Consider the following 72089-nt stretch of genomic DNA (forward strand, 5'->3'; position numbering starts at 1 on the left):
TCTTTAGTGCACCTCACTATGTAACGTTGGATTATTAATGTCCTGAGGTTTTCTTTTGTGTGTGTGTGTGTGTGTAAAAGTGTACACAACTCAAAGTGATTCTTAAAAGGGATGGGAAGGCAGGGGAGAGGTGGAGCAAAGAAATGAGACTTTTGTGTGGGCTTGTACTCAGTATACTGAGGTTTGAACAAAGCAGGTATTATTATCAGTGTCCCTTTAAGAACCTGTGAGGTTACTAATGGATATAGGTCATGGTGACGGCCTTAAATAAACCTCCAGTAATAAACAAATCATGTTGAGTTTTCATCAGATTACCATCATCTCATGCCTGCTCCAATAGGGCAAGGCACACAGGAAGGAAATGAACATGATGGATCATATCCATCACGCTGTCATGACCAAGAGTGAGACAAACACTGTCTCAAGGAGACTCACAGCAGCTTCTGATAGAAGCCAACAAGGATGTGAGTTAGACGGACTTTGTACTTTATAGTAAACTACTGACTCGCCTGCATCATGCTGTGCTTTTCACACACACACACACACACACACACACACACACAACTATGGAATAAAAAAGAATTCAGTAGACACTAGGCATTTGCTCTAGGGGTTTGGAATTAAATACTAAGAGGGCTAATCAAATGTCAAAAGGTGGAGTGGAATTAATAAAATGAGTCAAATGAGTTGTCTAACTCAAAATTATATATGTATGTCACCTCTGCTTTGGGTCCATATCACAAGACCCCACATAAATTAAATTTATAGCTTGACCCCTTAAAAACAACTCTCTTTTGCTGTTGAGATCTTTTAAGGTCAAGTTCACGAAGTGTCAGCACCATGATGATTTACCATTTTGCGTTTCTTTGCTGAATATTTTCTCTACCGTTGGTGTCTGTTTCTGCTCGTTCCCATTTGCACCAGAGCAAATGGATGGGCTGTGTATTTAGAACATTCAGTGTCTGGTGAGAATATGACAAACATCCGCATGGTTTTTCATTTTTCACATGGCATCAGCATGTTTGAGGTGATATACTAAATACGTTCGTATGAAGTTATCTGAGTTACAATAACACTCCGCTCGAAGTAATCTGATTCTAATGTTCATATTCTAAAATATGATCTTGTTTCGTGGTGAATCGACCCCTCTGTGATAAGGTATGGTAGGCAATCAAGAGAATATTTTCATGGCATAATAGAAAAGATCCTGATGTCTTTCCTAGCTGGATGGTCCTTGAGATGAATGTGGTGTAAAAATATGATTCGTTTCACAGCTATAGAAGCTGCTCAGAAATCTTTACATGTATTGATGGACTAACAGCTGCAAACACAAGGTGACATCTTTAAAGATAATGACACGGAGGTATTGATTGGACAAATCTGTTTGGCAAGGCAGCAGTGATGTATAGATAGTGGAGCGGGGTGCTGGGAGAAATCTCTGAATGCATATATTTGAAAATGCCACGCACAATTCACAGATAATGATAGTTACAACAAAGGCTCTGCCAGTGGCTTAAGAACCCAAGAAGTATGACTTGATCGCTAACGTTTCACTTCATTTTATCTTGTAATTTTATTTATTTATTTTTGGCTGTGCTGGATCTTTGTTGCTGCCTGGGCTTCTCTTTAGTTGTAGTTTGAGGGCTTCTCACTGTGACTTCTCTTGTTGCGGAGCAGTGACTGGCTCTAGGGCACTCAGGCTTTGTTGCAGGAGTTGCAGCTCCTGGGATCGAGAGCACAGGCTCAAGAGTTGTGGCGCATGGGCTTCGTTGCTCCATGGCAGGCGGGATCTTCCTGCACCAGGGATCGAACTCATGTCCCCTGCATTGGCAGACTGCTTCTTTACCACTGAACCACCAGGGAAGCCCAGCACTTCACATTAAAGAGAGATTAATTAATGCTGGATCATACAGTAATTCTTAGGAAAGTCCTATACATATGACATTAAGATTTATACCAAATGAATTTATCCCCAGTGGGATAACTGTGAACAACTGTCAGTAAGTTAATAACAACAAGACATTTAGGATTCCAGGCTTTAAAGTAGTGAAGGTAGCAAATTCCTGGCCACTCTGAGGTGTCAGCTGGTGTCAAGATCAATTCTGGCCTTTTAAAAAAATGTCTTTCTTTTTAATTGGAGGATAATTGCTTTACAATATTGTGTTGGTTTCTGCCTCCCTGACCTTCCAATGTGAGTTCCCCAGGTTCCAGACTTCTCTGCTGGCCACTTTGCCTCAGTTGGGCCAAATATGCTGAGAGTGATGTCTTGGTTCCTTAGCTCTTCTAAGGATGCTGGTAGCTAAGGAATCTCCTAAGTGTCACTTAGGAGATCAGCATCAAAGAAATGCTGATGAACTGAAAAGCCCATCACTGGATCCTAGTTAACAAAGAATTGGTGAAGTTTTGAGAACTGAGGGTTCTGTTCTTTGGTTGGTCTTTCTGATCCTCCCTGTCTGCTACCCAAGCTGATTGCATCCTGGAGCTTGCCCTGGCCTTCAACGGTGTCTAGTAGCAACCTCTCCCCCTGCTCGGGCTCATGATGAGTCTCAGAGACCTGGAGGGACTTCCCCAGGGGCACACATCTGTAAATCCCCAGCCCAGGTTCTTCTTTCTGGCCTCTGGCAGGGCACCTTGACCAACAGTGAACTGGTGTCAAATGGGGAAAATGAGAAAGTGTCTATTATACCAGAGGCCCCGTTTGAGAAACGATGAGATCAGAGAGTAGCCGAGAAATCAGAGATTTCACGGAAGGCGTTAATTTTCTGCCCTAGAAGAAGGGCTCTTGATTAGAGCTCTGGATTTTCAAGGTCTGCAAATAATTTAGACTCATTCCTGCTTTGCAAAAAGCAAAGACCTGAGGCTTCTTGCAGCTGGTTCTTTATAAATTCACTTGATAATCCTTGAGTTCATGAGAAGAACAAAAATGAAATCTAAATATCAATTATTAATAGGTTCACCTTTCTCGTGGCATCTAAGCAGGACCCTTTCTGAGAAGCCAAGAGAGTTTAAATTTCTTTGCATAAGAAAAGACCAGGAAGGGAGAAAACCTCCCCAGAGAGGCAGGGGGAAAGGAAAGGAATTCGGAGCAGCTGCAATGGTGGCACTAGTGGTAAAGAACCCTCCTTGCAATGCAGGAGACATAAGAGACCCGAGTTCAATCTCTGCATTGAGAAGATCCCCTGAGAAGGGAATGGAAACCCACTCCAGTATTCTTGCCTGGAGAATTCCATGGACAGAGGAGCCTGGCAGGCTATAGTCCATGGGGTTGCAAAGAGTCAGACATGACTGAAGTGACTGATCACGAATGCACTGTGCTAGCATCTAGCGCAGGGATAAAAAAGTGACTAAGACCCCTGGACTTCCATAATTAACTTTTAAATTAATGGCCGTTTCTCCCAGCGGACTGTCATTTTATGGAGGCAACACCCAAATCTGTTTTGTTCAATGCTCAGAGGGTAATAGCTCAATAGCTGTTGTTGTTTAGTTGCTGAGTCGTGTCTGACTCTTTTGCAACCCCATGGATTGTATGTGGCCTGCCAGGCTCCTCTGTCCATGCGATTCTCCAGGCAAGAATACTGGAGTGGGTTGCCATTTCCTTCTCCAGGGGATCTTCCCAGCCCAGGGATCAAATCCACATCTCCTGCATTGCAGGTGGATTCTTTACTGCAGAGCCACTAGGAAAGCCCAATCCATGCTCAGTATTTGTCAAATGCAGGAGGGTTGTACTAATAACAAGGGCTGCTGGAACAAGCCCCCACAAACTAGGTGGTTTAAAACAACCGCTCTGGAGGCTGTGTCTGCGGGCTTCTTCCTGCTGGGGGGCTGGAGGGAGAATCTCCTCATCGCTCCACCCCCAGTGACTGGCCGTGTCCATCAGTGCTTTGCAGCCTGAGGTTGCAGGGGAGCACTGTAATCTCTGCGGCTCTGGTCAAATGATCATCCTCCTCCGTCTTCCCTCGGCATTTCCCGCTCTGTGGGTGTCTGTCCTTATGTCTCTTCCTATGAGAACATCAGTCACATTGGATTAAGGGCCCACCTGACTCCAGTGTGACCTCAACTTACATGTGGAAGGATGTGATTTTCTGTGAAGGTCACCTTCAACTGTGCCAGGGGTTAGGATGTCAACATATCCATTTTGGGGAGTGGGTCACAGTTTAACCTGAAACATCTGGGGAATAGCAGCATGTTTCTGAGATGAGCACTTGGGAGAATCATGACCCAGAACCTAGTGTGGACAAGGACAGTTTCTAAGACCTGTTGTCCGTCCTCTGAGAAGTGGACATGGGTCGGGCCGGGGGATGTCTAGGGCCTGTGTTAACACTCTCAGGTCCTCCCTGCTTCCTCGGCTCCTTGATCAGGCCCCCCGCCAGCCTCCACCTACTGCCTATGGCTCTCACTTCCTCCACTTGCCCCCTCCCTGACCAGTTATCCCCTACATCCTTCCCTGCTGCGTCCTTCCCTTCCTGTGTCTGTTTCTGCTTCAGCTCTTCCTACAGCTGCATGGACCCCGAGGAGGCTGAAGAAGGGACAAGGTGCCCACCTCTCTCTCCAGCTCTTTTTTTTTTTAATTTATCTATTTATTTATTTACTTTTGTCTGCGATGGGTCTTCATTGCTGTGTGTGGGCTTTCTCTCTAGTTGCGGGGGCTTCTCTCTAGTTGTGGTGTGTGGGCTTCTCATTGCTACGGCTTCTCTTGTTGAGGAGCACAGGCTCTACCTTTGTGGGCTTCAGTAGATGAGGCACATGGGCTTAGCTGCTCCACGGCATGTGGGATCTTCCTAGACCAGGGATCGAACCCGTGTCCCCTGCATTGGCAGGCAGATTCTTAACCACTGGACCACCAGGGAAGCCCCCGCTCCTGATTCTAAGCGTGCCTCGCAGAGGGCTCCAATGGCCCCGAGTAAATATCACCGGCTCTGGGGACTTCACTTTGGCCTCTGCAGTTTGCCTAGGAGACCTCAGCCAACGTGATGGCTCTCACTTCAGCATTTGACACGACCCAGAGGGAGTGCTGAACGCTTGATGTGCATCCAGAGTCCCAAGCTAAGTAACTGGCTCCAGGTTAACTCGTGTGTGGGAGGGGAGTTGGGATTTAGCCCGGGTTTATCTGTCACCAACGGTTGACTCCTCAACCCAGACTTTCTGACTTTGAGGCTCCACCTGGCTCCAGTGAGGGTGTGGTCTCCCTGTGAGTGTCTGCCTCCCTGCAAGGCCCCTGCAGCCGCCCCAGGAAACTGGGTCAGTGGTGGGGAGAGGATGGAGGAGGGTAGGCGGGGCCGGGAGAGCAGCCACTGGAACGTGAGTGGAAGTGAAACTTGTCACTTCTGGGCTGAGGTTTTTAAGAATCAATGATGACTTTACCGCTGTCGTTCCCCCGTCGGTCAGGAGACAGAAGCATCATGAGATGAACCAGTCCAGCCTACAGTGAGCCTTTGGGTTGGACTCTTACTAGGTGAGAAATGCATTTTGATCATGTTAAGCCACAGAAATGCTGGTACTTATGTTTTCCTTTAACTAACATAGGGTGTAAATCAGGGCAGGTCAGGGTGATTTCAGTTAGCACGTGGCTCAGTCTGACTGTCCAACTCCTACAAGTCATGCTAGGATCTGTGACAGAAGGCCCTCTGACACCTCTCCCCTGTGTTGGAAAATACATTTGCATCTAAGATCTCCTTAGTAATCAGAGAAACCATTGGAAAGCTCAGTAAATCTCTGACTCTGCCTGGTCTCTGGGGGCCCCATGGACTGCCCATTTGATGACAGGTGAGCCCTGCCCTGGGCAGCCCCGGGCCAACCACATGAGACTCATGCATCTGCCTCCAACTGGGACTTGCTACTAACAGTACCATGGTCTCTAAACACTTCATTCAGAAATAAAATTTTGGTCTTAGAGAAGAAATGTTCTTCTCCCCGAAACTTAGATTATCATGAGGAAGAAGGAAATGAGAGGGCATGAGAAGCAAAGTATGAATTGACTAAGTATTTACCTAAAATGGGCTGAAAAAAATCTCGAATTGACTAAATTATCATCAGTTAGTAAGGGTAAGTTTTCCAACATCAGTGGAATGGGGAGCTCCAGAGATAGCAGGTTTGGTTTTGGAGAAATGAAGGTACAATGTCTTTGCACAGATAAGGGCGCTTTATTTTTTTAAAAAAGATATTTTTACTTATTTGGCCATGCCAGGTCTTTGTTGTGACATGTGGGATTTTTAGTGGCTGCACTTGGGATCTAGTTCCCTGACTGGGGATCGAACCCATGCTCACTGTACTGGGAGCAAGGGATCTTAGCCACTGGACCTCCAGGGAAATCCTGACAGGGGATCTTCACACACTTCACACTCATCTTCTCACAGATGTAGCCTCTGGAAACGCTGGGCCGAGGTCTGCTCTCCTCCCAGGCTCTCGGAATATCCTGACAAAGCAACCCTGGGGGAGGATTCTGCCCAGAGATGGAGAAGGTGGCTGCCAACAAGTCGCTCCTTCGTTGGTCCAACAATCACTGAACGCAAACTGTGTGCTGGGCTGCACTTTCTCCAACGTGCTGGGGAAGCCTCTGCCTGGGAGGGTGGCTCCTTCTCTCCCGAAAGTCTCCACATCCCTGAGCTGCACTGGCCTGGAGACTTGGCCGAGGGTGGCTGCCGTGAATGCGGGGTGATGAGCCGTAGAAAGATGTCAAGTTAGGGGCCAGGCTGCCCTTAGGGTTTCTGTCTCTTTCCCTGTAAAAGGAAGATGCTAATAATGCCTACTTCATTGCAGGGCCTCTCTGAGGATTAAGTGAGATCATTTCTGTAAGCTCCAGTATATGTTTGCTTCAAGTCTGCCAAGTTCTGAGCAACCCAGTAAACTGTAGCTAGTAGGGTAGATAGAAAGGACAGAAAAGTTCTTCCAGAAGAACAGAGCTGGATGGAATGGCAGCTCTTTGGGGTGGGTGGGGGGACAGAGGACTGGGATGGGTGGGTTGTGGGCAGGAGGGTCACAGGAAGGGAAAGAAGGTGCACGTTTGCTTTGGCTCTCTGGACCTGCTGCCCAGCGGTCACTGGGACAAACATTGGTGTTTGCTTGGCTCATAGCAGTGGCTTCTGCGACCATCTTCCCAGGGGTGAACTCTTCCTCACCAGGTGCAACCCACCTCCTGCATCCCCCCTCCTCCTCCATCCATCTCCACGCTAGGTTCAACTGAAGCCAAATGCTAACAGGGCAACATCTGTGGTTCTTTCAGAGCAAAAGGCACTAGAATAATTGTGTCCCAGTTATTCTAGAAATGTCCCCATTTCTCTCTGTGCCTTTTAAGAGAAGTCATCATCTTCTGCCTTTGGGTTTCACATTGTTACTCCCTCGTTAGTCTGCGTTTGGAGTAGTAAATGAACACAGAAATGCACAGCAGATGAAATAAACGAAACAAATCACAAAGTTCATGGCCATTGCCTGCTTCCTGCTAAGTTGCTTCATTCATATCTGACTCTTTGTGACCCGGTGGACTGTAGCCCACCGGGCTTCTCTGTCCATGGCATTCTCTAGGCAAGAATACTGGGGTGCGTTGCCATTTCCTTCTCCAGGGGATCTGCCCGACCCAGGGATAGAACTTGTGTCTCTTGCGTCTCCTGCATGGACAGGCAGTTTCTTTACAATTAGCACCATCTGGGAAGCGTTCCTCAAGGCTCCTGATGAACTTGAAATCTAGCAGCGTGAGTGGCGTCGATAATTCAATGCAGAACGGGGACAAGGTGCTGAATGGCTTTTCTTGATGTAGGACAGGCGGGGTTTCAGGAGGAGCTGAAGCAGGAAAACATGAATTGGCGTCTGTTCTAAATGAAACAAGAAAATGGGGGGAGAGATACAAAATTAAGATTTTATAACCAAGAAGAAGACTGAAGATCTTCTGGACTTGCGTGGAATGATTCAAGGAAACAAAACAAGATAAAATCAGGGGGCAGTGCAGTGGGTTAATTTCAGACAAGTATACCTGATCTTCGCAGATGTTCAGAGGCATTGTGTGTTAAGATTAGGGTAAGGGCGGCAGGTGTGCAACCAGCTGGAAAGAGGTGGCCCAGAAAGAGTCTGGACCTAGGGAGTGTGTGCAGCGTTGAGGATGACAAAACTGTGCTGTGGGTAAGACCTGCTTCCATCCTGAGGGATGAGACTATGACCTCGGGGGTGGGAAGGACATCACGGGGCTGAGTCGTGTGTTGAATCATACCTGCCTCATGTTCTTCATCATTTGAGCACCTACTGGTGCTCTGTTTTCTCAGACCAAGTGGAAGCCAGGATTCTGTAACGGGCTGCCGCTTCTCCAGCGTTTGGTTATCTTGACTTCCGCCACCTCCATGTGTCAAAGTCTCTTTTTGAACCAGCTTTCTGTCACCCGCTGTGAGTAACACATGTGATGCAAGCCTGGCAATAGAACAGTGGCTGGCCAAGGCTCTGACAACCATCAACAGGAGATGTCAGTGACCAGTTAGCTCTCGAGGGGTCCAGCCCCCTCCCCCAAGATCGCAGGCCTTTCGGTTGTAAAAAAAAAACACACAAAACAAAACAGGACATTGAATGAAGGAGTCAGGGAATTGCTCCCCTAGGCAGCAGCACTTCCTCCACTGGCGGGCCTGGGCGTGTGAGACTTGGGGAAGGGGCCCACAGGAAAGGCTGAGAATAAGGGAAAAGCTACACTTCCTTCTTCCCCGCGCCTTCTGGCTCCAAGGGCTCTTCTGTCCTCAAGCAAAGTTGCAGCGCAGAAGTCAGTGCTGACCCCAGTGGGGAAACCTAACAGGGTGTATTCGTTAGCCGTGGCTTCGAAATATCGGGTTGGCCAAAAAGTTTCTTTGGGTTTTCCCTATCTTACAGGAAAATCCAGATGAACTTTTTGGCCAACCCGATACTATGGAACAAAATTTCCCCAAACTTAGTGCTGAAAGCTGCAGCCTTTCATTGGCTCTTGCAAATCTGAGGGCTGGGACTCCAGCTGGAGAGGGTTCTGACCGTGGGGTCTTCACCAGTTCCGCTGCTGGGTCAGCTCCCCCAGGTCCTCTTGTTCATCCCCAAGTTCAAGGGCAGAGGTCAGAGCCAGGGTCGCATCAGGGTTTACCCCAGGCCCACAGCTCAAGGGTCAGAAACCAACAGTTCCTGACTCAGAGCTGAGGAACCAGGAATGACCCTCCCACATGTGGGACACCCAGGAGTCGTTGATTAAGTTTTACCAATTTTATGACCATTGCTCTCTCTTTTGCCATTTTGGGAGCTTCTTTGTCGAGGCTATTGCCAGTCAGATATGAAAGTGAAAGTGTTAGTTCCTCAGTCGTGTCCAACTTTTTGCGACCCCATGGACTGTAGCCTGCCAGGCTCCTCTGTCCATGGAATTCTCCAGGCAAGAATACTAGAGTGAGGTGCCATTTCCTACTCCAGGGAATCTTTCAGACCCAGGGATCAGACCCAGGTCTCCCGCATTGCAAGCAGATTCTTTACCATCTGAGCCACCAGGGAATCCCCCATTCAGGTATAACTTTGAGTAAAACTTTTTCAGTGTAATTTAATTTTTTTACCTGCAATTATTCTCTGAGGAAGTTGTATTCAGTGGTTCCTGAAAGAACTCAATACAGTGGTTGCAAAAAAGTAGCAGAGGTCTTAGAAAAAGAGAGATAAACGTAGGAGGTCCCCAAACCCAAGATATATCCAATAAATGTTCAATAAAACACAATTTGTTTTGAATTTCCAGATGTTTTAGATAATAGAATCTACTTTTTCAGGCTAATAATTGGACATAATGCTTTAAATTTAGAGCTACTTCATCAGAAAAGGAGTCTGGATGCTGAAGATAAGTATTGAGCATATTATTTGAAAGTGTATCTATGTATTTTTTTCATTTAAATGATATTTATTTTCCTTTTTCATTAAAGTATAATTGATACACAGCATTATATATGTTTCAGGTGTAAAACATAATGTTTAGTCTAGTTAGCATCTGTTACCATACATAGTTATAGGGTATTTTTTTCTTGTGATGAAACTTTTAAAGTCTTCTCTTTTAGCAGCTTTCAAATGTATAATACAGCATTATTAACTATGATCAGAGGCTGTATGTTGTATCTCCATGCCTTACTTATTTTATAACTGGAAGTTTGTACTTTTTGGCTGCTTTTACCCATTTCAACCAGCCCCCACCACCTGCCTCTGGCAAGCATTATCTGTTCTCTGTATCTACGAACTTGTGTGTTTGTCTGTCTGTTTGACAATTAGTGAGACTGGATAGCATTTGTTTTTTTCTGTCTGACTTATTCTACTTAGCATAATGCCCTCAAGGTTCACCCATGCTGTCCAAAATGGCCAGATTTCATTTTTTTTTAATGGCTGAATAATATTCAATTGTGTAAATATACCACATTCCTTTTATCTATTCATCTATGAGTCGGACACGATTGAAGTGACTTAGCAGCAGCAGCATGGGTGAATACTGACGTTGCCTCTATATCTTGGCTATTATAAATAATGCTGCAATGAACTTGGGGATACACATAGACTTTTGTGAAAATGTGTATTTTAGAAAACTTAGTTTCTGATTTTTTTTTGAATACCCTGAAATTTATTTTTAAGGTTAAAATCTTAAGGATGCAAATTGCATCAAGAAAAAACCCTGAAATTCTTGGTCTTTAGTCTTTTCTTTTGAGGAGAGCGGCAGGTTTCCTATCCTGACCTCACACTAGGATGATGAAGTGCATGGGGGAGGGGAGAGTCTGAAATTCCTCCTTCACCAAAACTGACCTGTTTTTCAGAGTTCAAAAATCAGAGTGTCATTTCCTACTATTGTTTGCATTTTCCAGTCTGAAGTTCTGTTTTTTGTTTTATTCTTTACAAAGTAGACTGATAAAATAAGGGCAAGACATCCAAGAGTAGTTTTGTGTTTTCTCAGGCTCACCACCAGGAGAGAAATTGCCAGCACTTTGAATATGATCCTAAAGAATAGTTGTGCGTGGCCGTGGCTCCTGTGATTGGCCCCAGGGATCTGACCTGTCTTACCATTACTGACAGTAGGTCTGCACCTTCAAGGGATGGCCAGAATTCTGCGAGGAGAATAAGGAAGGTCTGCTCAGTGTAATCTCTAACATGAGCTTGGAGATGCAGGTGTCTGCCCAGAGTAACACAGGGGCCAGTTCTCTAAGGCACAGGAGGCCTTCCACAGACTCGTTTAAAGAATAAAGACCAGGCAGACACCCCAGCATTGATGATAAGTGACTTCTCAAGGAGAAGAGAGTGCTAGTAAACACAGACTGGGGCTTCCTTGGTAGCTCAGACGGTAAAGAATCTGCCTGCAACGCAAGAGACCTGGGTTCGATCCCTGGGTTGGGAAGATCCCCCAGGGGCAGGCATGGTAACCCGCTCCAGTATCCTGGCCTGGAGAATCTCATGGACAGAGGAGCCTGGTGGGCTACTGTTTGTGGGGTCACACAGAGTTGGACACAACTGAAGTGACTTAGTGTGCATGCATGCACAAACGCAGGCCACAAATCCTTTTCCCTCAAATTCTTTTCTTTTTTAAAAAATTGCTGCTTATAAATACTATCTTATGTGTGTGCTAAGTCACTTCAGTCATGTCCAATTCTTTGCAACCCTATGTACTGTAGAGCCCACCAGGCTCCTCTGCTCATGGGATTCTCCAGGCAAGAATACTCGAAAGAGGTGCCATTTCCTTCTCCAGGGGATCTTCCCAACTCAGGGATCAAACCCAGGTCTCTTATATCTGCTGTATTGGCAGGTAGGTTCTGTACTTCTAGCACCACCTGGGAAACCCCATCTTATATATAAACTGGTTTAACTTGGCAACGATAGTAAAAACATGTGTTAGAATAAATTTTAATTCAATGACACTTTTGGGTGCACCTGATGAATTTTTTTGTGTGTAGATTGGTTTCTTTAGACCTAGTGTCATGGACTTTCTTGGACTTTCCTGGTCAGGCTCCTCACTCTGTGATTTCCCACTCATTCCCATCCTGCTCCTGCCCCTTCCCCACCATCCCCACCCTCCACACCATCCCTACCCTCCACACCACGCCATTGAGGTCGTGGGTCTTCACAGAGGATATTGATGTCTTATCACTTTAAGTGCACTTTGGAAGGTCCCTTAGGAGATGGTGGCCCAGAGCAAAGGGGGGTGGTAGGGTTGACTTTGTTCGCCTGCTGGCCTGAGGAGGGGAAAGAATGACCGGAGGAAATGAGGTCTTTTGAAACTCCAAGATGGGGGTTTGAGAACAATGCAGCCTCCTGGAAATCTGGAGCGTTTTAAGGGAAGTTACCTCTGTTACAGGAAGAGTGAGCAAGGCGCTGGGTGTTGTGGGACCTCTGGCCTGGGCTCTCAGGGCAGCTGCAGGGGGTCGGCATCCTGGGAAACAAGAGGCTTCGTTTGGTGAGACTCGAACTGGAGGACACACAGAAGCCCCACTCTGCATTGTTCATACTAGAATGTAGCGTTAAATTGGACCACAGAGTTGATTATGACTTGGCTTGTAAATTTTAAAAAGCTGAGCTAGAAGGTTCTTTCCTTTCCCATCCCTCCCCCCTCTCCCCCTCCCCCGCTTCCTTCCTATCTTTCTTTCTTGAAGAGAAAGAACCAGTAGAACTTTCGGTCCGTAGACGGGCTCTGACTTGTCCCAGCTCCTGCTCTGTCATCTTCTCATCACCTGCTCTTGGGCACGGTCCTTCTCTCTCTTTGCTCCAGTGATCTTTCCTGTAAAATGTGACTGATAAAAATGGCCAACTTGTAAATGTTAAAATGAGGATTGTGATTTCTTTTGAATCTTTGGGAATAAAATACTTCTTTCAGAAATAAATAGCACCATACAATTTTGAATTTTGCCTTTCTGATTCAAGATTACCCTCAAATTTGATTAAAGATATCCATCACTGGGGACTTTCCTGGTGGTCCAGTAGTTAAGACTCTGAACTTCTAATGAAAGGGGCACAGGTTCAACTCCTGGTCAGAACTAAGATCCCACTTGCTGCATGGCTTGCCCCCCACTCCCTCCCCTGAATTCCATCATTTATATACCTTTCTTTAGAAAAGGGAATGAAGTGATTTGAGAATATAAGGTGTCATAACTACCAAAGTGTAGGATATGAATTCTAGTTTCCATAACATACTTTTGAACAACTTTTTGTCATGGACATCCTTTTTTAAATCTATCCACTTATCTGTCCACCCATACATCCCATCAGACCTCCAGCCAGCCATACGGTGAGTATTTCTAAACTCCTGTCATGTGTCTGACACAGAGCTAGACTCTGGGCCTCTCCGCCTAGGAAGGGGAGAGATGAAACCTCCACTGAAATCACAGCCAGAATACACAACTTGCATGCAATAGGAGACTGACATTTTCAGTACTTCTTCCCCCTATAGCTCAGTTGGTAAAGAATCTGCCTGCAGTCCAGGAGACCTGGGTCTGATTCCTCGGTTGGGAAGATTCCCTGGAGAAGGAAATACAACCCACTCCAGTATTCTTGCCTGGAAAATCCCATGGACAGAGGAGCCAGGTGGGCTACAGTCCATGGGGTCATGAGTCAGACACTACTTAGTGAAACCACACCATTTATATAAAGTATGCCCTATACTGCCATGACACCAAAATCATGCATTTGAGTAGTAATACCCTCCAATACGTTGGCCACCTGATGCAAAGAGCTGACTCACTGGAAAAGAACCTGATGCTGGGAAAGACTGAAGGCAAAAGAAGGGAGCAGCAGAGGATGAGATGGTTAGAGAGCATCACTGACTCGATAGACATGAATCTGAGCAAACTGAAAGTGAAGGACAGGGAAGCCTGATGTGCTGTAGTCCATGGTATCACAAAGAGTCAGACACAAATGGCAGTGACTGAAAAACAACAAAAGCCCTTAATATTTTAAAATATTTTCTAATTTTATTTTTTATTTTGTAATAAAATACCCATAACATAAACCTTACCACTGTCACTATTTTTAAGTACGCAGTTCCATGGCATTAAGTATATTTACACTTTTGTGCAACTATGATCATCCATCTCCAGAAATTTTTCACCTTTCCCAGGCTGAAAAAGTGAAAGTGAAAGTCGCTCAGTCGTGTCTGACTCTTTGAGACCTCATGGACTATACAGTCCATGGAATTCTCCAGGCCAGAATACTAGAGTGGGTAGCCTATCCTTTCTCCAGTGGATCTTCCCGACCTAGGAATCGAACCGGGGTCTCCTGTATTGCAGGTGGAGAAGCTCTGTATCAATTAAACATTAGACCCATTTCTTCCTCCCCCTAGCCCCTGGTAACAAGCATTTTCCTTTCTGTCTATGAAGGTGGTGCTAGTGGTAAAGAACCCTCTTGCCAACACAGGAGATAGAGGAGATGAAGGCTTGATCCCTAGGTTGGGAAGATCCCCTGGAGCAGGAAATGGCAACCACTCCAATATTCTTGCCTGGAGAATCCCATGGACAGAGGAGTCTGGTGGACTACAGTCCACTGGGTCACAAGGACTCAGACAGGATTCAAAGGACTTAACCTTCATAGAATAGCATGCTCTATGAATTTGGCTACCCCAGGTACTTCATATTAAGTAGGATTCTACAGCCTTTGTCCTTTTATGATGGCCTTATTTCACTTAACATAATCTCTTTAAGGTTTCTTTCCTTCCCTGGTGGTCCAATGGTTAAGACTCTTCACTCCCAATGCAGGGTGCCCTGGTTCAATCCCTGTTCAGGGAACTAGATCCCACATGACACAACTAAGATCTTGAATGCCACATCTGAAGAATTGGTGCAGCTAAAAGTTCCTGGGCCAAAATGTCAGAATTTTAAACACCTCGGTTCCCAGAAGTGAGTTTCTCAAATAGACTTGTTGAGGAAACTGGGACAGCCCTCCAGGTTGGGGGGCCCGTAGGCAATGACTGACTGATAAAAGGGTATGAAAGGCAGGATCTTTTGCATCAGGGTTAGGGGGATGACTCTGCAGTTCTGTCCATGCCCTGGGGCTCCCCCTATCACACCGTGGATCAGGCGGTACTGGGCTTCTCCCACGACAGCAGCCTCGCTCAGCTCTTCCCTCTCCCTTCCATGCTTCACTCCCTTGCTTCCTCACCAGTTTTCCTTGTGAGGTACCCCCTCAACGAATCCTGAGCATCTGAACCTTTTGACCAAAACTTTGAGCTTTTCCCTCCATAAGTCCTTTTACCTGGGGAGAAGGCACTCTGTTCATTACCCCGTGAACAAAAATAAGAACCTTGGGGAGTGAAACTTCTAATGGCAGAGTTTTTAGAACTGAAAAGTGCCAGAGGGCAAAATGTATTAAAGACCACCTCTTATTTTTACTTTTTAAATTTAAAATTTTTTAAATGAAGTATAATTAAATTGCAATGTTGTATTGCAATGTTGTAAGTATACAGGAAAGTGATTCTATATGTATTTTTTTCAGATTATTTTCCTTTATAGGTTATTACAAGATATTGAGTATAAATCTTTGTGGTTCACAGTAGGTCCTTGTTTATCTGTTTTATATAGACTATCCAAATTTCTAATTTAGCCCTTCTCCCCACCCCGGCTATCCCCTTTGGTAGCCATAACTTTGTTTTCTATGTCTGTGAGTCTCTTTCTGTTTTATAAATGGGTTCATTTGTATCATTGTTTTAGATTCCGCAAATAAATGATTTAATATATTTTTCTTTGTTTAATTTACTTCACTTGATAATCTCTATATCCATCTATGTTCCTGCAAATGGCATTATTTGATTCTTCTTTCATGGTCGAGTAATATTCCATTGTAAGGGCTTCCCAAGTGGCTCAATGGTAAAGAATACAGCTGCCAATGCTGGAGACATGGGAGATGTGGGTTTGATCCCTGGGTCAGGAAGATCCCCTGGAGAAGGAAATGGCAACCCACTCTGGTATTCTTGCCTGGAAATCCCGTGAATGGAGGAGCTCGCAGAGCTACGGTTCATGAGGTCGCAAAGAGTCAGACAGTTGGTGACTAAAGAACAACAAGAACAATGTTCCACTGTGTGTATATTATTTTTATGTTTTTTTTTAATGGAAGCATAATGCACGTACAGAAGAGCACACTGAAATATACACCTTGCTGAATTTTCCCAAGAACACTGCAGAAAGAAGAGGAAGGGTATAAGGTGTCACAGAATCTTTTGTAACTCAGCCTAGAAACTGCCATCGCTTCCACTGTCAAGTCTAGGCTAAAACTTGGGACACGACCCATCTGTAAGTGAAGGGGAGAGCTGGGTATGGATAAGAATAGGAATTTCTATAACAATGAGCACAAATCTGGCAAAGTCATTTTTTTTCCCCACTGAGTTTTCTTGGGTGTATCAATTTCTCTTCTTTCCTTCAGTTTTGGTGTCTGGCTCAAACCATCCCAACCCAACACAGAGAAGTTGAGAGATTTCGCCTTTATTATATTCTTTCCAATTATGAAATCCAAAGCACTTGATTGATTTGTGTTAAATATCACTAAACGATGGAAAAATCGCCTTGACTACAATTTGAGGTTCAATGTGAAACAAAATGGTAGCTAATAAACATTCTACTAGGCATATCTTCTGTAATTTTTAATGGCTTGCAGTGAAATTTTGCTATGGTTAGAGACTTGAAGGACCCATGATTATACCAGAAGACGTGCATCATTTAGAGGCTCACTGATGATACCAGGAAAAATGTAAAAATAATTACAGATCCTTTGATATTAATGCACATGGTCATAATGACTGCCATTACTGAATCCAGGGCCACATTCCATAATGAACCTTCTTGGGGGACTGAGTGTTACATAGAGGCGCCAGAAACACTGTTTCTATTAATGAATTCTAAGCTGTGACAATGGCAATACTGTATTATTCTGTGAGCAAATTCTGCTGAATTCACAGACAGGTGACATTGTGTGGGCACTAATGTATATGGAGCGCTCTGTTGTAATAAGTCTGCTATTATCTTTAGCACAATAACGCTGAATGTGCCAGGACGCATAAGTAGGTGCTGTTAGTTAAGACTGGACTTAACTCTTTGTGGTCTGATTCCAGCTGCTTCTCACAGCCCTATTGGTGATTTCCACCCTCAGAAATTCCCACTATTTTTTGCTGCATTCACTCTCTCCTCTTTCCCTAGTCTTAATCCTTTCTTTCTTTTTTTATTTTAAAGTCATCATGCTGAGTAATATTCTATTGTCAACCTAGAGGGGTGTCTTAGGGTAGGAGATGGGAGGGAAGTTCAAGAGGGAGGGGACATATCTGTAACTATGGCTGATTCATGTTGATGTATGGCAGAAACCAACACAATTTTGTAAAGCAAATTATCCTCCACTGAAAAAAAGAGAGTGTCTATTGAAGTTGTTAATAACATTGCTTTTGTTTTATGCTTTGGTTTTGTGGCCCTGAGGCATGTAGGATCTTAGATCTGCCACCAGGATTTGAACCTGCAACCCCTGCATTGGAAGGCGAAGTCTTAACCTTAACCACCAGGGAAGTCCCTTTATGTATATTTCTATAACAACCGCCTTTCGCATCCAAATTCTTCTCTGTTTGGAAATAGGTATTTGCCCACTGGAGGAGAGTGTTGAATTCTGTCTGCATCCATGGAGTCCACGGGAGATGCTGTTTGTGCTTTGTCTGCATCTCCTATCCCATCCCCCAGCCTCCAAGGGGCTCCATAGGGCAGATCATTTCTCCCAAAATAATGCCTCCTCTAAGCCACGGTGATACCCTGGGCAGCAAAGGGACAGTGAACATCACCACCGGTTGGAGTGGCACTCAGTTTGCTGGTCCCACAGAGGGGCCTGGGAGGCAGGAGAAACACCCTGATTCTCCTTGGCCTGATCACACATGGCACCCAAGGGCATGCGGACACACAGTGAGACACTGCCAGCAGGAGACACTGGGCCAGCTGGGGTGGACGCAGGGTCCTCAGAGCAATTGCCTTCTCCTCCACGATCTGCTTCAGGATGATCCACTTTGGGGATCAGTCAGGGAGCGCAGCAGCCTTTGGTCCCTTTGGCCTTGCACCATGACTGGCCACCTCCTTGCCCGGGGCCTGCAGCTTTGGCATTGTACGGAGGGAAGCGGGAAGCAGAGCCCACTGCATCCCTGGGCAGCATTTCTGTCAACTGAAGAGGCCATTTAAGCAAAACACTTAATTACCTTTCTGCCTCCCTGCAACCCCTGGGAAGGTCTGAGCCAGTCAGATAATGAGCTTAGAGGGCAAGCAGCCGAGACTTCCATCAGGCAGAGGAGTGACCCCTATCCCATTCCATCACGAAGTGGGGAGCAGAGAGTCGGGAGCAGAGAGGAGAGGAAGGGGCGGGATGAACAGGCGCCGCTGCAGTGCAGCTTCATAATTTCACCCATCACGTGGCGAATTCCTAGGCTATTAGAGAGCTGCTAATTCATAGGTGGGGCTTCTCTTGTGGCTCAGTGGTAAAGAAACTGCTTGCCATTCAGGAAACACAGGAGACGTGGGTCAATCCCTGGGTCAGGAAGGTCCCCTGGAAAAGGAAATGGCTACCCACCCCAGTATTCTTGGGGCTTCCCTGGTGGCTCAGATGGTAAAGAATCTGCCTGCAATGCGAGGGCCCAGTTTCGATCCCTAGTTCGGGAAGATCCCCTGGGGGATGGCAAGGCAACCTACTCCAGTATTCTTGCCTGGAGAATCCCATGGACAGAGGAGCCTGGTGGGCTGCAGTCGGTGGGGTCGCAAAGAGTCGGACATGACTTAGTGACTAAACAATAACAACAATTCACAGGAAAGGCAGCCAGGCCCGGCCTTGGAAACGCAGGCAACTTTCAATAGGACAGTCTTGGGAGAGCCCGCACCTGAGCACCTACACTGTGCGGCCATTGCCACTAACCCAACCCTCCGGGCTCAGGTTTCTGGCTGATAAAATGAGGACTGGACACTGGACCCTAGCTCCACAAGGTACCCTTAGATTCTGTAATGCTAAGGGAAATTGCTTCAGGTGCAGTGGGGTTGGGAAGACAGGGCCTCCTCCATGCTGGCAGCCGGCCTGCCTGCCACCAGGTCTGGGGGGCAGTGTGGCTGTTTTCCTGAGGGTGTGGGCCCAGTCAGGGAAGCTGCCCTCCAGGGCTCGCCAGAACCAGGCCACTGGGATCCTTCGTGAACAAGCACAGTCAAGTGAGAGAGAGAAAGAGCTGACCTCAGGGAAGCCAGGCGTCTTCAGAGCGCGGGTGCCCATCAGTCCTGGCTGGGAGAGGACTCCGGATCACTTGTCTTCGGCTAAGTTCACTGGCTGTGTTTTGGCTCCCAGATACTTGGACCTCAGTGATTTCTGTCCCCTGACTCCCCTGCCTGGCCCTGGCATCTGCCTAGTGCCAGTTCCACGAAAGACTCACGCCACACACAGACTCTGCCCACTGCCTGGCCTTCTCCAGCCTTTGTCCACTGGGTCCATCCCATGACCGGAAGGTCAGCGCACCCACGTTTTCCCTGCTGGTCTGGGGTCTGGCCTCACCTCTCCTGGTCGGATATTACCACCGTGCTTCAGCCTAGGTCATGACTCTGTGTGGCCCCCTGGTCTCTGCAGTGTGAGACCCAGAGGCTGAGACAGGTGAGCGGGGTGAAAGGGCCTCCCAGCCAGGGGGAGTCAGATGGGGGCACTGAGCCAGTCAGTCCACTTCATTCATTTCCCACGTCACTGAGGGCTGGCAGAGCAGCATTAGACACACAGAACACAGAGACAAAAACATCTCTCCCTGCATAGTCCAGGGCTGGGGAAACAGACAGGGGCAGAATCAGTGTGCAGAGAACTTACACCAATCAATAAGTAAAAAAGTATTAAAAATAAAAAGACTGATGCTGAAACTGAAGCTCCAATACTTTGACCACCTGATGTGAGGAGCTGACTCACTGGAAAAGACCCTGATGCTGGGAAAGACTGAAGGCAGGAGAAGGGGACGACAGAGGATGAGATGACTGGATGGCATCACTAACTCAATGGACATGAGTTTGAGCAAGCTCGGGGAGATGGTGAAGGACGTGGCTGAGCTACTGAACAACAACTACAAGTGACTTAGAATATAACAACTCCTATGGAGAAAACTACATCAGTGCAGGAAGACAGAAAGTACCAGCATCGGGAAGCGTTCTGCTCTTTTAAAGACATGGTCAGAGAAGGCCTCATCAAGGAGGAATATTTCATTCAAAATCCGATGGACATAAGGAAGGAAAGAGGACTTCTGGGCTGAGGGAGAATCAGGTGCAAAGGCCCTGAGGCACGATTGTGCTCTGTGAGTGGGGGAACGTCGAGGAACTGATGTGAATAGAGACGGTGGTGGCGGGACGTTGGCAGAGCTTATCAGAAGGGAGATGGTTAGGGGAAGGGTGAGGGTGGGGGCCTTGAGGGGCTTTGCAGACGACTGGACGAGGTTTACTCTGAGTGATTGGAGAGTCCCTTCGGGAGCCGACCCGAGGAAGTCATCATCTGACTGTATTGCAGGTTCATTCTGACAGCTGAGATGAGAGCCTTCTCATCTTGGTCCAAAGAGGACCAAGGAGAAGACAGCATCCAGGTTGGGGGTGTTGTGATCATGCTGGTGAGACATGACATGACTTGACCCAGACTGGCCGAGCTGAAGGATGCGAGAACCGGAGTCCAGACAGACTTAGAACAGCCCGATTCGCTGACCGCCTGCATGTAGAGTGTGAGAGAAAGCGTGGAAGCAAAGATGGAGGGGGGGGGATTTTTGGCCCGAACCACAGCGAACCTGGAGTTCTCCATCCTCATGACAAGAGGGCTGGAGGGGCAGTGTAAGTGGGGGGCTGGGGGCTGCATAGACCCCAGAGGGCTGTCCATCACCACAGACCAGGAGTGGAGTCTGCAGCCCATGAGAGGAGAGTCCTCCAGGGATAGACTTGTTGCCTGAAGCACAGAGTTGGCATTCAAGGTCACAAGGCAGGATGAGGTTACCAGTGCGGGGGTGCGGCAGTGCAGGCAGAGAGAAGAGAGTGGTCAAGGCCTGAGCTTGCAGCCTCCAGTGCGAGCAGGTCAGGGAGCCGAGGAAGAACAGCGGGAGACTGGGAAAGAAAGGCCCAGTTAAGGGGGGAGACAGGACAAGGGGCTGAGCAGGTCGGTGTCTTGGGTCGTTGTCCACCATGGCAAAGATAAGGCCCAAGGATGATAGCTGGTCCCAACAACGTGGAGGCCATTGTTGAGCTCAATTTTGTAAAAAAGAAAACCCACCGATAGTCTTTAGCTGTAGCTCCAGACCCAACCTTAGCCTCTTGGAGAAGGGATGGGCCCAGGCCTAGCTGACCACAGGGATCTCTTCCCTTGGCTTTGGTGCTTATTCAGGTCCAGCCTGGCCGGTCAGACCACCCTCTGGCCTTTTCCTCCTGGAGTTGTTAGGGCAGGCAGGCCCATCCCCTGGAGTTGCTAAACTGTTGGAGTGAACATCCCTGCCTCTGGCAGAGGCCTGCCTGTCGGGTGGACTCACTCCTTCTGAGATGAAGGGCCAGATCCCTGACAGGAGCATCTGCCCTGGGTCTGGATCCAGCCCTGCCTGAAGCCTGCTCCCTCCTTGGACTCCATGTCACTTCCCAGCCAGTAAACTCTGTTTTAAGCTCCTGGGAAATCATCCTCTGCCCCTCGCTTCCGTGGGGATTTCTCTGATGCCCGCTCCTAGGGAGAGAGCGTGAGGAAGGGCATGTTGCCAACTCGCTGACTGACCAGCCGGGTCTCTGAGCCACTGGGCAAAGACCCTGGCCACCTTGAGGGGGCGACCCTCTGAGTGAAGCCTCACTAAGCAACCCCTGGATTCAGGACTTTTCTCTGCTGCTTGGAATTGCGTGGCAGAGGCTGACCTGGGCAAGACCAGACAGGGTCACCTCCCGCCTGCCTGTGGCAGCCTCTGACGCAGGTCTGCAATCGGGGACAGGTAGAGTTACAACCAGAGATGCTGGACAAGGGCATCAGGTTCCACCTGTGACCCAGGAGGTGGTGTCCTGGGGTCACGGGGTTCGTCCAGGTACTGGGAGTTCCCTGGGAGATTATGAAAACCATGAGAGGGACTGCCACGGGCCATGGGCCCAGCATTTGGGGAATGCAGATGAAGTAATGGGAGACTAGGGCACGGGAAGCTGTTGCTAAAACAAACTGACTAATTCTGCTGGCTGAGGTTTCTCTGGCTTGGTGCTTTTTTTAAAGGGCCAGCCACACACTCATTGCAGCATCTTAAAGACGCCGGGAACAGAGTGTAATCCACTGGTGCTGGCTTTTAGCTCTAATGATTCAGTGAGCCACCTGGGGCATCTTCTCCATGTGTTTTTACCCTTAGCAGGTCTGGGTACAGAGGGGTTGTTTGGTTCATCTCACAGCTCTCTCCTATGTGGTCAGATGTGTAAATCAGCCCTGAGAGAGCCCTGAACTTCTACGCACCCTGACCAGGTAAACGATGCCCCAGTGATAATTCCTGGTTACCTAGGCTGAAACTAGGACTTCAGAGAGCCCTGGATACCAAGACCCCAAGGTCTTGATATAAATCCCATTTATCTAAAGTCATTGCCTTATTGTGTGTATGTGTGTTAGTCACTTAGTCATGTCCAACTCTTTGTGACCCCATGGAACTGTAGCCTGGCAGGCTCCTCTGTCCACGGGATTCTCCAGGCAAGAATACTGGAGTGGGTTGCCATTCCCTTCTCCAGGGGATCTTCCCGACCCAGGGAAGCCCTATTGCCCCCTTGCTTGCTCCTATGTGAAGATTCCTTGTTTCCTTTGAGAAGACTTCTCTTTCACACCAACCCTTTCATCATCTAATGACACTGAGCCTTCCATCCAATCATATACTTTCCTGCCATCATGGAAATGAAGGAGACCAGCCCAGCCAACCTCACTAACCATAGAGCCACCCATTTGGAATCTGTAGCACTTGACAGATGTGGAAACAAAATCTACTTATTGCTCAGATAATTAGGTTTCCCTGGTGGCTCAGCAGTAAGGCATCCACCTGCAATGCAGGAGTGCAGAAGACACGGGTTCCATCCCTGGGTCAGGAAGATCCCCTGGAGAAGGAAATGGCAACCCACTCCAGTATTCTTGCCTGGAGAATCCCATGGATAGAGAAGCTCAGGAGGCTCAGTCCATGGGGTCGCAAAGAGTCAGATACAACTGAAGTGACTTAGCAAGCACCATGCTCAGATAATTGGAGACAGTGCGCGTTACCAGACTAAACACACTTGCAGGAAGGGTGGATTTAAAGTGTTTAAGGGAAAAAATGTTTTAAAGACCCTCAAGCACTTTAGACTGGCACATTGCACCTAAACGATGGGTGCCAGGTCCACAAAAATCGTCTGGATTCACAAAAGCAGGGTTTTGAGGATTTCTGGAGGCAGCTGGTGTTCATTCTACTTTTTATTTACGGCAATAAAACTACCGAAAAACCCTATCATTCACTCTTTAAGCTAATTTCCTTTGGCCTTCTCCCACCATCACCTAAAAAAGGTTGTTTTAATTTATGACTTTACCCTCCAGTGAGGTATAAATATTCTGGGTGCCACAATTGGATGCTGCTAGGACTTCCCTGGTGGCTCAGACGGTAAAGCGTCTGTCTACAATGCAGGAGACCTGGGTTCGATCCCTGGTTTGGGAAGATTCCCTGGAGAAGGAAATGGCAACCCACTCCAGTACTCTTGCCTAGAAAATCCCATGGACGGAGGAGCCTGGTGCAGGCTACTGTCCTTGGGGTTGCAAAGTGTCGGACACAACTGAGCGACTTCACTTTCTAAACCAGATAAAGAAAATGTTTTAGAAATTCTTTCCACACTCCCTGTAGTTGAGACATAAAGCACAAGAGAAGAAAGTCCTGAGGCTTAGAAGTCCGTAGGTCTTTTTGTTTCTGGAAGAGTGGGTTTTATTCTCCCAGGTCCCGAGCTTTTCAGTTCCCATCCTGATGCCAGGAGGGCAAGCAGAAGCTGACTTTGGGATGTGTTTGTTAAGGAAGTGTCTGCTGCTATGGCAGAAAATTCACCCCATAGTAGCTGCCTTACATGCCACAAGTTTTTGTCCTGATTTCCAGACAGTCCAAGGTTGACTCTCCCAGCCAAGCAGCTCACCTCCTTATCTGTGGCTTCACCAGGGTCAGCATGCAGTTCTTGATACAGTTCCTGGGGTTCACTCATTCCTGTGGCTAGAAGAGAAGAGGGCGTGGAAGGTCACAAGTGATTTGTGATCCAGACCTGGGATTGGTGTGGACCAATTCTGCTCATTATCCACTGACCATCTGAACTGTGGTACTGGAGAAGACTCTTAAGAGTTCCTAAAGGAAATCAACCCTGAATATTCACTGGAAGGACTGATGCTGGAGCTGAAGCTCCAATACTTTGCCCACCTGATGTGAAGAGCCGACTCACTGGAAAAGACTCGGATGCTGGGAAAGACTGAAGACAGGAGGAGAAGGGGATAGAGGATGAGATGGTTGGATGGCGTCACCGACTCAATGCACCTGAGTTTGAGCAAACTCTGGGAGATAGTGAAGGACAGGAAAGGCTGGCGTGTTGCAGTCCATGGGGTCACAAAGAGTTGGACCCGACTGACTGACTGAACAGCAAGAACAACCCTCTGACCAGAGCAGGATGGATGTTGGACCACAGACAACCACATCTCCCTGCGAGGGATGCAGCCTAACTGCATGCCAGCCTGAACTTGTAACAACAGGGTCTGCTTTCTGTGACCACAGTCAAGAAGCTTTTGGCTCTGCCAGTGGCCAGACTCTTACTCCAAAGGATGTGGGAATACTTGCCAGGGCCTCAGGAGAGGGTATTAAATTAATTTCCTTGGTTTGCCACTGAGTTTTGCTTACCTCATTAGCTTCTAGATTGGAATTCAACGTCTCAAAATCTCAGTCTATAATAAAGTAGAAAAAGACAGCAACCAAAAAGGAAAGAGTCTGTAGCAAAAGAAGTCTGCCTTTCCCTGTTTTTTATATATATATATATACATATACATAAATCATCTGAAAATGAAAGTAGTAAAATAAAATAGTTTGGTGGTGTGGGGCAGGCCAGATCAGTCTCTCTCTCTGTCTCTACCTCTGTCTGTGAGACCAGGGTATCATTTATCACTGAGCACCTGGCCCTAGTGGTAAAGAACCTGCCTGCCAAGGAGGAGACTCAGGTTTGATCCCTGGGTCAGAAAGATCCCCTGGGGAAGGAAATGGCAACCCGCTCCAGTATTCTTGCCTGGAGAATCCCATGGACAGAGGAGCCTGGGGGGGGTGCAGTCCGTGGGGCCATAAAGAGTCGGACATGACTGAGCAACCAAGTGTGCACGCCTGTGCGCACACGCACACACATGCACACACACACACCCTGACTCTCATGTTTCAGGACGTCAAGCCTTGTCCAGATCCCCAGTCCCTTACCCCCATGGCTGAGTCATCTCCTGCCCTTGGGCTGATGTAGGAAAAATTCTCCAGCCCACCACATGGTAGCTGGGAAGTTTTGGCAACTTATTTAACCTTATTTGTTCTGTGAAGATGGGGTCAATGATTCCCATCTCACGGCACGTCGTAAAGGTGAGGGCAGATAGTGAAGGAGAAATCACCTCCACCAGGGTCACTACCAGCCTCCTTCCTGCCTGTCTCCACGTGGGGAGAGGAGCCCTCCAGGGCCTTTGTCCGGATGAGGCAGCTCCTCTCCTTCCCCTCCCCCCCCACGCTGCCCCCAGACTCAACTGCTGTGAGTTCTTTCCATTCAGGCAGAAATCAGAGGGTCTGAGGGCGAGAGGGAATCGGAGCCAGACAAAGAGGCGATTACCCCCACATGACTGCCTACTAAGAATTCTGGCTGGAGAAAGGGCTCTTCTGCAACTTGCTTTTTTGCTAATTCTGCCCAGAGAACCCAAGAGGGAAGGCCTTTGGTCCACAGACCGCCGTGGTCTCATTGTCCTGGTGTAATTCAATGAAGCCCACTCCAGTGTTTTCTATGCTGTATCTCGTCTCTCCTGTATTTCCCTGATTTATCAGCAGCTGTTAACTCCAGTTAGCACCAGTTCCGTTGATCAAGTCCTGCTAATGCTAGCATCTTTTACACATACACACACACACCCCTCCAAGAAAAACCTCACCTTTAAATGGAAGGTGGTTGGTACGCTCTGTTTCTCGTATGAGGCCTGAGTATGTGACGGAGAAAGATGAAAATTGCTCCCCATTACCCCCACCCTGCTCTTCCAAACTAAGTTTAGGAGAATCAATTATAATCCTTAAATCTTCTCATTCTTACATGGGCTTATTTCTTACTTAGCTCTGGTATCCCACTTTGAGCCAGTCAGAGAAAAAAAGAGAAAAAGAAAAAACCTTTGCACTGGCAATACCACAGTGTATGCTCCCACAAGGATGAGATTCTGGGATCCATCAACAAAAGCCCTGGCTGCTTCCCTAGTAATCCTAAAGATCAACAGAAGAAATTGCTTGAAGTGGGTGGATAAATTCCTTAGAATAATCCTGCCCAAACCCTTCAGAATTCTTTTACGATGCCTTTATATCTCTCAGCTTTCACCTAGGAAGAATCCAAAGTGTCACCAAAAAGAATGTGCCAGGCTGTTGAGAAGGAGCGTGGCGGCTTCCAAAGGACTTGGATTTGACGATGTCTGACTGAGTGCTCACACATACACACACACGTTTGAAGAGTGCTCTGAGAACAAGTCCTATTGATACTAACTGGAATGCTGAGGGAAGGTTTTAGCTAGGCTTCAATGGGATGCAGAGATAGTCACTTTTTTCACCTTGTTGAAAATGTTAAGGGAAGAAAAATCATCCGGTTGGCTAGGTCAGCATCAACCCTACTAGAAGCTTGTCTGGTGGGCTGAATTGGAGTGGAGCCTGGGGCCAGCAGGCTGCAGTGAAAGGTGTGGTCTGGCAGGCAAAGCTGAGGCAAGTGGGCCAAGTCACTGGCAGTGGGTGTTGTGGACTTCACGCTATGGGTGGGAGATTTTCCTGGCATCATGCAGGGTGGGATGTATTCACTGCAAAGAACAAGACCAGAGGTGGAAGCTCGGTTGGTGCTTGAGACGCATGTGAGTTCGAGGCAAGGCCAAGGGCTAGATCCTTCTTGGAGTCTTATTTCTCAACAGAAATCTTCCTACCATAGTCTCCTTTCCTCTGGTCCAGAATATCCCAGATTTCATGGTAACATAGCAAAAGAAACTAGCTGGAGCAGATACTTCTGACTGACCACCAACTTCTGTTATTCTCATTATCTGTTGAAAAAAGGACACATCCTTTTAAAACTGAAGTATAATTGACATACAGTAAAGAGCAAATTCCATGGGCTTCCCTGGTAGTGCAGTGGTAAAGAATCTATCTGCCTGTGATGCAGGAGATGTGGGTTCAGTCACTGACTTGGGAAGATCCCCTGGAGAAGGGAATGGCAAACCACTCCAGTATTCTTGCCTGGGAAATCCCATGGACAGAGGAGCCTTGCAGGCTACAGTCTATAGGGTTGCAAAAGAGTTGGACACGACTAAGTGACTAACACTTTCCCTTTCATACTCAAGAAATCGACGGTCCAATGGAAGTCTTTTGATTTCAGTTTGTCTCTAGCCAGTCTGGAATTAGAGAGTTGTCGGTAGTGTAGCGACAAGATTTTGCTTTCAAAAGATCTTGTAAGATCTTTCTTTCAAAGAAGTTGGACAAGTGCAGAGATGTGGCGGCAAGCCGGTATTTTTCTCTTGATATTCTCTCTCTTTTTTTTTTAAAGTCACTCAGTCGTGTCCGACTCTTTGTGACCTCATGGACTGTCCATGGAAATCTCTAGGCCAGAATACTGGAGTGGGTAGCTTTTCCTTTCTCCAGGGGATCTTTCCAACCCAGGGATCGAACCCAGGTCTCCTGCACTGCAGGCGGATTCTTTACCAGCTGAGCCACAAGGGAAACCCTTTAGAAAGCCCTTTAAATTCTTTAGAAGCCCTTTAGATTCTTTAGAAAATCACATTAAGATGAAACTGAACTTTGCCCCCTCTGTCTGCCATATGAGAAGAAGGTACCCATGTCTTGGTACATACAACCCTATATTTGATCTAAATCTTCCCAGAGTAAGTGAAAATGTGTCATTACCATTTATTTAGGTTTTATTTGAGTTCATAAACTCTCGATGCAGAAACACCTAATGTGAAGAGCTGACTTATTGGAAAAGACTGATGCTGGGAAAGATTGAGGGAAGGAGGAGAAGGGGGTGATAGAGGATGAGATGGTTCGATGGCATCACTGACTCAACAGACCTGCATTAGAGCAAACTCTCGGAGAGAGTGAAGGATAGGGAAGCCTAGCTTGCTACAAGTCCATGGGGTCACAAAGAGTTGGACACGACTTTGTGACTGAACCGCAACAAAACCCTTGATATAATCCAACCTATTTACTTCTCTCAAGAACCTAACTGATGCTTAAAGATGAGGAAACAGATTCAGAGAAGATAACTAACTTCTCATCACCATGGAGACAGTGGGGGACAGAAGCAAGTTTGAAACCCATCCTGGTACCCAAAGACCAAGTCCCCTCCGGAAAGCTCTGCTGCTTTGCATTTTGACTGTTCAATGTGTTGCTTCAGGCTTTTCATTTTTAAGGGAGAAATAACCTCCCAGACACTGGTTCTGCTCTCACCACCTCCTTACCCCCAGGCCGGAGACTAGCCTCTATTACTCAGAAGAACTTATGAAACTCTGTACTTCTTCATATTCAAGCATCAGCATGTCTGACTTTTGTTTTCAGTCCAGAACTGCTCTATTTTCACAGAACAAAATTCCAGCTCCATTCTGAAAATGAAACGACAGTCGGTCCCTGGAAAACAAGCCAGATCCCGGGTCCCCACTTTAGCACAATCCAAAGTCACGGTTTTTCTGGTTGGGTGCTTCCAAGGTCTGTCCCCTTGATAAGGGCTTTCAGACAGACCAAAGCAGGGGAAAATGAAAGAGACCCTTTCTTTTTCTTGTTGTTCCAGATCAGATAACGTTGCCTGATTAGTTCCTCCACTGTGAATTCACACCGCATGTACCCACATGCCAGCCCTCTGCTAAAAGGCCATCAGCTGTATTGCTTCCTGCACAATCATTCATATTTGCCTCACGCCTTCCCTCCTCCACCTCTGTTTCCGGCTCCTCCCCATGAAGCAGCAAAATGCCTGCAAAGAAAATGTGTTAACAGGTAAAATTTATAGGAGTTTCCTGGCCCACACAGAAACGTGAACCACAGGCCTCCCCAAAGGAGATATTTTCTAACCCAAGACACTTATCCTCCTGAATATGCTGTGATTCATTCACATCTGAGTTCTCTAGAGACACCAGGTATCTTTTTGACAGAATCAGAGTGTGGAGCTCCCGTTTGGGAAGAGTGGCTTTGATGAGGGCCAGTTGGGATTATTTAGTTGCGGTTACAGAAAAACCCAACCCAAACTGTCTTAGTCAAAAAGGGAATTTATTGACTCAGAAACTGAAAAGAGGATGCAAGCTACAGACAAGACTCAGTTCAGGGCTCAGGCTTCTCAGTGGCACTTGCCAAATTTAAAAAACTTTATTCCTTGCTCTGCCTGCCTTTGTGTTGACTTCAGCCTTGGATTTTATGGCAGAAAGGTCTCCGCTAACCTACTTATTCTCTTATATTTTATGCCAAAGGTTTTATGTGACAGTCTCTTCCCCAGAAGTTGCAGTGAAAATGTCATTGCATTTCATTGGCTCTGACTAGGTCACTTATGGTCCACAAAGATCAAAGGATAGGGAAATGAGACATGCTGATGGCTTAGACTTGGATCACAAGTTCCACCCCTGAGACTGGGTGTGAAGTCCACTTTAATGGGACGGCATGGAAATCGGGTACCATCACCAGGAAGTCCCCAGTAATGTTCACTGCATCGTGTGTTGCCTTATAACAAATGATGCATGTATATCATATAACGTTTAGTGTCCACTGTGGAAGTCAGCTGTGTACCTTGAAAGTAGATAGTACCTGCTCATGTAAAATAATAATTTATGCCCAAAGCCAGGCTAGCTGGAGAAAAGGTTATTTACTATTTAACTTTCAGGAGTGAGCCTAGTTTGCCAACATTTTGATGCAAGTGGGTCAGTATAGAAAACATGCAAAATTCCTCAAAGTCTACAGCAGGACTGGCTTACATTCTTAAAGCACAATGAACCTCTGCTGGCTTGGTAGTGAAAACTATGGCAGTGAGCCTTTCTTATTGGTTTCACTGAGTTTTTGTTTTCTAAGAAGATTGGGATGTTTTAAAGATCTCTGTAGCCTGGTTAGGCTGGTTCTGGAGGACTGGAAGAGTTTATGGCAGAAACTTGAGTGGTCTTTGGAGGTATTTTGACCATACAGACACCAAAAGATGCTCCCTTATAATATTCTTTCTTCCAGTTATTCAACTTCCTCATTTGTCTTTCTAAATAAACATCTGGGATTAGGTTATTCATTCTTCTTATCAACTCTCAATGATAAATATTCATCCTTTTAACCATTGAACCATTGTTATTGGTTATGTACTTCCTTAGATCAAACACTTGGTTGACTCTGTCAGATCTTCTCTAAGCACTTCACATGCATTATTTCATTTATGCTTCATAATTATTCTATGGCATAGAGACTATGATTACCATTCAAATTGTATGGAAGATGGAACAGATATAGAAGAGGTTACATATCTTGCCCAAGGTCACATAGTTTGAGCCAAAGATTTTAAAACCATACTATATAAACAGATTTTGCCCCTGCCCCCCAGAATATGGCACAGGAAGACACTGTGCGTGCTAAGTCACTTTAGTCGTGTCTGACTCTTTGTGACGCAGTGGACTGTAGCCTGCCAGGCTCCTCTATCCATGGAATTCTGCAGGCAAGAATGCTGGAGTAGGTTGCCATGCCCACCTCCAGGGGGTCTTCCCCATCCAGGGACGGAACTCGTTCTCTTGTGTCTCCTGCATTGGCGGGCAGGTTCTTTACCGCTAGTGTCACCTGGGAAGCACAGAGGAAGACAGACCTGTAAATAAACAAGTGCATTTAATATTGTATTTGCTGTGACAATGACGTGTACCAGAGACAGTGAAGAAGAGAGAGAGAAAGCAGTCATTTCCCTGGTCAGGGCTAGAGGATTTGAAACAACTGAATCTTGGGAAACGTTCTCTAGAGGAGCTGAGGTAGATAAGAAGGTGTTTTCCATCTGGAAGGTGGTGGGGGCTGAGAACAGCATTACAGAAATCAGAACCTGAGCAAGCAAAGCACAGATACATGATGGGAGAAATGCAAGCTACCTGGCCTGGGTGGAGCCTGGGGTTCAAGAAGGACAGACATAAGAGGAGGCAAGCAGGACCCAGTCCATGAAGTTGGGACTTGTAAGGAGAAAATGAGGAATTGTTGAAGGGCTTTAAGGAACGGTACTGTACTGTACTCAGTCATTCCAGTCATGTCCGACTCTTTGCAACCCATGGACGGTAGCCCACCAGGCTCCTCTGTCCATGGGATTCTCCAGGCAAGAATACTGGAATGGGTAGCCATTCCCTTCTCCAGGCGATATTCCCCATTCAGGAATTGAACCTGAGTCTCTTGTGTTGCAGGCAGATTCTTTACCATCTCAGCCACTAGGGAAACCCATATGGATTATATGCATATGTGTATACATACATAATACATTTATAATACCCATATGCCTGCATACCTACAAACATATACACACATATACTAGTGCTATGACACATGTATATTATACTGTCACTGAATACACAGAGTATATATACACTCATTGTATGTATATGTATGTACAAGCCATATATTTTGAGCACAAAAAAATTTTCCCAACAATAATCTAAACCATTTTTTAAAAGCTCCTACTTTGGAATCAATAGCTTCCTCCATGCCTCATGCTATTTTTTTTTTTTTTTCTGGGAAACAAAGTTTTCACTCTTACGTATTTCTTATTTTTCCCATTCAGTTTGAAACAAGACAAGAGTGACTCACTCAGCACAAAAATAATTGAGCCACTACCACGCATGTTCGTGCTCAGCTGTTCAGTGGTGACTCTCTGCGACCCCTGGACTGTAGCCCGCCAGGCTCCTCTGTCCATGGGATTTCCCAGGCAAGGGTACTGGAGTGATTTACCATTTCCTTCTCCATGCGGGACACTGTATATATGAAAGCAGACTGAGTTGTATAATATACCACAAGGAATCTTTGCAAATAATTCATTGTCTGATGTCAGCAAATCCTCTATAATCTTTTTCTAAAAAAAAAATAAAAAGCAAAACATTCACAGGCAACTCTGCTCCATATTATGTAACAGCCTAATCGGGGAAAAAAAAATGGAAAAAGAATAGATACATGTATATGTATAACTGAAAAAAGTTTAATCTGTATAAAGGATAGGGAAATAACATTCTATTTATTGTAGATTTGCAGCAAAACTCAGAAACACTTACTCAGAATATTGTAAGCAGAAGTCACTTTTTGTTTCAATTCTCATTGATGATATTTTGTGAAGGACAGGGAAGCCTGGCCTGCTGCAGTTCATGGGGTTGCAAAACCCGACACAACTTAGCAACTGTACAACAACAACAACAACAACAAAATTATTTTGTAAGTTTTTAGGCTACTTTGCTCAGCAATGACTGTCTACAAAGTACAATTTAGTTTTAAGTTTTATTTGAAGTCCCAGCGTGTCTTAGCTATTCAGGACGCGAATGCTCACAGGGGCAGCAGACACGTGAGTGACCCTTATGCTATTTAGATATGGTGGTGACCCCGGGGCTGCAGAGCAGAGGGCGGATGGGAGTGTTAACTGTCCAGCCCACACACACAGCAGCGGGCGCAGAACGGGGACCGTGGGCCCCGGTAAGAGGTCGCCTTCACGCCTCTGATGCCCACAAACAGACCCGCAGGCCCCCTCAGCAGCCTGATTAGTTAGAAGACTATTTATAGGCCTCAGCTCTTTTCTCAAGACTCATTCTCAATTCCTGCCCGCCCCTGCTCTCAGCAGACAAGCTCACCTTGTGAGTCATTGAGAAAATTGAGGTCATGCGTGTGCTTTCTGGTAACTTCCCACCCTTTACCTACAATTTACCTACACCCACGTCCGTCCTCCCGGCCTGACCTCCAAAGGTAACGTGGTCCCCTCCCGGGCACACAAGCCTCTCCGGGGATCTGCGTCCTCCGTGCTCCTGGGTCCATCTCCCAGCGCTTCCCCTTCCAGGAGGCTCTCCAATCCCCAGGTCCATGTCCACCGTGGATGCCCCTCTGCCTGTGGAGAGGCTATGCTCTCATCACTTTCCTGGATTCTGCAGTAGCCTTCTGACCTGCCCCGCATTTCCATCTGCCCTCTTCCACAGCAGCAGTCTCACGGCATCTTTTAAAATGCAGGATCACAGACAGTTCCCAGCACACCAGCGCCAACTCTCCTACATTGCATTATTTCCAGAAATCACATCAGAATATAGGTAACTACAGGTGATAGCGTGTGCATGCGTGCTCAGCTGCTCGGTCCTGTCCCACTCTTTGTGACCCCATGGACTGCAGCCAGCCAGGCTCCTCTGTCCATGGGATTTTACAGGCAAGAATACTGGAGAGGGTTGCCATTCCCTTCTCCAGGGGATCTTCCCATCCCAGGGATCCAACCTGCATCTCTTGCATCTCCTGCATGGGCAGGTGGATTCTTTACCACTAGTGCTACCTGGGAAGCCCAAGCGTTGTGTTAAATCCTCTCTACTTTCGCCTTCCCTCCCTTCCCTCCCTTCCTTTCCTCCCTCCCTTTGAAAGTAAGCCATTTGCATTTGTGAGTAGTTGTTAATAACACAGTTCTCAGGGTCCACCGTAGAGCAGATGTCTTGAGTCAGTCACCAGGCTTCCTTCCATGTGCCTTGTCAGGCACCTCCCTGTCCTTCCCACCCTTCCCTGGCTCTGCTCTCAGCACCTCTTGAAAATTAGGGATACTAGTACCTCCTCGGTTGCTACCTATCTTTGTTCAGTCTTACCGTCCCTGGTCCCTGCCTGTTTACAGATGTCCCAGCACACGACCGCCTTCCCCTCACAGTGCTGGAAATGTTTCTTTTCCCCTCCCTGGATGTCTCTTGTTCTGCCTTCCCCTTGAATGCCTGTGTTTGTGGGGTTCTGAGCAGAACCCCTCTCTCTGAGTTCTCCTGGCTTTCTGTGGGTGACTTTATCCCCTGGCATGTTTGATGTATAGTCCTTATATCATGCTCATTATCCTCATCATTTTAGTTTCATCAGCTGAGTCTTTGAGAGCTTAAGTTTGTCAGCAGTGAGGTTTGCTTACTGGGCTGTAGGTATTAATCCAAGAAGAATTAATCCAAGAAGAACTACAGCTTGGGTTTTCTAAAACCCTTCTTCTTCTTTTATTGTCAATACTATTAATATGTTCCCAAGGACAATGAACGTTTAATGGCATGTTGAGATAAAGCAGCACATTTTCTCAAGTCTTCAAGAATTTCTGGTTGCAAAAAAGGCCTTTCGTGGCTCCCAGAGCCTATGGCGCTTGTGGCGCTGGGATTCAAATGGGCGCTGGTGCTGAGGTGGAGCACCAGGCTCTTCTATGGATCTGATCCCAGGCTTTAGCGGGAAGCTGCGGTCTCTGACTGTCACCCTGGATGGTGAGACAGCCCGGTTGCAGCTAGCGCTGCAGAGAGAGGACAGCGGCTTTGAAGATTGTCCAATGAGAGTTTTCCATGACCTTCACTCGGAAGTACAAACTCTAAAGGATGAAGTCAATATTATTCTTGATAAAGCAAGCTTGTAAAGTCAACAAAGTGTTGGTTTCATAAAGGCAACAAAAATATTGATGAAAAAGAATTCCGTGGATATCATGAAAATGAAAGAGTTTTTCCAGAAGTATGGATATAATCCACATGCCAAGAAAAATTCAGTGGGTGAACAAGAAGTCACTGACTCTTAACCAGAGTCCAGTGAATGTGAAAATCCTGAGAAGCCCGACATGAAAGATGACTTGTTGGATTCTGCTGCTCTAAGCACTTCTGTTTCTGAGAAGTCACCACGTAGTTCACAACTTTCTGATTTTGGACTTGAGTAGTACATTGTATCCCAAGTTCTGCCAAACCCACCCCAAGCAGTAAACAACCAAAAGGAAGAGCCAAAAATTTTAACTCCATTTTCCAAATAGTCACTAGTAAAAATTCCAAAATGTGCACTAAAGATGGATGATTTTGAGTGTGTAACTCCTAAATTAGAACACTTTGGTATCTCTGAATATACTATGTGCTTAAATGACACAATTACACAGTTGGACTTAAAAATGTGAAGGCTAACAGTGAGGAGACCATAGAAATAGAACCAGTGCCCAATGGTAATGTCTTTGCCACTCCTGGCCTCAAGACCCAGCCGTTGGAAAAAAATGATGCTGAGCACACCCATTCTCCCTTCTGCACTCCTGGCTTGAAACTCCCTTCTACAAAGAGCAGCACAGCTTTGGTATCCACAAATTATCCATTATCAAAAGCAAACAGTTCATCAAATGATTTGGAAGTCAAAAAAAGTGCATCATTAGTTTCAAATTCAGATGAGTGCTTTGAGAAGTTTACAGGTCCCTCTTCTCCTATGATTTCTTCTTACAAGAATCTGCTCAAAACACCTACAGCTCCAGAAGTTACTACAGAAGATTTCAAAAGATATTTGCCAGATTTTGTCAAAATATAACTCAAACCTAGTGACTCTGGTAGCAGTGAGAGTGGTGCCACCCAGCAAACTGTTCCTTCCTCGGCATGGAGGACGGAACGTGTGAGATGCTGGCAACAAAGAAAACTGGTGAAGAAATGATAGTGGATCCATCCTTCCCTTATGGAAACTGAACAGAGATTAAAACAAATTTGGTCTCTGTTTTTGATATTCCCCTACGTCTTCCCCCTTTTGAAAAACTGACTCATATTAAAGATGAGTATGGACACTGATGTCTTAAAATGCTTTTTATTGAGTTTTATTTAATTTAACCTGTCTTGTTGATGTGTAGATCAGCTACTCAGTTTTGAAAGATCACTATGTTTCATTGATTTCAAGTTTACCCTGCCTCATGGAACTGTGTGGCTTAAGTAATATTAGGAAGCAGGATAAATAATTTTTGAAATTTAAACATTACTGTTTGCCACTCAAATGAGGCCGCCTTCAGTCTTCTCAGGGCTGGACAGTTGTTGCTAAAGCTGGGCTTCTTCCCTGGGGCTAGCTCTGCCCACGGTCTCCTCTGATGACTGTCCCAAGTCTGCTACACTTTTTATTTCAACAGTGCTCTTTAAGACACAGTTGTTTACAAAAGACAGCCTAAACTGGTTCAGAAAAAGAGGAATTTATAGGCCTTGGTAGCTAAACTGAAGTGGGTGTCTCAAACATTTGGACTTAGACACTCACCTGCTGTCACGTCAGGACGGGTGTTTTCCTCTAACTTGTCAGTTTCATCCTCTCAAATCAGCTCCTCCCAGCACGTGACTGTGACCTCCCCAGACTCCCATGTAGCTCGGCGCCCAGCAGAGCTGAGCCTCACCCTCTGGAAGATCCTGGGCATCCTCCTGAGGGGCTCCTCCTCTCTGCACTGTCAGCTGTGCCTGTGGACCTGTCTCTGAGAGCATCAGGCTGCCCTGTCCGTGGAGTCCAAGAGCCTTCTGATCTACTTCAAGCTGACTCAGCAAAGATTATCCTCTTTTATGGTTGTGCCTTGGAAGTCATATGGGAAGACCCGTCACGTTGTGTCTCTTCATTTTGTCAGAAAATTGTCAATAGAGAAAAACTTATTCTCTGCCCTAGGAACTACTGTGTAGTTATAATTTAAGTTTTGCTAAGTATAATGTTACCTTGTATCTCAAGATAAGCTCTGGTCAACCTTATAGTATATGATGCTAACTCCCGAACTGTATCAACCTTTTGTACACTGTTTACCATGGCTTGGTATAAGTCCACAGAGTGGACAGGATTGCTTAAGTAGGAGTGAGTATATTCACAGTGTACTAAGGACTGAACCCTAGAGTTCTCATTTTAGAAGCTGGAAAGAGGCGGGAAAATCTAGCAAAGGAGATTGAGAAGCAGCCAGGAAAATAGGAAGAAAATATTTCAAGGAGGGTGATTGATTCTATCAGTACTGTTGAGAATCCAAGTAAAAAAAGACAGAATTACCACTGGACTTGGCAAAGTCACTGTTACTGACAGCACTGATGAATTCTGATGGAGTGCTCGGGACTAGTGTCTAGAGTTGAGTGGAGAGGTTGGAGGTGAGGAAGCAAAGACAATGAACTGAGATGGCTCTTTTCATGAGTTTTGCTCAAGGAGGGAGACAGGAAATGGTGTGACAACCAGAGAGGGTATGAGTGAAACAGGAGTGTTGGAGATGGGAAATAAAGAACATTATATATATATAAAAAAAAGAATTTCTGGTTGTTTCCCAACCTCCACCCCTTGCTGACCTTGAAATTTGCTCCTCGAGTTCAGAGGCCTGAGTCCCAAACAAAAATGGTCTCATGCCTGAGCCCTCTACTTTGACCCACGCTGAGTGGCATCACCAGTCCCCACTTCTCTCTTATCATCATCAAGCCTCCTTCAAACCTTCCTTCCCATCCCCCTGAAACAATTATGACAGATCAGTCAAGCACCTCTACACTTATCTGGATAAAAACATATAAGCACCCTCCAGTGCTGACAAGGTGCAACCTCTGCAGAGGCTGCCAGAAGGGTATCAGAGTTGAGCCAACAGGACCAATCCTCAGATGCATGAAATAGATCCAAATTAAAATGAAGTGACTTTTACATTTGTCACATCTTCCTAACTTTTCACTATGATTGAAGCTACTCTAAGTATGATGCAAACAAAAGTATTTCCCAAATTATAAGCTAATTTATCTATTTATTTATCTTTTCTATAAGAAAATAATTTTATTTATTTTCTTTTTATATTTTAAATTATGAAAATATGATAACACATTTACAGGAGGCTTGGAAAACACAGAACAAGGGTATATATAGTTCCACTATTGTATTAAAATTATTTTTCTAAGGAGGTAAACTAAGACTTTTAGTTGGAATTTCAGTATCAAACTGTCAAAAATGAATAGAACGAATATACAGAGAAGTAGAAGGATATAGTAGACCTGAAAAGCACTATGAATCAATTCAACATAACTAAGATTTACACAATTTTCATACAACAGTAGGATAAAAATTCTATCCAAGTTCCCATAGATTATAAGCTAGGAGACACTGGAACATATCCAGGGACATAAAACAAGGTGCAAAAATTTCATGGTTTAAAAGCATTGAAATCATACTGAGTCTGTTCTCTTAACACTGTGGAATTATGTTAGAAATCACTATCAAAACATATTTGAAAATAATGCACATAGTACGATGTGCTTAGTCGTTCAGTTGTGTTCGACTCTGTGACCACATGGACTGTAGCCCACCAGGCTCCTCTGTCTATGGGGATTCCCCAGGCAAGAACACTGGAGTGGGTTGCCATGCCCTCTTCCAGACATAGTACAATGGAAAAACCTAATTTGTAGTTGCTCATGAATGTGAATGATTGGTTGAGTACTGGTTTCCCTTACTTATCCTTGCTCCCCTTTCGCACATGCTCTTCTCAGAAAACACCCAGGGTGTCCTGGGCCATTGACTAAGCATTGCTGCTTTGGTTACCAATGAAATATGGTGGGCTCCATGGCTTGGACCACAATGCCTCCTCCCCTGCTTCTTTTTATAATTCAATCAATTCAAGCTCAGAGAACTCTGTTTTCACATATCCTATTTAACTTCCTTCTTCCCCTACATCTTTCAAATCTTTCCAAATTAGATGAGAAAAAATGTAATATTAGATTTTCTACCAAGAGTTTGAGGCTATGGAATTAAACAAGGACTAGTACCATGCGTTGTTCTCACTGAGTTTAAAATCTGAAGTAGAAAATTATTTATCTTGGATTTCCCTGGGAGTCCAGTGGTTAAGAATTCATCTGCCAGTGCAGGAGACCTGAGTTCAATCCCTTGTCCAGAAGGGATTCCATATGCCACACCGCAACTAGAGAGTAACCCCCACTCGCTGCAACTAGAGAAAGCCCCTTGCAGCCACAAAAACTCAGTGCAGCCAAAAATAAATAAATAAATTTTAAAAATTATTTATCTCTATGGATGCCTATGTATCTATGTACTCAACGTGAAACAAAACAAGGAGGGTACTCTGATCTGATTCAAAAGAAAATTCTCTTAAGGAAAAATCAGTTTTACACATTTCTTTCTTCTTTCATTTATTTGTTCTCTCTTGCTTTCTCTCCCTCTCTCTCTTTTTGGCACCGTTTTACAGCATGTGGTCTGTTGATACGCTTTTGCCTTATTTACATGACCCTGTCCTATTTTTTAGTTTCACACAGGGATGGAAAGTGTGTGCATGCCTGGTGGCAGCCTCTTTGTCTCCCACTTGCCTTTTCCTCCTCCCTGTGAAATCAGATCTCTGCAAGAAAGGGCCAAGATCACAGCACGTGTTAGGGAACGCACAGAGTGACCTGTAATCTCTCTCTCCTTCTGTCCTTCCATTTCCTGTCTATGGAACAGATCAGCCTGAATTTTTCTGCTGCACTGGCAGGATCAAAAGTCAGGCAAAGTTGAGCTGTGTTCCACTTCTGTTATGAAATAATCGTCATATCTGCATCGCCGTGATAATACACACACATATGCCTGCGACATTATCTACCTCCTAAGCATCCATGCATGCTGGGAGAGGATGATGAATGTGCCAGATGCTCCCATGTCGTGGTGAGCTCATGGAGGTGGGTGGAGCAGGGCAGCTTGCCAGCAGTTTGGGTGGCTTCATCGGGAGAGTGCGTCAGCCTGGTGGCTCCTGCTGCATCACCCCTGATACCCATTCTAATATGTCCCATTGGAAGAAGGCCAGAGCCCTGACACTAAGATTTAGGCCTATTTTTCATCTTCTGGCAATCAAGCTTTTCCTCTCTTATCCTCTCTCCTTGCAAACCTCCAGCTAGGCCATTACTGTGTCTCCCCAGGAGTCTACTAAGCCTTATTCTCAGGCTAGGGCTCCTGTTTCATATGGTTATATTTGGTCCTTGAAATATTTACCAAAACGTATTATTGAGTTGGGGCCAGACCTTGGCTTAGAAACCAGATAATCTCCTTTTCCCAGAATCAATAGCTTTCATCTATTCCTGAGCTCCTAAAAGCCAGCAAATCCTCCAAAATGAAACACTCGCCAAACTTTTGCCAGCCTGAAGTCAGAGCTGGAAGGGGAGGAGTATGAGAGCAAGCTCCTTGGGTCAAGCAACGTGCTTGTCCAGGCTCCCCGCCTGCAGCTGGCAGAGCATCGGCAGCCTCAGTGGACCCTGGACCATGCCGGAGCCACGTAACGATGCCCGGGGGCCTACGAGTCTGTGCCACTGGTGTGGCCTGGCGGTGGCCAGCTCCCAGACTCCGCTCCTCTTCCCACAGCCTTTGTGTCCTTGAGCTAGACTGAGCTGGCTTGACTTGAGATCAGACCGGCCCTGTAGTCCTATTGTTTTAACAAGTAGTGCTGGTGGCGGGGGAATCCAAGGAGCGTGCTGATCTGAAGTTTTAAATAGAACCCCCGTCTGGACTCAGGACTAGATCCTAGACAGCATCCGTGCCCACATGGTCCACCCCATAGGGGTGCTTGTCTAAAGGGCGCACCAGGCAGCTGATAAAAGAAGCTGCGTGTTACAGGCTGTGGGAAGGAGGGAGGTTTATTTGTTTGACATTCTGCAGTGTGGTTATTTTAACTATCTGGGGCACCAAGACATACACATACACAGGAATTGCTCCCCTGTGCTGCGTCATGAGGCACGAGAGATGACTTTATTCCCTAATTTGGAGTAGAATATTTGGGTGCCATGTTTGTGTGTTTATTTATCTGCCATCTCTGGCCATAGGGCCATGGCAGGGACTGGGGTGTGGCAAGAGGTACTATCTTGGTCAGAAAGTATGGAAATTTCTAGTTGTAGCTTTTACCTATCTTTTATGGCCATTTTGATTTGTGTTACCTGCTGGGTTTTCTACAGAGTCTAAAAGGCATGCAAACTGTCAAGATTCAGAGTGAAACCTCAGAAGATTTAATTTAATTCATTCTGAAACTGGTTGTATTTTTCACTTTAACAATAAATCTAACAAGTTCAAGGACAGTTGTTGAACTCAAGAATTTTTCTTCCCGCATTTTTGATGCTGGTCTGTGAAATCCACCAGTGTAGAGACTTCAGGCATTTTTGTGTATATTGGGCCATTCTTTTTATCTTAGTTTAGTAACTACCCCGAATGATGATTCCTCTGAAAATTTCTAAGAATTAGATATCATTAGGTCAAAAGAGTTCTCTGCAGGCACACCTCACCTTATTGCACGTCACAGACCGTTGCCTTTTTACAAGTTGAAGATTTGTGGCAACCTTGAGCTAACAAGTCTACTGGTGCCGTTTCCAGTGGTGTTTGCTCAGTATGTGTCTTTGTATCCATTTTGATTATTGATGTTCAGTTGCTCAGTCTGTCCGACTCTTTGCCATCCCATGGACTGCTGCATGCCAGGCTTCCCTGTCTTTTACCATCTCCCAGAGCTTGCTCAAACTCATGTCCAATGAGTCAGTGATGCCATCCAAACATCTCGTCCTCTGACGCCCCTTCTCCTCCTGCCTTCAATCTTTCCCAGCATCAGGGTCTTTTCCAACGTCAGCTCTTCACATCAGCTGACCAAAGTATAGGAGTTTCAGCTTCAGCATCAGTTCTTCCAATGAATATTCAGGGTTGATTTCCTTTAGGACTGACTGATTTGACTTCCTTGCTGTCCAAGGGACTCTCAAGAGTCTTCTCCAGCACCACAGTGCAAAAGCACCAATTTTGCTAATTCTTGAAATACTTCAAATCTTTTCATTACCATATTTGTGATGATGATCATGATCTTGAATGTTACTACTACAAATTTCAGAAGGCTCAGATGATGGTTAGCATTTTTTAGCAATAAAGTGCTTTTTACTTAATGTATGTACACTAGTTTTTTTAGACATAATGCTATTGCACTTAATAGACCATAGTTTAGTGTAAACATAACTGTTATATGCACTAGAAACCAGCAGATTTGTGAGACTCACTTTCTTGTAGTATTAGCTCTACTGTGGTGGTCTGGAATCAAATCTGCCATTTCTCTGGATATGCCTGTGTGTTTTTCTCATTAAGTTCAAATTTTTCAAAACCAATATCCTGTTATATGATAAATATTCAATGTTAAGATGAACAGCTGCAAATTCAAATTAGCCCAGTTAGGGGCTATTTACATTTGAATTTTCTGAAAACACTTGTGAAGGTTGAAGAAAAAAAAATAGGTAGGAATAATTGACCTAAGATCAAAAGCATGCCAAAGACTAAGGCATTATTTCTCTGAAAGAGGTTATTTGGAAAACTCAAAACATCTGGTTTATATTATAAAATATAAGCGTAGAAAGAGTAGCAGTCTTTGAGACATCAGCTTTTATATTTCTGGAATTTTACAATCTCTCTGCTCCCTGTTTCTTTAAAAACAAAACGAAATGTCTGTTTTACTGTTTACATTGGTTTCAGTTGGGGAGGGGCAGTGGTGTGAGGCTGGGGGGGGGGGGGTCATGTCACCGATGATATTAAAGGAGACCTGTGCAATTTCTTTCTTTACTTTTCATATCTCAATTCCCTGGCTGTTCAATTGAGTTCCTGAGGTGCTGACAGCTGGTAATACGCTAAACTGCAATCCACTTTCCCCAAGTTATTGATATTTCCTAACTGAGGTTTAATGGTGTGACTTGGCTTAGGTGAAAATGTGCCAAGGTCTTGGGTCTCCTGTGTTTCATCCAGGTTTGTTATAGTTCCAGGAACGTACTTGCCAGAGGCTAGAAAAACCATGTCACCCGCCGGTCCTCCCAAGGCAGATGGCTGTCAATTGCCTATACTTTAAAAATACCTCTACACAGACCAAAAAAGGGATATAGCAGTAATTCTTTCTTTTGGGCTATTGGTCCTATTGACAAAAGCTGGTGCATTTCAGAGACTGAAAATTTCAATTCAGCAAAATTAATAGCTATTTACATTATAGAAAATCATTTTTATTTATTTTAGAAAAAGCGTTAGGAAAATAAAAATAAAAATACCTGGTGGGCTTACTGGTGGCTCAGTGGTTAAGATTCTGCCTGCCAATATAGGAGATGTGGGGTCAATCCTTGGTCTGAGAAGTTCCCCTGGAGAAGCAAATGTCTACCTACTCCCTTATTCTTGCCTGGAGAACCCCACAGACAGAGGATCCTGGCGTGCTACAGTCCATGGGATCGTTAAGAGTTGGACACAACTTAGCAACTGAACAACAAATATCTGGTGCTAGTTAATACTGATGGCTGCACGGCACTGTGAATGCACTAAATGTCAGTCATCATGAATCTTACGTGTCTTTTATCACAATAAAAACGTCAGTAGAGAAAATTTATCTTAGTCCCGTGGCTGAGAATGTTGATGTTGACTATCATTGTAGCTGCATGGTTTCTAGTGAGATGGAGGTAAAACTAGTGGGGCTAAGGGGGAATATTCCACACCTGGACTCATCTATTGCTGGCAGTAAAGTTTATCAGTGGTAGATGGTAGATAATTTGTATATATATACATATACATACATGCATATATATATATAGTATATCTTAGTATAGTAATTTCTTCACAATAAGGATTTAACAATTGAAAAACAGTGTGAAGTCCATAATTTGTAGTAATTTGTTATTTTGGGGAAATAAAAAAACCTAACAACACATATGGCAAGGCTCACTGGCTGCCAGTATCTCTCCTGGTTTGTAGTTGTTGTTTAGTCGCTCAGTCATGTCCGATTTTTCTGTGACTCATGGACTGTAACCTGCCAGGCTCCTCTGTCACCTATACCAAGCACATGTAGAGTAATATTCATGAAGTGATGAAAAACTTTGCTCCTTTGAATAAAATGGCCATTAAGTAAGAGAGAAAGTTGAGTAAAGACAGAAAATGGAGTTAACTTGTGGAGAGTTGGTCAACACGTAGCTTTTGATAGAGATGTAACAAAGGAGGAAGTAAGAGGTAGGTGCAGCTTCCTTGGTGGATCAGTAGTAAAGAATCCATCTGAGAGCAGGAGACGCGGGTTTGATCCCTGGGTTGGGAAGATCCCCTGGAGGAGGGCATGGCAACCCACTCCAGTATTCTTCCCTGGAAAATCTCACGGACTGAGGAGAGTGGTGGGCTGCAGTCCATGGGGTTGCAAAGAGTCAGACACAACTGAAGCAGCTGAGCGTGCACGTATGCAATAGGTAGATGAGCATTTCTGAGTTCTGCTATTTGGGATTCATCTGATCCCCATCCCTTCTTTCCCTTGTGAATGTCAGGGGTGTTGTATCATCTGTTTTATCCAGTACATCAGTACCATAATGACTGTGCTGAAACCCATGAGCTGCCTTCTTAAAATAACACAATTTCAATTAAAGATATGTTTGCTGAGCATGTGCTGTTTGCAGAGCATAGTGTTAGATGTTATGGAGGAAAATGGAGATTGGTAAGGCACAGACTATCTCAAGGAACTAGAAGTATTATAGAAAAGACAGGTGTCTGAAGGACAATCACACTCTAATAATAGAGAGGGAGTTAAATGCTGAAAGTGAAAGTGGCCTGGAGGTTCACAGAGGAGAGTGAGCGAGCCACAAGGACTAGCTTTTATTTGTGAAGTCGTGGTGTCTGTGGTGGGTCCTTTGAGAAAGGAGATGGTGTTGGAACAGTGGCTAAGAATTTGGCAAACTGAGAAAGAATTTTCAAGTGGCAGAATTGAAAAGATAAGGCAAAGGCATGGAATAGAAAATGCCCAGGTGTTGGGAAAATGCTGTAATTTTAGTTTGGCTGGCAGAAGGTTGTTTGTGGGGAATCAGTAAGAGTTAAGATTAGGAATGTAGGTTGGCTCTACACGTCAGGATGAGGCATGTTGTGTTTAATCCAGAAAGCACTGGAAGACACTGACAGTTTCTGAGGAGGCAGTGACATGATCCAAGTCATGCTTCACTGATAGTGAGGACTGAGCTGGGATGGTTTGGGAAGAGACCTGCCGAGCGGAAGCTGGTAGAATGCCCTGTGAGGAAGACAGAGCAGAAGGAGTCGGGACCTGGGCCAGGCTGGAGGCAGCGGGGGGGAGAAAAAGAGAAAAGGCAGAATCTACATTTCGTTTGGCAACTAATCGGGTCCAGGTGGATTAAAGAGAGTTCTGGAAAGATGGCAACTTGAATGTGTCCAGGCTTCTTCTCCTGAGCCAATGCTTGCTGAAGCCAGCAGGCATGCCAGGCTGGAGGGTATGAGGCTGGGATGGCCTCGTCTCCGGCGGATTCCAAGGTTGAGGCAGGATTTCTGCTCCGTTTGCTTGACAAGAGCCTGGAGTTAATGGGGAGAGCCTGGGTGAGGCAAATAAACTGTATCCTGATCTGCAGAGATAGGAGTATTCTTTTTCTTTTTTTAAACTTTTTATTTTATGTTGGAGTCTAGCCGATTAACAAGGGTGGGATGGTTTCAGATGGACAGCAAAGCAACTCAACCGTACATAGGTATGTGTCCATCCTCCCCCAAACTCCCCTCTCATCCAGGCTGCCACACAACAGGGCAGAGTTCCCTTGAGTTAGACAGTAGTGTTCTTATTCTTGGTAAAATCAGAAGGGAGGATCCTTGCCCTTTCAGTCCGGCTTATAAAAAGCTTAGAATTCATTATTCCAGGCCTCATAGCGAGAAAAATATTAACAAGCTGAAAATCAACACCACTTATTAGATCCATCAGAGACCAAAGTCAAAGGGCAAACTGTGCCCCCGCTCCCCCCCCAAATTAGAGCTATATAGGCAGATTCAGAGGATCACAGTTTATTGGAGTAGAGGTACTGGAGCAGAAACCTCCACGGCAACCAGTACCAGGTTCCTTTTACCTAGTGCATCATACCCAGCTTTCAGCAAAAAAAATTACAAGACATACTAAAAGACACAAAGCACAATTTGAAGAGACAAAGCAAGTATCAGAACCAGACTCAGATATGGCAGAGGTGTCGGAATTATCAGACTGGGAATTTGAAACAGCTATGATTAATAGGCTAAAAATTCTAATTCAAAAAGTGGACAACACGAAAGAAGAAATGGGTCATATAAACAGGGAGATGGAAACTCTAAGGACCAAAAGGAAGGCTTGAAAAAAAATGAAGGAAAAAAACAGAAATAAAAAATGCCTTTGATAGACTCTCCAACAGCCTGGGCACAGCTGAGGAAAGAATCAATGATTTTGAAATGTCAGTAGGCACTTATAAAACAATGCAAAGAGATAGAATGAAAAGTTCAAACAGGATATGCAGGAACCATGGGACAATTACAAAAGGTGTTACATATGCATAATAGGCAAGAAGAAAGAGAGAGGAATGGAAGAAACCATTGGAACAATGATGATTGGAAATTTCCTAAAATTAATGATAGACACGGAACCACAGAGCCAGGAACTTCAGAAAACACCAAGCAGGATAAATACAAAACAAAAACAAAAACACTTATACATAGCACATTTAAACTTTGGCAAATCAAAGATAAAGCAAATCTTTAAAGAAGTCTCAGGGTGGGATGGGGGAGTACATTATTTATTTATAGCAGAGCAGGGATAAGAAGGACTTCCCAGGTGGCGCTAGTGGTAAAGAACCCACCTGCCAATGCAGGAGTTATAAGAAACACGGGTTCCATCTCTGGGTTGGGAAGATCCCTTGGAGAAGGAAATGGCAACCCACTCCAGAATTCTTGCCTGGACAGTCCCAGGGACTGGCAGGCTGCAGTCCATGGAGTCACAGAGAGTCGGACATGACTGAAGCAACTTAGCATGGATGCGGGGATATGAAGTACTGATACATTAAACTTTTATTCGGAAACCAGACTAGACTTGGATTGTTTACATGTCCCTCTTGTGCTAGAAAATAAGCAATAATGTGCTTCGGCTACTGTGAATACAGAACTAAGACCAGGAATTCAATGCTTAGCCAAGGTTATGACTAACTGACAAAATGAAAGGAAGATATTGGTGGATTTGCAAGGATTTAAAACTCTTATCACCCAGTGGGATGACTAATTTGTCTTGGTACGTCCAGAACTTTGCCCATTTTAGCACTGAAAACTCTGTCTCCTGGAAAACCCCTAGTCTTAGGCAAATGAGACAACTGGTTACCCTGTAAAATATTGCACATGAAGGAAATAGGTATCAAGTGAAAAAAAAAAGACTTTGAGGTGGGTAGTTGTTATCAGTCAGGAAAGATTTTCCTCTCTTTTACTGGAACCCCCCTTTTCCTTTCCTGGAATTTGATAATATCTGGAACTAATTTTGGTTGTGGGAGGTGAGAATTCAGGTACTGGCATTAAGGGGTAGAGACCAGAGATGTTGCTAAATATCCTACAATGCACAGGGCAGCACCCCCACCCCCAAAATGAAGAATTGTCTTGTTCAAGATGTCAGTAGTGCCAAGGTTGGGAAAGCCTGGATTCAGGGAAGGTCATTAGAAATGGAGACAGTTGTGAGTGCAAACCTCACTGTATTTACATATAGAAAACTTAAATGTAAGTGAAGAATCAAAGATTGTCTTGGGAAGTGCACTGTAAGAACTAATAAAAGGTCCTTGAAATGAAAAAGGTGAAGTGGGCTTCCCTGATGGTCCAGTGGTGAAGAATCTGCCTGCCAATGCAGGGGACATGGGTTTGATCCCTGGTCAGGGAAGATCCCACATGCTGCGGAACAACTAATCTGTGGTTTAGAGCCCATGGAACCTCCACTGCTGAGGCCCGGGTACTCTGGAGCCTGTGCTCCCAACAAGAGAAGCCACTGCAATAAGAAGCCCTTGCACCACAACTAGAGAGTAGCCCCTACTTGCCGCAACTAGAGAAAACCCATGAGCAACAATGAAGACCCAGCATAGCCAAAAAAATAAATTATTTTTAAAAAGAGGCGAACTGCATAGAAACTCTCATGGTACAAAACTACCTCTGCAAAACCTAGTCCTGAGGTCAGGACAGGAAGCTGGTAGGTAAGGCATGGTAGTGTTTTAAAAGGGACGACCAATAACCACTGGGATGGGAATGGAACCCATCAGGGTCTAAAATATCTTAGAGAAGAAAATCATAGGTATCTTATTTTCATACAATAGTGAACAAATAGGTATGTCCGTAGGTCCCAGGAAAGGCGTTCTGTGGGATGGAAAAGTACATTGGAATTTCCATATTAACAATGGGTCTAAAAGGATAGAGCAGCAATTTGATCAGATCTTTGAAAAGAAGAGATGTGGTGTAGAAGATCAGGGGACAGCAAACTCCTGCTTGCCTTAGTTTTGCCAACTGAGGTTCTAAGATGTCACTGTTTTATTTCTGTAGAGTATAATTCAGAAATCCACGACCTTTTAATAAATACATGTGATTTAGTTCAAGGTCCTTAATGAAATAGCACAACAATAATTTTTGCATCCACCTCATCTCGAAACTCATTCACTGTATCTGAAATTCAGATAATTTTTTGCACAAGTATATCCCAAATGTTTCCTGGAGGAGGGCATAGCAACCCACTCCAGTGTTCTTGCCTGAGAAAACCCATGGACAGAGAAGCTTGGAGGGCTAGAGTCCATAGGGTCACAGTGTCGGATACAGCTAAAGCAGCCTAGCACAGTACAGCATCCCAAATATTGGAGAAGGAAATGGCAACCCACTCCAGTATCCTTGCCTGGGAAATCCCATGGACAGAAGGACCCTGGCGGGCTACAGTTCTTGGGGTCACAAAGAGTAGGACATGACTTAGCAACTAAACAATAACAACATCCCAAATATTGCAAGGTACTTGACTTTTACTAAAACAGTATTTATTGTTAAAACTATCATAGACCATAATCCAAAGCAATATTTTTTGAACAGCTAGATATGATCATTTAGGAAAACAGCTATATTTTTCAAGTTAGTAATTAAAAATATTATTCAAATATAACACTAATGTTTCTAAGAAGCAAACATCTTCTAGAACTTTTAATTCCTGTGCCCTTTTAATTATATTTTGTTTTCCCCCAACTCTATATTTTCTAAGAGATCTTGATCCTGACTTCCATGGCTATTTTCTAGACTATAATCTCCAAGATTGCCAAGGAAGTGCTAAATAGTCAAAGCAGTGAAAACAAATTGGATTTGCATGGTGCTTTACTTCTGTATCCATCTAACACTCCCCATAGTCGATAGGTCCAAAGTTATTGGACCTCATCATAAGCTTATGATGGTTGCTGTGCTGCATGTGTGCTCAATAATGTCCGACTCTTTGCAACCCCATGGACTGTAGCCTGCCAGTCCATGAGATTCTCCAGGCAAGAATATTGGAGTGGGTTGTCATGCCCTCCTCCAGGGGATCTTCCCAACCCAGTGATCGAACCCAGGTCTCTTATGTCTTCTGCACTGGCAGGCAAGTTCTTTACCACTAGCACCACCTGGGAAGCCCATAACAATGTCTTTATCAATTTTCCTGTCAATAGATAGCTGGATTATTGACATTTTTTGCCATTATATACCACATTATCTTAAGCGTGTTTAAAGGGGCCTATTTGCAAGAGTTCACTTGGGGCATATACCTAGGACTGGAATTGCTGGATTGTATGGTATCACTTTTTAATTTTTACCAAATTGCTTTCCCAAGTTGTTGATTGCCACTTTTTCAGTGTTCACCTTCCAGCAGTGGGGCCCTGACTCAGGAAAGAAAGTTCTTGATGCCATTAATTTCCGAAGCAGTGGTTAAGAATTTTCTAGGAAGCAGGTTCCATGGCTTCATGAACCGTCCTGCTGTTCGTTTGGGGTCCTAGGGGGAAGCTCTTCCTAATACCTCCTGTGTCATTTGAACCTCCCTCCTTTTAAGAATTATTCTCTGTTTATTAATCATAAAAGCATCCTCCAGGCAGTCCAGTTTTACTTTTTAGCATTCATTCTGACTTTTCTTGTAAGGAGATACATCATAGTTGAAAGGTCTTTCAGATAATATCGTGTTCTTGTGTATAACTTGAGATTTAAAGGTCTGACATGCCTTAAATCCACAGTTAAGAACGTGGAATGATTGCATTCTGTGTGTATAGTGCTTTATAATAACGTAAATAGCCAAGTCCACCCTCCAGAAGTCACGTTTCCCTCCCTTTATTAATTATCCTGTCCGCGCGATCTGTGGCAGGCTGAATAATGGCCCATAGGCTTTGAGAATGTTATTCCAGCAGGCACACTGCCACTTGGATGGAAAGGGACAGAAAGAGGATGAAATAAAGTAAGGCTGGTGGGATCCCCAAACTCCACAGGTTGTAGACAGGCTGGTAAAAGTACTCAGTTGCAAACATGCAGTATCCTTCAAGAAAAAGGGTGGAGTTGTGGGCTGAGAGCCATAGAGAGTCATTCCCAGGACCTAAAATGTCATAAAATTTGCCTGGTTGCATGTGGATATTCACTGACTGAGACCCACATACTCCTTTTCTTCTTTGGTTTTTACCCTTTTTGAATGGCACGCCTGTAACTGCTATCCTATGTATGTCCCATCGTTCTTATTGTGGTGCTGGAGAAGACTCTTGAGAGGTCCCTTGGACAGCAAGGAGATCAAACCAGTCAATCCTAAAGGAAATCAACCCTGAATACTCATTGGAAGGACTGATGCTGAAGTTCCCTTACTTTGGCCACTTGATGCAAAGAGCTGACTCTTTGGAAAAGACCCTGATGTTGGGGAAAATTGAGCGCAAGAGGAGAAGGGGGCAACAGAGGATGAGATGATTAGATAGGATCATCAACTCAATGGACATGAGTTTGAGCAAACTCTGGGAGTCAGTGAAGAGCAGGGAAACCCGGAGTGCTACAGTCCATGGGGTTGCAAAGAGCTGGACACGACTTAGCAACTGAACAACAACAACAACAAAGGAGAAGTCAGAGACAGAGGAAAAGGCCTTGAGAAGCAGCGACTGGATTGGTGTAGCCATTAGCCAAGGAATGTCAGCAACCTCTAGAAGGGAAAAAAGAGAAGATCAAATTCTTCTCTTGAGCCTCTAGAAATGATCAGATTCTGTTGACACCTTTATTTAGACCCCATGAGACTCATTTTGCTCTTCTGATTGCCGGACCTGTAAACGATACTTCTGTGTTGTTTTAAGGCATTACATTGTGGGATTTTGTTACAGAGCAGGAATAGGAAACTAATATATTCTCTCTTGCACTAGGGTCTTTAATTAGTCTTGTAAATTCAAGAAAATGAGCTAGAACAGTTGTATGAAAAGACATGAGAGAGGAGACCTTTTTCCTAAGCAAACCATTTCATTATAATTGGTCAATTTTCTTTTTCTGAAACAAAAGATCTTTAAAGGTACTAGAAAGAAGTAACTAAATTACAAAACCTTTTATAAAACAAATGTTCTATAATCTAACAATTCCTACCTGGGATAAAATACTTCAGCTTTTACTAAACCGACTCCATTTAAAAAATCCTCTCTCTAGAAAACCTAAGACCTCTTGGGAAAGAAACTAAGGATGATGCATGACATTATTTTTGCCAAAATGACAGCAAGATCACATTATTGATATTCTTGTGCAATCCTAACAGGGAAAAATGCCATGGTTAAAGCTTGAGAGGTGTTTTTGATGGCACTGGTTATTTAGGACAGGTTTGGGCAGATCTGGCAAAACATTGAAGTAGAATGTATGTGCTTTTGATTTTAGGAAGAACATTCTGTGAGCTGAGGTCTTCATTCCCGTGTTTACGTTCTTGTTTTAATTGATGAGAGATACAAGCATACAACATTTAATTCATTTACATTTAGTATATGAATGCAGATTCTGTCACACTGGAAATTCTTTCACAGGGAGAAATTTGAAGATTCGGTTTAGACAACTAGCTTATTGGCTAGCATCTTGTCTGTTAGTGTCTGACCTTTTTGACTCAATACCAGGTTGCTCTGATGGTTCTTACATCAGTCACAGACCAGTCAGGAAATCAGACATGTGGGTTACACAGGGGATTACAGGTCTGAGAACCGGCCAAGGGTAGCAGGGAGACCCGCTGGTCAGCAGGAGGTTGCCTGCTCCCTTAGTACTAGAGGCCATGGGGATGGCATGGTGGATAGTTTCTACGGCTGCCGTAACAACCTGCCGTGAACTATATGGCTTATGATAACACAGATTTATTATTTTTTCACTTTTATTTATTTATTTTTGGCTGAGAGGCATGTGGGATCTTAGTTCCCAGACTGGGAATCAAACCTGTGCTCCCTGCATTGGAAGCACAGAGTCTTAACCACTGGAGGGTCAGGGAAGTCCCAACACAGATATACTAATTTCTTGTAGTTCTGTAATTCAGAATTCTGCAGTGGGTCTCCATGGGCTAAAATCAGGGTGTCATCAAGGTCATGTATCTTCCTGGAGGCCCTGGGGAGAATGGTGTGTCCATCATCTGGGAGGCCACTTGCATATCTTGGCTACTGACTCCCTCTCTCCATCTTCAGGGCCAGCAATGGCTGGGTTAGTCTTTTTCACATCACATCACTCTGACACTATGTTTCTGCCACCTTTTCTGCATCTAAAGGCCCTGTGTTTACATTGTGTGTGTGTGTGTGTGTGTGTGTTTAGTCATGTCCAATTCTTTTCGACCCCATGATGGACTGTAGCCCGCCAAGTTCCTCTGTCCATGGGATTTCCCAGGTAAGAATACCAAAGCAGGTTGCCATTTCCTCCTCCAAGAGATCTTCCTGACTCAGGGATTTAACCCTTGTCTCTCGTGTCTCCTGCATTGGCAGGTGGGATTCTTTACCACTTATGCCACCTAGGAAGCCCTTGGGATTACATCAGTCTCACCTGGAAAATCCAGGCTAGTTTCCCTGTTTTGAGCTCAGTTGATTAAAGACCTCCATTCGCCTTGACTTTCTATTGTAACCAGTCACGCTTTAGGGGAAATTAGGACATGAGCATCTTTGGAAGTCATTATTTTTCTTTCCAGGGTGTTCTTGGGGCTGGCAGCCAGGGCGATACAATGGAGGCTGGGCTGAGGCAGGAATTATGATCATGGATGGCAAGGTGTAGACAGAGAGAAAGAAATTCCTTGGCCCCACCCTGCAAAATAGAAAGTTTTCATGAAGTAAGCATCTAGTGCTAAAGATCTGACATCTCGCTTTTCCTTTTTTAAAACAAAATGAAACAAAACATTTATTTATTTATTTGATTGTGCCAGATCTCAGTTGTGGCAAACCCAGGCCCCCTGCATTCACACAGAATCTAGTTCCCTCACCAGAGATTGAACCCAGGCCCCCCTGCATTGGGAACATGGAGTCTTCGCCACCAGTCTACAGATAAGTCCCTCCTTTCCTTTTTTTTTTTAATGTGGAATTTCAAATTTTCTTATTAGCAACAACAGAGTGTATTGTTCTTTTTTTACTTTGCTGTATATGGGATAACTATACACAATTTTATGAAGTGTACCAACGTTATGGAGAAAGAAAGTGAAAGTAAAGTAATGTCCGACTCTTTGTGACCCCATGGACGGTAGCCTGCTGGGCTCCTCCATCCATGGGATTTTCCAGGCAAGAATACTGTAGTGGGTTGCCATTTCTTTCTCCAATGGAGAAAAGACTAACCCCATTGAAACTGCCCTATTGACCACACACAAATCCTTTCCTTAAGTCAGGTGAGAGTCTGAGTTGCTTGTGTGGGAAAATCATGTGATTAGAGCTGTCATCCATTGGAGTTTTTTGTGACAATAGACAGCATGACAATTTATAATCCAACGTCTGTCTCTCCAGCATTCTTCCTGGATGAGGGCTAAAGAGGTCAAGATTGGGTGTGTTAGCTTATTCATCCCCGCCCCCCCATTACTGGAAAATGATAGCTCAATATAATGTGCTTATTTAAAAAAAAATCTTTGATGTCACTCTGCAGAAATAATAGCAAATGGAATTCCAAGGATTACTGTATGAAGGGAATGTCAATGTTAAATCTATAGATAGTCTCTTTGGTACTGAGTATCATAAATTAAACGCAAGCCCTAGGGAGCCTAGAAGAGGAAATGGCAACCCATTCCAGTATTCTTGCATGGAAGATTCCATGGACAGAGGAGCCTGGTGGGCTACAGTCCATAGGGTGGCAGAGAATCAGACACGACAGACACCAAGTTGATCTCTGTTTGTCTTTCTTTCTGGAACACATTTGCTTGGTTGTTTTTTCTTGGGGCCCTTTTTCCCTCCTGCAAGAAATGGCCACCTTTTCCCGCCATGGTTTCGTGGGCTGCCTTAGCAGTGTTGTTTTAGCAGCTGGTTGCTATGCCAGTGTCAGGGGTCGCAGCCACTGGGTGACTGGGTGACTGGCTGTGCATTTTCCCTGAAGAAGCAGGGACTGCAGGCCCGCCTTTGTCATTGCCAGGAGAGCTCTGAACGTGAAGCTCCATCCCAGACAGTGCGCCTGGGAGAGTGGACTGCCAGTCACCCGGCCACCGCTGTTTCTCTGCGTGACCAGTGCTGTGCACGGCTGGGTCTTCTTTGAGGGAAGGAAAGTTCATCTCTCTTTTCTTGTTGTCATCTTGGATCCACATTTGGTTTGAATTCTAGAAGTCAGAATTATTTTTTTGACCGTGTAGCATGTGGGATATTAGGTCCCTGACCAAGGATCGAACCTGTGCCTCCTGCATTGGAAGCGTGGAGTCTTAACCACTGAACCACCAGGGAAGTCCATAGATGTCAGAGCTTTAAATGGATCCTCCTCTGCTGGAATTTCCTGTGGATACAGAAATTTTCTGCTCTGAGATGATTTGTGTCAGAAATGGGACAAGGGTGTGGAAATTGTGTTTTCGTCTCTCTTTTTCCTTTGTCCGTCCCTCCCAGGGCCGTCTTTCCCACTCAGCAATGCAGGGCGCTGATGCTGAGTGGTCCTTAGGTGTTATCTCCTTCCTATCCCTTTGCTGATGGTGACAGAGAACACAGCTAGCGTTCTCCAAGCTCTGCACACCCTGCTAAGTGCTTTACTGCCTAATGGCGGTTTATCATCAGAACAACTCACAGGCTGTTACTACTATTGTTTTAAATGCGAGTAAAGTGAGACTCAAAAGGCTGGGTAACTGTTACCTGAATTATGTCTCCCCCACCCCAGGTGGTGCTAACGATAAAAGACCCATCTGCCAATGCAGGAAGGGATGCGGGTTCGATCCTTGGTTTGGGAAGGTCCCCTGGAGGAAGAAATGGCAACCCACTCCAGTATTCTTGCTTGGAGAATTCCATGGCCAGAGGGGCCTGATGGGCTACAATCCATGGGGTTGGAAAGAGTTGGACACGACTGAGGCGACTTAGCATGCAGGCATGCACATGGCAGTTCGTAGGCTGAATCCCCAGTGCCTCAGAATATGGCTGGGCTTGCAGATACGGTCTTCAAGGAAGTAATTACACTGGAATGAGGTCATGAGGGTGGACCCTAATCCAACATGACTGGTGTCTTCATAAGAGGGGATTAGACACAGACACCGAGGGAAGACCACTCGAGGGCTTGGAGAGGGCTGCCGTCTGCAAGCAAACGTGAGAGGCCTCAGACGACAGCCCTCCGGACCCCTGATCTCAGACTTCCAGCCCCCAGACCTGGGGAAAGTAGTTGTCTGTCATTTAGGGGTCCCCTCGCCTGTGGTATGTCGTCATGGGAGCCTTAGCAGAAAATCCAGCAACTTTCCTAAGCCTGCACACCTTGAAGGTGAATACACTGAAGCTCCGATACTTTGGCCATCTGATAGGAACAACGAACTCACTGGAAAGGACCCTGATGCTGGGAAAGATTGAAGGCAGGAGGAGAAGAGGGATGACAGAGGATGAGATGGTTGGATGGCATCACTGACTCAATGGATGTGAATTTGAGCAAACTCCGGGAGATGGTGAAGGACAGGGAAGCCTGGGGTGCTACAGTCCATGGGGTCACAAGGAATTAGACACAAGGAGTTAGTGAATGAACAACAGCAAATACCATGCAAGCCTGACGACAGAACCCATATTTTCAATGTAAGTTTCCGAATTTTTCTATAGTAAGTTCCAAGTAATACATTTAAGCTTTATTTTATATTCTGAAGTGACATGTTTTAAAATACTAGATATGGTCTCTCCTTTCCTATTAATAATATAGTTACCACAATTTGAAAGTAATCACTCCCAAATCTGACTGTGCTACCCTGGTGTCCAGTTTTGTCTAAGTGAGCTGTGAACATTTCAAAACAACACTTACTCAGTTTTTCTTTAATTAAAGGGACAGAAACAACTATGCAAAACAGCTTTTGGTTTTTAGGGGCAGAAGGCAGGTTTCAGGAAATTAAACAAACAATAAGGTTTGGAAATTCCCCAAAGAGTGGGGCTTTCTGACCCCAGAACAGGGGCAGGCAACTGTCAAGAAGTGGAGCACTTCTTATTTTCCCAAAGGATTGACAGCCTGGGCAAGGATGGGTGAGGGCTGGGGTGGAAAGTCCACCCAGGGGAGGCCTCGGAGGACTGGACACCGGCTGGTGTCCTTTTCCCAACAGGAAGCCTTGGATAGAAATGGGATGAGTGGGCGGGTCGTGGACAGCTCTGCCAAGCTCCCCAGGGGAGCGAGGTGACACTACTGGTTCATCCTGATCTCCGGGTTGGAAGTGTTTGCCCTAGAGGATCTTAAGCAACAGAGCTTTCCAAAAGACTGACCACAATGGCAGTTGGAGACTTGCTCTCACTGCATTCTCTGGCTTACTATGGGTCTTCACAGTAATTAATGATCACAGAGACCCCAAGCATAGACAGTGGAATGTTTGGTGTTTCAAGGCACATCTGGCTTTTTATTTTTAATGCTTTAAGAAATTTATTCCATTCTATATATATATATACACACACACACACATCATATGTATATTTAAAATACAACTTTAAGATATAATTGCATACTTTATTATTATTATTATTTTGTAATTGTTAATAAAAAGCAACATTAGCCCAGTTTCCTGGTTTCAGCTGCAGACCATTCACGGCTTTTCTGAATTTTCACTGTGTTAGTTAGCATGGGTTCTTTCTTCATTGCTTTCTTTCTAAAATCTACCTGGGAAGGACAAGAGAATAGTAAACAACAGTTTGTGTTGCATTCACGTAGGTTTCAGCAGAAGGAAAATAAAGGATTCAGTGTGTGGTCTAGGTGAAAAAAATGTGACAGTGGGGTCTTGAGCTGTGACCTTGCATGTAATCAATAGGCTGCTTCTCCTTCGTCAGGCAGAACCGATTTCTGGGTTTCTTTTTTTCCCTCCCTTCAGCAAACGCAGTTACCTAATGATATTAAAATTTTAATTGATTATGCTAGATGTTCTGGAAATGAAAGCAGCCAGGCTCAAACTCACTCAACCCCGTCGCCCTCCAGCCGCCATTGAAGGGAAATTTGACAGCTGTAAACAAATGCTGCCACCTACAGGAAAGAGGCGGGTCGTGCAAGCTCGAGTCTTCCATCCTCCGCCATCAGGCTCACTGGACTTTTTCTTCTACCCTCTTCCCGGTGCAATTGGAAAGAACAGAATCTGTACTTATTTGAATTTTTAAATTTTGCTTTAGAATGCAAAGTGAAACCTTGTATTCTGCAGGAAAAAAGTTCTTCTTTATAGTAAATCTTTAAATTCTCTAACACTTCCTTTTCCAACTCTTGCGACCCCATGGACTGCAGCTCGCCAGGCTCCTCCATCCATGGGGTTCTCCAGGCAAGAATGGAGTGGGTTGCCATTTCCTTCTCCAGGGGATTTTCCTGACCCAGGGATAGAGCCTGTGTCTCCTGCTTCGTAGGTGGATTCTTTACCACTGAGACACCTGGGAAGCCACTTATAAAAAATTGGATATAAATACTGAAAGAGGAACCTTGAGAGAAGGACTTATTTGATAGTACCTGAACTGGTAAGACAACCACTTAAAATTTTTCTTTATTTCCACCCCCCTCCCCATCTTCTGTCAGCATGAGACTCAAGAATGCTTTTCACTGTAAAATGTCATTTAAAACAATTTAAATCATTCACAGTAGCCTCTGCTTGAGTTCAGGAAGTGGCCAGTGGCCAGGTTAACTCCAACTTGAGTCAGTGTGTTTAGGAAGCATGTCCTTCTATTGGATTAAGCTGTGTCAGCCTGCTGGGCGTTGGGCCGGTTTCTGTGCTATGGATCAACACAGAGAAAGCGGATTTTCTCTCTTCACATGTATGAAGAAGTCATTCCAGCTCCCAGGGCTTCATCTTTCAGGCTGCAGAGCCTGGCTTCCAAGATTTGATCCCTACATCCTCCACGCCGTGGCCACCTGCACGCACCTCTGGCTGTGCCCACTCATGGCCAGTCCTGCCTGGACTGTTGTACTCGAGTGTCCATGGCAGGCTCCCATGAGGTTGATGGACGGCGTTACCTCCATTCTGAAAACCCTGCTCTTTCTAGCCTGTCCAACTGAGACATCAACTTGACCAGCAAGAAGGGCACTTTGCATAGCTGGAGTGATTCGAGGCTGCCGAAAAAGAGTGTAGGCAGTCGTTTGAGAAAAGGTGGTGAGCGTGATTATGTGTGATGAGCTCTCACAATACGCTGCCTTTTCACCCACAGAAACTAGGACAGCAGCGCTGGTCACTGTCTTCCCTCCCCAGATTTCTAGAGCATGTGGCTTGTGCGTTTTCCTGGGGGGTGTGAGCAGAGGCTCTGGAGGAAGAGGAGAGGGTTCTCCGCTGCGCAGACTGTGCTCCGTGGGAAGCCGGGAAGCCAGCTGTGAGGTCTCTGGGTCTCTCCTTTCTCACGCAGCCTCTGTATGGTGGAGGAGCTCACCTTCATGCCTGAGCTTGAGGTCATTTGTTCCCTCCTCTCTACTGAAGCCTGTGCTGAGCGGAGGGTGGGGTCTGCTATCAGTTACCTCAATGTGCTGTGTGCTCAGTCGTGTCTGACCCTTTGTGACCCCATGGACTGTAGCCTGTCAGGCTCCTCTGTCCATGGAATTCTCCAGGCAAGAATACTGGAGTGGGCTGCCATGCCCTCCTCCAGGGGATCTTCCTGACCCAGGGATCCACCCAGGTCTCTTGCATCTCTGTGTACTTCTTTCACAGGCTGGGTGCTTTGCTACACTGGGAATTAATTGTATTTTAACTCTTCTTTCTAATATGAAAAGAGCTTTGTCTTATTATTAAAGGAATATCAAGAATCTGTGACCATGTGAGGGAATGGTTTGGAAGCAGTGGATCTTGATGCCCCAAAAGTTCTCCAAAAAAGTTCATCTTAAGGGAGTTCACAGGGCTTTCCTTATGGTCCAGTGGTTAAGAATCTGCCTGCTAATTCAGGGGACATGGGTTCGATCCCTGGTGAAGGAAGATCCCACGTGCCGGGGGACAACTAAACCTGAGCACCATAGCTACTGAAGCCTGTGTGCCTAGAGCCCACGCTATGCATCAAGAGAAGCCACCACAATGAGAAGCTCGTGCATCACAACATTCACTGCAACTAGAGAAAGCCTGCACACAGCTAGGAAGACCCAGAGCAGCCAATATATATATATTGGTGGGTGAGAGACTCATGGTAGTCCTGGGTCAGGGTCTGGGCAATAACTACTAACTGCCTTGGGGTGTGAATGGAATCATGCATTTACCCTTGGTGATTATGAAGCCTCTGCTCACGAGATGAGTTAGTTTGGTGTAATCATGCAATCAGATTTAAACCCCCTTTTAAGTTTAAAATTTAGAAATGGTATCTATTTGAAGATTAGTCCTATGTTATGTCTGAGCTCTGGTTGTTGTGGTATTGGTGGTTAACTCAGACCAACATTCCTGCTGGAGCTTTTAATTATGCATAATAACCCTCCTACTTTGTTCTTCTGTATCTTTCATCCAGAGCTCCCAGTGCTCTCCAAGCATTATTAACTCATTAATCCTTGCAACACTCCAGGGAGGCGGACCGGAGACAAGGTGATTAACCCATTTTCCAGACAGGGCCATAGAGGCAGATGATTTCAGCAATTCCCTGGGGTTGCATGAGTCAGGACTGGGTAGAGAACAGAGTCTTTCTGTGTTCCATTCCCAGTCTGCCTCCTCCTGGGAGTGAATGCCAAGGATCTTGGGGATTCTCTCTACCTGCTTTCTGACTATTGGTGTGGAGCAACACAATGAACACCTTGCGGAAAACAAAGCCAAATTTTTTTTTTCTTGAAATGTAAAACCTGTGCTCTTTAAGGGAAAAGAGATGTGTATATTAATCACCAAAGTAAAATGGGATAACACTTAGAGTCCCAAAGTCCTCCAAGTCTTCTAACATAGACCCTTCAACTTTTCTTACATAGAATCAGGAAATTCCATCTGGCCCAGCAGAAATGAAACTTGAACTTCACAAGAGCTAGGATTCAGTTTGAAACTGAGAAGTACTAACATCTGTCTTTTGAGTTTGACAACCTTTTCTCCTTCGTTTCACTTGAATGCAGGCTGGTTTCACATGGACTTCACTGTCGTTTCAGTGGAGCCAGAGGAGGGGGCCTCTGTGTGATCTGGGTGGGCGTCCAAAGGGTTCATGTCCACGGAGCCATTGAAAGGCTGCGACCTGAGGTCAAAGGGCTCCGGAGACTGAGTTGAAAGGCAGAGAGCAAGTTCAGTGTGAAGCCCTGAGCCTTCTTTGGCCATTGTCTTTATTTGTGATTCATTTATTTATTCAATAAACACTCTTCGAGTATCTTTTATATGCCAGACGTTGATAGGGTGCAAGCAGTTCTAAGATCTTGAATAAGGCATAATGCTCATCTTTCAGGGCTTTGCAATCAAGGAGCAAAGATAAACAAACAGACAAATAATTATTACATAAAATAATGAGCAATTGTAGAGATTTTTACAAAGTCTAATTAAGGCAAATTAGCTTGAGTGGCTCAGAAAAATCTTCCAAGAGGCATTTCTTGAAGACCACATGGAGGTTGAGCCTGAAGGGTGAAGAGTTTGCTGAGGGCAGTGATGGAGTTAAACTTTCAAGGTTATCTATTGGCCGAAGTTCAGCAATTAGGACTGACAGCATCATTTACAGCAGCAGCAAGTGGTCCCTGAATTCCTACTCTGTGTGAGATGGGAATACCAGACCACCTTACCTGCCTCTTGAGAAACCAGTATGCAGGTCAAGAAGCAACAGTTAGAACTGGATATGAAACAATGGACTGGTTTAAAACTGGGAAAGGAGTATGTCAAGGCTGTATGTTGTCACCTTGCTTGTTTAACTTATATGCAGAGTACATCATGCAAAAAGCTGGAATCAAGATTGCTGGGAGAAATATCAATAACCTCAGATATGCAGATGACACCACCATTATGGCAGAATGTGAAGAGGAACTAAAGAGCCTCTTGATGAAAGTGAAAGAGGAGAGTGAAAAAGGTGGTTTAAAACTCGACATTCAAAAATCGAAGATCGTGGCATCCGGTCCCATCACTTCATGGCAAATAAGATGGGGAAACAATGGAAACAGTGAACAGACTTAATTTTCTTGTGCTCCAAAATCACTGCAGATGGTGACTGCAGCCATGAAATTAAAAGGCACTTGCTCCTTGGAAGAAAAGCTATGACAAACCTAAGCAGCATATTAAAAAGCAGAGACATTACTTTGCTGACAAAGTAATGTCTTTGTCGTATAGTCAGAGCTATGGATTTTCCAGTAGTTATGTATGGATGTGAGAGTTGTGACAGATTATGGTGAATGATGTAGGATTCATGATCTCCAAAGAAGTTTTAGCTTCAGGACCAGGGACTGGCTTGATCACTCAGAGCTTTTGTGTGGCAGAAGTTTTATTACAGTGAAAAAGGACAGAGGAAGTTTCTGACATAGACGTCAGAAGGGGGATGGAGGGGGCCCCACTCCATAGTCTTATCAAGGCCTTATATACTTTTACCAGACCCACTCCCACAACATACACTTTAAATTAACAAGATTAGAACCGACATAGAAAGGTCTTACCAGACCCACTCCTACAACAAATGTCTTAAGATAAGAAGATTAGTCAGAAGGTTCTTGTTAAGGAGAAACATGTCTTCCAGCAAGATACATTATTGTTATATAATCATTAGTACAGAGCTTAAGTAAAAACATACTCTTGATCAAGATAAGTTGTTTTGTTGTGTCATTAGCTGGGCTTAAGAAAGTTAGTCTTAAAGGCTGTTGTCATAATAACTCAGAGTTTAAGAAAAAACATTGTACATGACTAAGACAAAGCAATGTAGAAAAAATGTTTGTCCCTTCCTTCTCCTTGAGAGCCCCAAATCCCTTTCTCCTCTTTGAGGGCCCCAGACTCCTTATCAACCTACCTAAGAATTAACGCTCTCAGTTGGACCATAAAGAAGGCTGAGCACCAAAGAATTGATGCTTTTGAACTATGGTGTTGGCGAAGATTCTTGAGAGTCCCCTGGACTGCGAGGAGATCAAATCAGTCAGTCTTTAAGGAAATCAATCTTGAGTATTCACTGGAAGGACTGATGCTGAAGCTCCAATAGTTTGGCACCTGATGCAGAGAGCTCACTCATTAGAAAAGACCCTGATGCTGGGAAAGATTGAAGGCAGGAGGAGAAGAGGACAACAGAGGATGAGATGGTTGGATGGCATCAGTGACTCAATGGACATGAGTTTGAGCAAGCTCCGGGAGATGATGAAGGACGGGGGAGCCTGGTGTGCTGCAGTTCATGGGGCTGCAAAGAGTCGGACACAACTGAGAGATTGAACAACAACACTTCTGGACTCCTGAGAAAATGAAGACACTAGAAATGATTCTGGTCCTCAGGCAGATTACACGACTGAAACAACTTAACACAGCACAGTATTTTCTTAGGATCACGTCACCTGTTTTGGCTCCAATTTTCTTGTTTTATATGGATTAGGCCAGGCTATGCTGTAGTAATAAATTACATCATTTTAAACAAATAGCATTATTTAGTATTGCACTTATATATGGGTTTACTTGATTGCAATGACCGGCAGATCATGCTGGAAACAGTAGACTTATGCACAGACAATTAACTGTTTTAAACTCAAAAATGATAAATATCCATTCTGGTGACATTTCATGGCCAAAGCAAATCACATGGCCAAACCAAATATCCTGGAGTGAGGAATACAATCCTCCACAGCATTTGGAAGGAGAGAACAAGCTGTCACTGGATATCCACATTTTGGATGTCCACAAATCCATGTTTTGACCAAGACCTTGCTTTTTTTTTTTTTTTTTAATTTAGTAAAAAGATTTTTTTTTTCTTGGTTGTATCGCAAGGCATGCTTAGCTCCCTGACAAGGGGTTGAACCTGTGACCTTTGCATTGGAAGCTTGGAGTCTTAGCCTCTGGACTGCCAGGGAAGTCCCAAGATCAGGTCTTAAGTAGTTTAAGTGGGTGCTGGAGGAGAAGCCATATGTCTATACCCCTGCCAGCAGGGAGCAAGCAGATGGGAAAAAGGTGAAGTGTCTTTGCAGGAAAGGGTTTGCAAACTGCATTCTCCATTCTCACTTCTTAGCCAGAACTTGGTCATGTGGCCACACCTAGCTTCAGGGGATGGGGGACATGTCCTGTTTAGCAGGCAGCCACCTCCACAGCTTCCTAAGGAAGAACAGAAACGTGGGTATTAAGGGGCATGTAGCAGTCTCTGTCACCATGAGTTAAAGGACTTTTCTAAAGAGACAATAAATGCTGTCTTTTCAAAAACACAATGTTTGGTGGATTGAATGCTATTAATTACTCATAAGCCTCCCATTTTGCTCAGAGCAATGGGAAGGGTAAGCCTGAGATACTGGAGACACCCTCTTCCACCCGCTTTTCACTCTCAATCTCATTGAATCCTGCTGCAGATTCCTGGATGACAAAGCACAAATCTCTTTGAGTCCTGACCAAAGAATCTCTTCTAAAGTGTTTCCTCAGCTCCAGAATTTAACTGAAAGGATAGAATTTTGAATATTTTCATTAGACAGGGCAAGAACCTAAGGTGGAGAAGGAAATGGCAACCCACTCCAGTACTCTTGCCTGGAAAATCCCATGGACGGAGGAGCCTGATAGGCTGCCTTCTATGGGGTCGCACAGGGTCGGACACGACTGAAGCGGCTTGGCAGCAGCAGCAGAACCTAAGGACCATGACAATGGCTACCACTGACGATGAGCAGGACTCTCACAGTGACCTGTTGAAGTGTTGAATTTGATTAATTGTTATTTTGTCTTCCCTCATAGCTCAGTTGGTAAAGAGCTCCTGTAATGCGGGAGACCTGGGTTTGATCCCTGGGTTGGGAAGATCCCCTGGAGAAGGGAAAGCCTACCTACTCCAGTATTCTGACCTGGAGAATTCCCTGGACTATATATAGTCCATGGGGTAGGAAAGAGTTGGACACGACTGAGCTACTTTCACTTAACTTATTAATCACTAATTATTATGACATAAACAAAAATGATACAAGTAAAGCAAATGACTGGTCTAAACTTGGGAATAAATCCCAACATTAGAAATTATACCAGAACTTAAAATTAGTATCCTAAAATTTTTGGTATTCTGGAGAATTTGCTTTGTCTTTTCCATAAAACTTTGATTTTTCAAGCTATGACTTATTTCTTTTAAATTGTTTCTTTCTTCTTCTTCTTTTTTTTTTTTTCAAAATCAGCTTGAGATATAGTTCATATAATAGAGAATTCACCCATTTAAGTGTATAATCAATGGTGTTTTAGTGCATTCACAGAGTTGTACATCCATTACCACAATCAATTTCAGAACATTTTCATTACTCCCAGGAGAAACCTTGTGTTCCTTAGCCATCAATCCCAAACTCCCATAAGCTACCCCCTCCTCCAGCCCTGGGGAACTAGCAAACTAAACTCTATGGATTTGCCAATTGTGAACATTTGATATAGACATGTGGACCTTTTGAGTGTGTTCTTTAACTTAAGGTAATGTTTTCAAAGCTAATCCATGTTGTAGCTTGTATCTGTACTTCATTTGTGTGTGTGTGTGTGTGTGTATAATAATATTTTTTGCCTGTATAAGCCACATTTTATTTATCCATTCATCAGTTGATAAACATGTAGGTTGTTTATATGTTTTGGCTATTATGAATGATGCGTCTATGAACATTTGTGAACAAACATTTGTGTGCACATGTGTTTATCTTTCTCTTCAATGTATACTGAAGGGATGTAATTTCTGGGTCCTATGGTAATGTGACCATAGGTTTAAACATTTGAGGAATGGCCAGATTGCCTTCCAATGTGGTTGCACCATTTTCCTTTCTACCCAGTAAAGTATGAGGTTTCCAACTTCTACACATCTTCACCAACACTTCACCAGTACATCTTCCTAGTGGGGTAAAGTGGTACCTCTTTGTATTTCCCTGATACTGATGTTGATCATCTCTTCATGAGCTTATTATTCATTTGTATATCTTCTTTGGGAAAATGTCTATGTGGCTCCTTTGTCCTCTTTAAGAAAAATGGGTTGCCTTTTCATTAATGAGTTGTAATAATTCTTTATGTATTTTTTTCAATACATATCCTTTACCAAATATGTTTTTTACAAAAAACTTTATCCCATTCTGTGGGTTCTATTTTTTCACCCCATTCTTGTCAATTTCTGTAAAGCAACCATTTGGGGTTTTGATAGTGATAGCATCACATCTATGGATCAATTTGGGGAGTATTATCAGCTTAACAAGAGCCTTAACTCTTCCAATCCATGAACATGAGATGCCTTTCCATTTATTTAGTTCTTCTTCCCCATGGACTGTAGCCCACCAGACTCCTCCATCCCTGGAATTTTCTAGGCAAGAGTACTGGAGTGGGTTTCCATTTTCTTCTCCAGGGGATCTTCCCGACCCGGGGATCGAACCCGGGTCTCCCGCATTGTGGGCAGATGTTTTACTGTCTGAGCCACCAGGAATCTTATTTAGTTCTTCTTTAACTTCTGTCAACAATGACTTCTAGATTTCAGGGTATAAGTTTTACACTATTTTGTTAAATTTATTTCTAAGTATTTATTTATATTTGTGTTGATGCTATTGTAAACAGAACTGTTTTCTTAATTCCTTTTGTATTTTTCTCATTGCCACTATATAGAAATACACTAAGCTTTTGTATATTTTTCTTGCATATGACAACCTCACTGAACTTGTTCATGAGTTCTAATAGTTGTTTAGTGTATTCCTTAGGATATTCTATACATTAGGTTGTGTCATCTGCAAATAGAGGTGGTTTCCTTCCACCTTTCCAGGTGGATGCCTGTTATTTAAGATTCTTGCCTACTTGACTTGGCTATACATTATAACTTCTTCAGAGGATATCATGGATCATAGTGACAAGCTCCATGCCTCTCCCAAGCTCTTTATTCCCAAATGCCATTACTGGGGTAAGTGGTCATCTGGGGTAAGCAGGTCCCTCAGGGAGAAATATCTTAGGAAAAATTGGGAAAAGGGGAAATTGAGAGGGAAAAGAAAGAATAGTAGAGGGAGAGAAATAGGAGGGAGGTAGGTTAAGGGGGAGAAGAAGGAAAAGAACAGAAGAGCTAAGAGTTGGTTCTGGAACTAAAGCCTCTCCAAGCACTGTGTATGCAGTCATGCCAGCAGTGAAGTTGTTGTTTTTTAATTTTTTTTAGTCGATTTACGTTGTATTTATTTACATTTTGTCCATCCTCAGTAGCATGTGGGATCTTAGTCCCCCAACCAAGGATCAAACTGGCACTGCATTGGAAGGCAAAGTCTTAACCACTGGACTGCCAGGGAAGTCCTTGAAGCTGTTGCTTTTTTGTGCATGGCCTGAGCACCACCAGGAAAGGCAAGCGACGGTGCTCTAGCATAGTAAAGGTTTTCATTTCATTTGTGTAAAGCAGAAAAGCATCAAGTCCTTATGCAAGATGGGCAGGTTTAAAGAAAATAATATCAAGATGGCAAATGATGCAATGCAGGTTTCCATGTAGGAAGCAATGATGCGGTCCTTGTCAGTGACTTTGGGCCAGGACCAGCATGGGAAGCCTGGTTTGTGTTGTTGCTCCTCCTTGGCCACTGACGACCATCTATCTGGTTGCAGGTGAGCAGTAGCAATGAAGAAATAACCATGGGGAGTGCATTTCAATCCAAATGCCCCGCCCCAAATGCGACTCTTTGCTGAGGACCAAAGATAGTCGTGAGGATTATTGACTTGTCTGTGATTAATTCATTCAGTCTAATTATTGACTTGTTTTAACTTGGGTAATCCGAGGGCAGCTGGATCCAGAAAAAGATTGGTATCTGAAAGAAGTATGATTTTTCAGAGGCTTTGGGGTTATAAGTAAAACACTTGGAGTACGTGACTTTTTTTTAAGAGAATTAATCAGAAAACCTGCACGTCAGAATGTGGGTAGCACAAGGCAGTGAACTATACCACTTCTGGAATAACAAAAGGCAAACGGGATCCTTGAGGAAATGGGCTGGCTTAGAATTATGAATCACTGAGCCCATTTCTTATAGTGATTAATGATGAATCAGTGTTTTAACTTTGGATGAAATAATAGGCTGCATCCGAGGCGCTCCATTAATCATCATAAGAATTAGGCTTGTGCCAATTCATTACTGCAGGGTCGACATGTGCTGAGCAGTTGAGTCGAATTTCAGGAAGGGGTGAACTTTAGGCAAGGGCTGGCTTAAAAGAATGCAAATGTTAGGATTCTATTCTCTCCTGGGTGGGTGGGGATTTATGAGTGGAGAATAGATCCTATTGTATCGTCCTTCCACTGGACCCCTCCTCTAGAAGCGTAACAAAACACCACTACAAAGTCTTTTCCCTTTTGGTATTCAGGGGCACAATACAATAGATAACCAACATAGATCATAAAATCTGGGTTTTTTTTTTTTTCCTGTTTCATATATTCAGAAAGTGATTAACAATCTACTGGACACTGGGATTTCAGCAGGCATGAAAGTAAGCAAATTTAAGCCCACTGTTTTTTGAAGAACAAATCAACCTTGCAAAATTTCTGCTCTTCTAAAAACTTCTTAATATGGGTAATGAAAACTTGAGCCACAGGCAGCAGAAGGAAGAAACTTGGTCCATATAAGCCAGTAGTCAGGCTGGATTCATCATTTGGTCAACTTCAAAGCTCTCGAGCTGAATGGGAGGTAAAACAGTGGTTTCAACAGATTAAAATTAATGTGCTTGAAAGATATATAGAAGGTGTGGATGTCTCTTGTGGTCGGCAGTGATGGAAAATCCAAGATAAAGTCATGCAGTCCTGGATGCCAGTGATTTTGATAGAGTAGGAAAAAACTCACCCAGGTTACAAGAGAGATCTATTGTTATGTCTTAATGTTACTGGCTGTAGGGATCTTTAAGAATCATGAAACACATTTGAGTCATTATTTGGAAACTTGGCTTATCCTATACAGTACAGTTTTTTTTTGGTCAAATCAAATGCATATGAGTTTTTTTTTTTTTGGAAGAAAACCTAAGATTGGATCAGAGTTTGAAAGTTTAAGAAATATTTTTAAAATACAGATTTTCTTAAGATAGCTTTCATCAATATTTATAGGAAGAAGAAAAAGAACAAAAGGAATTAGAAAACTTGAATCAATGAGATGTATATACAGAGTTTTTGTGCATAGTTCAGACACACACATACACGCACACACAGAGTTTTGCATAAAGCTTCTGTCATTGAAATCTAATAGCTTCCCAACTGATTTCTCTGACCCCAGGTTCTTCCTCACTCAGTGCATTTTTCATACCTACCAGAGAGAACTTCTTATGACAGAGAATGTGCCTGATGCCTGCCTGACCTAAAACTTCAATGAAGGGAATAGTCATGGCTCCCCACTCCCAAGACTGGGGCACCTATCTGAAGGCATGTGAGTAGAGGATAGGTACAGGGTGGCAGGGCATGGCCTGGGTCACTGGAGCCCAATTCTCACAACAAGCACCATCTGTGCTCTGAATAAGGCCTCACAGATGCTTGGAGATTGTAATTTGTAAAATAAGTAAGTTAATTTCAAGGCATGTGTTATTGTATTTTTTTACATGTGTTTTCTTAGTCATAGGTTATTAAAAATATAGCTATAGCTATTTTCATGCAGGAGATCCCTGAATTTTTTTTTTTTTTTGGTGTGTGTGTGCTTTAAAAAGGGACTTCGTACTCAGAAAGGCTTCCTAGGTGGCAATAGTGATAAAGAACCTACCAGTCGATGCAGGAGATTTAAGAGACTTGGGTTTGATCCCTGGGTTGGGAAGATCCCTTGGAGAAGGATCTTCTCCAGTATAAAATTCCATGGATAGAGGAGTCTGGCGGGCTACATATAGTCCATAGGGTCGCAAAGAGTCGGACGTGATTGAAGAGACTTAGCACGCATACTCCAAATATGTAGGAATCAGCAGCTAAAGGACAAAGGAAGAATGTGTTGTCACTGACACACGTGACACATCTCAAACCCAACATGAGCCACAGGACTTGAGGAGTCTCTCTGCTTCTCACCCCTACCTTGATAATCTCTGTTTACCCCCAGGGCTGTTCTAGAGGCTGGTTATAATTCCCCCAGCAGAGTTTATGGTCACTCCACATGACATGCTCAATCTTAGGTCCTCCACCAGGAATAGAACACATGTCCCCTGCAGTGGAAGCTCTGAGTCTTAACCCACTGGACCACCAGGAAGTCCTCTCACAGCGGAGATACCCTTCCTCTGCTGCTCCATTTCAGCACTTACTTATCCCTGGATGCTGGGGTATTTTTCATATCCTACCACCATTTTGCCTGCCTATCTACCCCTGCCCATCTATTCTGTCACACCTGCCTTGATGGATCCCTCCTTCACCCCTTCCCCAGCAGAGTGGGGCTCTTTTATAGGCTCTTGGTTAAGGTTTGTTTAACTGAGTGAAATTAAATCCGAAGTAACTGTGCAGATTCAAACATGGCAGTAATGCTGTCAATGGAACTCTCCAAAAACAAGCAAAAAGCAAAACAGGGCACAGACACATACCCGCTATAGATGGGTGGCCAGCTGTCAATTTTAACAGCCAAATAGAAGATCTTCTAAAGGGTTGAAGAGATGGCACACAGGAAAGAAAGCTTGATATTTAAAAAGGATTTAGAGTGAAGGCTAAAGAGGTTTTGGGAGCCAAACAGCAAAACAATCCTGGAAACAGGTTCTGAGAGCCAGGCTGGGCACAGGGGAGGCACATAGTGATGGTGAGGATTAGAGATTTGGAAAAGGAGTGCCAAGGCTGCTCCAGACCCTGAGAAAGGAGCTCCTGGCATCTCTTGGTGTGTGGTGGATGGTCCAGGGGTGCCACAGACCCGGGCAAGTTGACAGGCAGCCCAGGTGCAGGCTGCCGGCCTGGGTAGGCTGCACCGAGGCACTTGGCAATGTGGAGACACCTGATTTTGCTCCTTTCACACAGAGGACACACAGCTATCGAAGTCTTCCTGGGTAAACTCCCAGGTACTATGAAGTTTATAGGTAAGAATCAGCCTGACTCAGCTTTAAGGGACTTACCAGCGAAGCAGAGAAGAAAAATCCAGGCTCCTTATCTCAGGATGCCTAAAGGCAAGCAGCGGGCCAGGTGCTCAGTGTTGATGGAATCAATGAATGCATGAGAAAATGAGTACAGTGTCCTGGTTTCGTGTGATGGCATGCCTGGTGAAGGACCCTGACAATGACAGTTCTGAATCTTTGAGAAAGCCATCTCAGAGAATGCATGGAAACTGGCTGAACACCACACTCCCTCTCTCCTCCCATATGATTGTCCTAAGGGATTTTAGACACTTTGATCAGCTAATCCCTGTTACCCAGACTGAGGAAGCAGAACAGATACAAGCTAGGAGACAATCTGAAACCATAAGGGTTGGTCTGCAGGCTTCCAGGTGGCTCAGTGGTAAAGAATCCGCCTGCCAACGCAGGAGACATGCGTTCGACCCCTGGGTTGGAAAGTTCCCCTGGAGGTGGAAATGGCAACCCACTCCAGTTTTCTTGCCTGGAAAATTCCATGGACACAGGAACCTGGTGGCTACAGTTCTTTGGGTTGCAAAGAGTCCACAAGTGAGTACATACACACGCACACACACACACACACACACACACACACACCTCAAGGGTTGGTCTTCACATTGAAGAGAGTGAGAAATTATCTAAAAATCAGACAGAATCCAGGACAGAAGCCCTCCTCTGCACTGCGGAACCCAATGTACTGAGATTCTGGGTCTGTGCTGACTAACCTGGATCCGCGGAGAGTCCCCTGTGAAGACAAGCATGAGCATTGCAGCATCTTCTGCACCTCCGGTGGCGCAGTGTGGCATCAGTGAGCACAAACACGTGTTTGCTGGATTGAACTGAAATGTCATAGGAGCTGCTTTGGAAATAGTTCCTCCACTTTTTGAAGTTTCCAGAGCTCAAGTGACTGCTTTTTCCTTCAAGTTGGGGTGGAATTGTGAACCGATGTATCTTTATGATCTCTGGTTGATTGTAAGTTGAAAAGGGATTCATTCAACAAATGTTTACTGAGTGCTTGCTCCCTACCAGGTTCTGCTCCACACACGTGGAATTCGTTAGGGGACAAAGAAGACAGGAATTTCTGTTCTTTTGGGTCTTCTATTCCGGGTAATGACAATCTACACTATTAGTTGCAAATGTACACTAATGGCTACATTTCTCCTTTGTATCAAAAAGAGTGACTCTTGCTTGGTACTTTTCTGTGCCATTCATTTCATTGTTTTTGACTACTTAGTAAACCTATAATTCTAGCATTCAAAGCTCTGAATGGCTCCATGGATCTCTGTTTCAATCTATTCCAATTTCTCACTATTTCTGTCTCTGTCTCTGTGTGTGTATGTGTGTGTGTGCACATGTATCTTTCTCTGTATATACTCACACTCAGATAATACATGTATCTCTAACAACATTTGGAAGAAAGGATGAAAGGGACATCTATTATTATACTTAACTTGTGTGAACCTAGCTAAGATCATTAGAACGTCCAAGAAATTTTCTGAGACCCAGCCAAACTAAATACGAGTCCTATTCGAGGGGGTGTATTTTCTCCTGACTTTGTTGTTCCTTTCTACTTACAACCCTCTTGGGTGGCTGTGTCCTGTCTCTCTGTTGTTACAAAGCTCAGCTCAGAGTCTGGAGCTTGCT

The 72089-nt window shown here is 44.6% G+C and overlaps 1 pseudogene; it reads left to right on the forward strand.

Annotated features, from left to right (window-relative positions):
- The first annotated feature begins 34523 nt into the window (after positions 1-34523).
- On the forward strand, positions 34524-35753 carry LOC122450869 (annotated as a pseudogene).
- The last annotated feature ends 36336 nt before the right edge of the window (positions 35754-72089 follow it).

Source organism: Cervus canadensis, chromosome 12 (genome assembly GCF_019320065.1).
Source record: "Cervus canadensis isolate Bull #8, Minnesota chromosome 12, ASM1932006v1, whole genome shotgun sequence".
In the NCBI taxonomy this organism is placed as follows: domain Eukaryota; kingdom Metazoa; phylum Chordata; class Mammalia; order Artiodactyla; family Cervidae; genus Cervus; species Cervus canadensis.